The sequence below is a fragment of the Oxyura jamaicensis genome, chromosome 5 (assembly GCF_011077185.1).
Source record: "Oxyura jamaicensis isolate SHBP4307 breed ruddy duck chromosome 5, BPBGC_Ojam_1.0, whole genome shotgun sequence".
Taxonomy (NCBI): domain Eukaryota; kingdom Metazoa; phylum Chordata; class Aves; order Anseriformes; family Anatidae; genus Oxyura; species Oxyura jamaicensis.
In genome coordinates, this window is record NC_048897.1 from 14,340,047 (window position 1) to 14,412,135 (window position 72,089).

A 72,089-nucleotide genomic window follows, 5' to 3' on the forward strand; every position below is an offset into this window, starting at 1 on the left:
CGATGCACCCAATGCAAGGATTTGAAAGATGCTAATGATAATGTGGCTTCCATTTTATAGGTAAATTTCTTGTGAGAATGAGAAGACAAACCTCTCCAAATGGACCTCAGTCAGCATTATTCACCTCAGGTACAATTAAAGTACTCTTTTTTATGGGTGTTTTTCCACTGTATCTGGTCCCTCTTCATTGATACGCTTGAATTGCTCCTCAAGATTATTGGTGCTTTCCATTCAGGCTACTCAGCACACACATGCAAATGTAGATGTCGGAGGTTGGGTACTACCTGCTCTTGTCCTTAGTAAATACTTGGCAGTAAAGTCTTAGTTTAATTTTGAGGGTCTCAAGACTTTTTTGCTGTCTTCCTCATAAGCTCAGAAGGCAGACTAGTTCCTGTCAAAAGAAATCAACATACCATTTAGACTGAGTGATTCAAGCTATTGCAGGAGAAAGAACAAGTGACGATGCTCCCCAAAATTTAAATGACACACATTGCTTTGTAACATTATGGTGAAAACTGTAGCTTTGGTATGTTTTCTCAGTATAGCTGATAAGACTAATGATAGGTTTCCCAAATTCCAGAGTTTCTGTTGTGTACAGACAGCATACAGTGTGAAGCCTCTGCACAACCAAAAGTCCAGGTAGTGTCTCTGTAGGTAGGTGTGTGCCCGAAGTGCACATTTTTAAATGGAGAATACAGCCATAGTGAAAACTGTATTATGCTTTTACAATAAATTTTCTGTCAGACACTAAACTGACTTTTGGCAGCTGTTATCTCTCTCAGAAAATTTGTCCTGAGCAGTCATCAACAGAGGAAACAGTTAGCAGTCAGTACTGAGTGAATTGGGACAGAGTACCAGGGATGATGAAGTGGGAATAGTTGGCTGATTGTTTTCAGACAAACATACTTTGGCGTAAATACTAATGGCATCAAAAATGTTTCTTAAAAGCATATCTCCTGGCATATTACAGCAAAACATGAGCCTGTTTATCCCGCAAGCTGTAGAAGAAGACACTGTATTTGGAAATATCTAGAGATGTTTATATCTCACATGCATTACCTATACATAAAGATGCAATGCTTGCTTCCCATTCTAGCTCCAAATCCTTGGAGGAGATAACATTTGGAAAAGTGCACATTGTGAATGTGCAGGTTTCCAAATTAGGTTTCAATTCCTACCATTTTATTTCCAGAAAACAGGTAGAGGGGTTCTTGGCTTATCCTTAAAAAAAATACTTAGTTAAAAACAGAGCAGATGTTAGTGATTTGGGGATACATGACTAGCATTGAGTCCAGCTTTGAAAGGTTCAGAAGTTCATGGAGATTTTTATACCCACACATCTATCTGGACGAAACTAGCTAGAAGAAACTATAGTCTTCTGGAGATAAGCATGAAAACACTGTACTACTTAGTTCTTTCTGGAATAGCAACTATTAAAATATGTTGTTTCTGTTGCTGCTGGCAAATAAAGTCAAAGCAGAAATGCGTAAATCTGAGAACAGAAGATATATTGATCTGGTAACAATCTGAGGTTTCTTTTATCCTAACTAGTCCTATGGTTTAGAAAATGAAAGTGAGCTGATGTGGTCAGTAAGATAACTGAAATACAGAATCAAGAGGAAAATATCCTTTCTGGAAGTATGTATGCTACAAATAATCTCTCACGGTTAAAGTGAACAAAGAATCTTTTTTAACAGTAACTTCTTCAAAACTTTGAATTACTCATGCTTTCACTTAGGACTCTTCCAATCAAAATCATTTTTTTAAGGATATATGTTTGATGTATTTGTCTGTTGTGGTTACATTCTAATGTACTTTGGATCTGGTGACATGGCATATCTAATAGTGAGAAAATAGCATTAGATCACAGAGATCACACATGGAGTGTATTTGCTGCTAAAACATGAAGGTTCTGATATGTACTAACTCTCTTTCTTTGCATTAAAACTATGTAATTGTGTTTATGAATTCCAGCAAATGTAGAGCTAATTGTTCACATGCAGCCCATTTTGTTTGATTGAGAGTCAAAAAATATACAGATATTCCAAATGACAACAAAGGAAGATATAAGCAAAAAATCTTACAAATCCTTATGTATATGTACAGCCTTTTAACAGATAAATAATTCCCTGAAATAAGTAGGGATTCAATGGAGTATGGGGGATTAGACTTTGATTTTCATCTTTCTCTGGAATATTTTGTGAAGTCAGATTTTTATCAATTGAACTACGTGTATTGCATTAGCAACACAATAAATAATTGTTCCATGGCTCACTGTAAAGAAATGAACTTTTCCTGTAACATAAAGATAACACATATAGTTCTGGGACTGAACCACATTTACAGCATTCCATATGAAACTGCTGTGTTTGTAACTTTGGGAATTACTAGAATACTTGCCTGCAAATCAGTATAGTCATCTCTGGACTACTGAACTCAGGCTCACAGGCATAACTAAGGTGAAACCATCTCAGTAACAATAGATAAGCATAGCAATTCAAAATGTTCTGAATAAAAGTGCTGCTTCCTTTCAAAGAAGACACACCGAGCAACATCTTAAGGTATGTTCCACGATTTGTCTTTTTCTCTGCCACTTATTCTACTATATCTAACCGCTTATTGAGATCGGATCAGAGAACAATATACAAATATAGATTAGTAGTGCCTTAGATTGTAGAGAAAATGTTAGTTTCAAATTCCTCTGTGTCCATTTTTTTTTTTTTGCTCTCACCAAACACAGAAAATGAGTTCTGACACCCGCAATATATTTTATTATTTCAGTTTTTACAGTGTTGACTTTCTTAGTAGCATTTAAAAGAGAAAGGTATATTTACTAAATTGCTTTCCATATATATTTTATATGAAATCTGTGCTATAAAGCTGATATAGTACAGAATTATTTTAAAAGCACATAAACTCTGTTGTTAGTGTGAGCCTGATCTTTTTTGGACTGGTGTGGCAAAACAGTCATTATGCCACAGACTGGCAGTTCAATTTCAGTTCTGACCAAAACCAGAAATTAAATTGAGGCCTCCAGAAGCAGATGGCTAGGTGTCCGCTGATTGCATACCCTTACAATCCCACTGTTTTCATTGCTATCAGGCCATGCTGCTGCAGCCATCATATCTTGTTTCTCAACAAGATAGAGAAAATCTTTGACTTTCCCAAGCTGAATGATACTTTGCCATTTACATTAATAGGATTATGAATGCTTAGAGCTGAGGCCATGTAGGTAACTCCAGTTCATCATTTAGGCTTTATTTAGGTAATAATGTGTCAGGAGACTAGGTTTCAGCCCTCCATCAGCACCATGAGTTCAGGGGAATTGTCCCACATTTCAGCTGGACTACAAGGGCCAGCTGTCCACCTTCCAGATTAAGTCCCCGGCCCTTGTCGGGTATTACATCTGGTGCAATAAAGTTGCAAATAATCCATTGAGAATATTTTATTACTTGATTCATAGTGAAATAATATCTAGATTGAAATTCCATTGATTTAGATAACTGATTCATCACTAATACCAAATATGCTCATCACAAAAACTTCAGTGGACCATAAAATTGAAAAGGAATCACTATGAGTCAAACACAATGTTTAATGTAACAAGAAAAGAATTGTTTAAGTCATATTTCTTCTTAAATTTCTTTTGCAAGTAATTTGGCAAAAATGAGACTAATTTTAGGTTGCATGAATATGCACTTCAGACAAGCATTCTGGATTAAGAAATGTCATTAGCTCTATTTAGAACATAGGTTCTGTTAATACAGAAATCTTCAGTATTTCTGGACAGGATGTGAAATAAGAATGATGAAAGTAATTGAAAGTGCAGGAGAGTAAGTACAATGAGAACAAAGTAGAGAACAAAATGAGAACAAAGTACAAAGGAGAATAAGTACAATAAGAACAATGTAGTTTCATGAATTGGAATTTGTCCAGGTACATAGAACGAGAAAATGCCAAAATGCTGTTTAGCAAGATATTTCTATTAAAAATATATATATATATATATATATATATATAATTATGTACTTGTGCAGCAGCAAATCTTCAGTCTTTAGCATCCACTGTGACCTTGTATTCCCTACTGGGCTATGCAACTTCCTTTTTTTTCAAAGGAATTTTTTAAACTAGTCTGTTCCTGAAAGAGAACAATGTCTCTGGAAATCTTCAGCTTTTTCCCCCACCACTGTGACTTTCCTGTTTAGAAACAGCTCTCTGGTGTGCAGAAATTCCCCTGCATTAAAAATCCACTTAATTTTGTTTCCAGTTTTCAAGAAAAATACAAATATGTAATATATTTATATTTGCAGTGCAGTTATATGAAAACTTTATTATAATGTATAAATATATATCAGACTAAGTACATCAATAATTATACTGTAATGTTGTAACAATATTACAACCTAGTATATTATATAAATTCCATAAATATCCCTCTGGTGACAAAATCTCTTCCTTAACAGATTTTTTCCTAGTAGTCTCTACTAAGTTCTAAAAGTTCCAAAACTATTGCAGACTCTACAGTAATTGGTATCTCTGAGTATGTTTACAGTGCAGTATGTCCTACTACTTCTGTGTATAAATATACAATTTGTATGTAATATAATTCTTTTGTCTTACTCAGTGCTTAATACTATTTGAGAAAGGATCTCTGCATGCTGGTGGCATTGTGTATATTTCTGGATCAGAGAAGATAGGACACCCCATTGATCTGGAGGTTTAAAAAACAGTACTATCATATCAATCATTACTATTATAAAATGAAATATTTTTATGTTATACAAATATGTAGCTTCACATTCCAATGCTTCAGCAAGTGTGAAGAGAAAGATGTAAGCTACGTTATGCTCATTCTTGGGTGGTTGACAATGAGTTAATTATCAAAATCCGTTAACTTACTCTGATTGAGGAATTTGGTCGTTCAGGAAAAAAACAAGGCAAATTATTCATTTTCCCCATTTTCCAGGACTGTCCTTAATTTTCAATGTAAAATCTTAATTTTGATTTCATACAATTTTGCTAAGTTTGGTATGGGACTGTGTCTGTTTAATTCCAACTGGTAACACTTATGATGTATTTTAGTAGGCTATTTTTTTAAACACACTGTTTAAATTCAATATATTTGTATGGCCAGAAGATGTTTATAAAATCCACTGCCCATTTTATATCACAAACTTTGATTATAGATTTACAGTAATATTTTCCTTCAGCAGTTTGTCGATCAGAAAAAGGACAGAGAAAAAATGAGACAAATCCATGTGAAAACATCCTCAGAGTTTGTTAATGATAAAAGCATTTCAATGCTGCTGAAAGCGTAGCATTGCATACTTCAGGTTATGTTTATTCTAAACCATAAGATGCTACAGTTTTGAGTAGAGAACATAAAATCTGAGCACTGCTGTTTTAGGCAAAAGCTATCCCGTGTTTGTATACATAATCCTATATATATAAAAAGCATAGAAGAAAGTCTATGGTTCCTTTGAGAAACATTTTTTGAATTGTCTCAACTCATAGGCAAATCTAATAAAATACATTTGTATGAGCAAACAAATGAAGAGTATTCGTCCCATCTGTTGATTTTAGTTGTAAGCTAAACAAAGAGCAATAAAAAGACATGACCAGCAGAAAAAGAGTTAGCAGATTTTCTCTGTATGGATGGCCAGGTATTTGATCTTTCTGCCACATTTTCAAATTGCAAATATGCAGCCTAATAACATAATTTCAAAAATGCATATTCTTTTAATGCTGCCTATTAAAAATATAGGAATGATGACTATAAAGTAATAGGCAGATTTTTTTACATTGGTATCAACTGAGCACTGTCTGGGTTTTCTTAGCGTTGACATAGATTTTACACTCCCAATCTGGGTTGTATAGTGCTTAGCTGAAAGTTGACACAGTCCTGTTCTGCAACATCATAGTAGATAAAGAAGGTGATTTCTAGAACTTTGTATTTATTGCTTGGTTTGGTGATTAAATAAGAATTTTTGCAATATTAAAACTGGCTGCAGTTTTCAGTAGGTGAATGAACACGTAGAAGAAGGGGAAGAGCTTGCTGCAAGGACATCATTGTATAGCAGCAGAGAGAGGCATGGCACTGTGTTGCAGATGGGGAATGCACAGTCGTGAGGAGATCTACTGAGCTTTAGACAGGGTGTAATTACTGTAAAGCTGCTCTCTCTCTGCATCTAGAGCCTGAATAAGGATTCACTGAATTTAATAAGAGCCTTTCTATCAATGTTGACTCAAAGGATCTAGCTTGGCTGGACCTTTACATGTTATCAAGAAAGATTGAATAAAAGAGATCAAAAACACCACAAACCACCACCAACAAAAAGACGGCTATAATTAGTCACTCCCAGATAAATTTTAAAATCTGTTGTAAAATTCAGATATATCTGTTACAATAAGGATCTGGACAAAAAGTGCTGATTTTGGATTTGCTATGGAAGAATCAATCTTTTCCTCCAATTATCTTATATCTTAGGTCTTCACAAAAGAAAGAGAGGCTGCTGCATATTGCCAAAAAATTAGACCAGTTGATGCTGAATGGTCATAATAATGCAGCTATCTACTTCATAGTTCTTGGTAGTACCAGGAACAGAGAAGCATCAAGTAACAGCTACATCTTTATTCCTAAAATTCACCACCCTTCTGTTATTCTTTTGTTAATGGTTATTATTTAGCAGGTGTGATTCTACCTGATTGTAACTTACATGACACAAACAAATATCATTAGGAGTTGTGCAAACAGGTTTTCAATAGTATAAAAACCACCCAAACAAAAAGACAAAAGACACCTGTACTTCTACTAGGAACTCAAACAGAAGTGACTGCAGATATGTCTCAGCAGAAATGAGAAACAGTAATCTCTTTTCATGAGGTTGTTTCTTTTTTCTTCAAAACCTAAGTGGTTCTGGGAAGTTTCAATAAGCATACAAAACAGAGCTTTTAGTTCAAAGCTTAACATTTTATCTCTCTTAAATTATATGTGAGAGTTTGCTGAGGTTCTTTCATTGAATATATGAATGAGGAATTATTGTTTAAGGCCAACCTACCCACATTACAAACAGGTGTATAAACAGGCTTTGAACTAGAATTTTCTTCACCTGCACTTCTCAGTACATAAGGAATACATTTAGCATTCCACTTCTTTAACATTTCTTTATTAAGATGTTTTGGTTAGATAGCAGAAATTGTATTTGAATCAGGGTTCTAGAGCCCTTATTTGTGGGGCTGCTAATCCTGGGTGCTCTGAGGAAAGGTAATACTCAGAAAATTGTATTTTTACAGAAAGGGAAAAAATGATATTGCTCTATACAACACAATATACAAGAACAAATGAGTGAAGAGAGTTTTGAAATATTTGTTTCCCATATTTGTGTAATGATTGAGTCAGTGGCAAGGTGGTGCTGCTAAGTATGATGTCTTTAAAACCTGAGAAGCTTCAAAGGAACGATAGTGTTCTTCTACTCCCAGGGCACTGGGTCAAGGACATGAACACATTTGTTAAACAGAAGAAGCAAGATTCAATAGGTTCATATGTGTATAACTGGGACAATAATAGACCTGGCATCTAAGTATTGATATCAAAGTAATAGACCACGAATATATCTCATTTTAATTATCTTTGGTTAATTTAGGAAAAAAATAATACTTGATATAACAGCTAAAGAAACAAAATCCAAGAACCCTATAAACAACAGGTACATCGAAAAAGGTTTGGTAGGACATAACCCCTTTAAAAATACTAACCCCTTTAAAAATACTATCAAATACAAATTTTATCAATCTACACATACTTAATAAAATCTTTGAAAGTAGATAATGAAAAGAGACAGTATAAGCTTTGTGGTTGCTTTTCTAAGAAGCAAAGTCATTCTTTTAGTTTTATATGCTGCCTTTTACTTCAAAATGTTTGGTAAATTATACAAAAATTCCATCATATCTAGCACCGTTCAAAATGAGTCATCCCTGCTCAGGCAGGACATTTTCTTTTTTCGTACAAGAGCCTGAGGAAAATAGGAGAGTTGTTTTTCTTGAGTTTACAGGCAGCAACTTTTTTCTCATACAAAATGATGTCCACATTGAAAAAACTGAATTGCATTTATAATACCTTAATTCAATTTTACACACTGAATTTGCCATTACACGTGGTGTATCCACTTTTGAAATCCTGAGCCAGCCTGGTCAAGACTTAGACTTCTGCTTCCAATATATCTGAATAGTTTTAGAACTCCTAGATTTCCTCCCTCCCTCCCTCCCTCCCTCCCTCCCTCCCTCCCTCCCTCCCTCCCTTCCTTCCTTCCTTCCTTCCTTCCTTCCTTCCTTCCTTCCTTCCTTCCTCCCTCCCTCCCTCCCTCCCTCCCTCCCTCTCTCTCTCTCTCTCTCTCCTTTTCTTTCTCTCTTTCTCTTTCTTTCTTTCTTTCTTTGGGCAGGTGGGGAGAGGGGGGAAACAGAATTCATAAAAAGGGCAGTGAAAATATGAAGGTAAACTTTACACTCTCCTCTCACTAAAAACCAGATAGATGGATGTCTTTTTTTTTTTTTTTTTTTTCAGAAAATGTAATTTGCTTGTTTCCCAAGTTCCAGCTAGGGCATTGCCATAATTCAGCCCTGCTTTTCAGAATGCTTCCCTTTCTCCCCCCAAATCATCTTTTATTTTTTAAAAAAGACACATTATATGTTTCCTCTGTTCCAGTTCTGTTACATGTCAGCGGAGTGTTTGGTTTTTAATTGATTTATTGTAAGTGATTTTGTTTTTTATGGTGTTGGTGCTTTAACATAAAAGAGCTTCTTATTGAGGATGTTTTATATGTTCATACAACTGATTTTTCACATCTGAGTTTGTAACTTTATAAATTGTTACAGAACCTAACTTACACATGTCCTTAGAATCTTCCATATAAACACCTTTATTGGTCTGCTCTTGGTACCTAGTTAAGGGTGCTCTGAACAATTGGAAGAATTCTCATCAACTTCCATGGACAATCAATTCTGAATGGGTTGCTGCAGCTATAGAGACTCTTTGACCAATTTCACTGCTTTTAAGATATATTGCAACAGAAATTTAACTACAAAATATTGTACAATTTAGGACAGGAGGTATGCAGTGCAGACTGAAGAAGAAAAGCTACAATGTACTGCTTTATATTTTTCTTCCCTACTGCATTTTCAGGTAAAAGTTTGACTTTACATATATTGTGAAGAGAAATAATTAATCTAAAGAAAGACTAAATAAAAGTAAATAGTAAGTAGTAAATAGTAAATAGTAAATTAAAGGCAGCAGCAAATAATTACATGTACAAAATACAAGAAAGCAAAAAGAATTTAACCTACAGTTAAAAAAACAAATACCTTTTTAAACTAAATCTTGTACATCATATACACGTTCATTTTCTGTGTTACACCTCATGCTGTTATGCATGCTATTCTAGCACGTTACTATTTTCCAATCATTTTGATAATTCAAACAGCACTTATCTACCATATATCCCACAAAAAAATAGCACTCTAATCTTCAAATAACTCCAATAAACTATTAAAGCACTTATTTATGTAGATCAAGCTCCTATAAGTATGTGGCATATCTGCTTTGTAAGTCTGATGACATTGTTTTACAAATAATTCACATATATTCATATTGAAAGAAGCAGGACCAAGCATTTAAAATAAGTTATATTCAGATTATGTACGGACCAGTACTTCCAAAATCCACCTGTAGAGTATTGCTTAGCTATTTACTAATAGCTATTTGTATAATACCATTTTCTGAGAATAGCTAATTTTATCTACACTGCTATCTAAACATAAAACATAATAAAACCGAATAAGTGGAAACTTATATGCTATGACTTTCAAGGTGACAATATTAAAAGCTGAACAAACTTTTACTGATTATCACAACATCTGAAAGACGTAAGTGGTATGGGCACTTATACTATTTTTATGGGTAGAAAAAGTGCAACATAGGAAATTTGAGTAACTTGCCTAAGAACAACTATATAAAATAAATATCAAAATAGCAATTAGACTCAGAGATTTCTCCTTTTTGTTATATGTTGTCCACTAGATCTCATAAAGCTATTTTAAGTATAATGAATTGACTTATATTTGTAAGGGACCAAAGTAAATTCTGTTTTACTAGCCAATCTTTGATATTGAAATGATACTTAAACGCTTATATGGCTCTGATTGTTAAGGATTGGTATTCAGTTACATGAAAATTGCTGTGAGATAAATCACACTTCATGACTCTCTGAGATCTATTAGTTCCTTATTATGCTATGAAATTTGATTCTTGTCTGGAGTATTTCCCAATTTTTTAGTTCTAATGGTAAAAGATGAATTAACAAATCTAGTAATTTTCTTTAAAATCAGTTTAGATGACCACCATATATTTCTTCAATCCAACTGATTTCAATGGGATTTATGTCTTCTGAAAAACTGAACTCATGTACATGAGTTCTATGAATATGATTTACAGTCATATTAAAAATATCTCAGTATAGGAGGATAGATTAAAAGACAGAAAATAACTGTACTGTTTGAAGTGTCCAAACAATCTGAAGACAAAGAAAAAAAAAATCCGATCTTTAAAAAAAACTTCTGGTCTGATAAAAATAAATCCCTTTTAACCATGTCACACATCTTTCACAAAGGCAAGATTATGCAAGAGCAATCTAATTTTAAGAACCCTATGGAACAGAAAAGAGCATTAAATTTAAAAACAACCACCACCACAACAAAACACAAAAAAACAATCCATATTCTACAGTAGAGGTGCTGATGGTGGCATCTGCAGATGCCATTGAAACGCTGGAGGATGTTTCATCCTGGAGAACAGAGAATGAAAAACCATTCAAGTATTGTAACTAGCTGACTAAACTCTGTACTTTACAGTCTATAAAAAGTGTTAAATGTCATACAGACAAGGTCTTTCAATAAATAAGTTAATGAAATCATTTTTTCTCCGCTTTGTTTAACCAAAAGGCTATAAAGTTTCAGCTGAGCAGTGCAATACAGCTCAAAGAAGGAGAGGTGCTTTGAACTTGTCTGCCTCTGCACAAGGCAGAACAGGACACTTTCTTTAAGAGCGCCTTTTCTGGGTACCTCACTTTCACTTTGGAGAACATTGGAGGAAAGGAGAGTGCCTACTAAAGACAAAGGCAGGTTTACCTGTCACCGGTAACAGCTGTAGCAGGTGCATGACCTGTTAGCATGACTGTGTTTTCAGATTTGGTGAGAGACACGAGGGTGTGCCTCCAGTGAGTGAGCCACAGCCCTGTAGGCTCTTCCAGCTCAAGGAGCGCAATAAGTGATGCTGCAATGCCTCTCTGTGCTAGTGCTGCTTTGGTGTGCTCTCCAGTTCTCCCTGCAAGGCAGGATCCTCTCCTGAGTTCAGATTTCACTGAGGCTCCTCCAGGCAGACAGACCATGGGCAAGAATAGGCTTTGGCAAGAGGGGTGCCATCTCTAAAGATATATGTATTATAGTGGTTTGGTGTACGCTTTTTGTGTGTGTATATATATACACACACATATATTTATGTATATATATACATATATGTGTATATACATATATATGTATATATATACACACATATTTGTGTATATATATACACATATATTTATGTATATATATATACATATATATATATGTTTGATATAGGTTTGCTGCACCCTTCTAGATATTTCTGCTAGAGATGCAAGGCTTGATTCAAATCATAGCTGTGCCCTTGCTGTGTTTTATGAGAAGGCTGCTGTCTTCCTAGAGTAACTTTCAAAAATCTGGAGGTACTGGGGAAGCAGCTGGACTCTTCCTCCTTCTTGCTCTTAGGAGAGGACTTAGAGAGAGAAAGGGATAGTCTCTATTTACACTGAAGAGCCCTTTGACCTCTAATCAGAGTACATTACAATATTACAATATCCTTACTGTTAATTGTTAACGAGGCCCATCATATTGACCATGAAGCATGTAGACTTAAATGTAAAGTGTCCCACACCAATATTTTTATTTATTTATTTATTTATTTATTTATTTATTTATTTTGGGGGGGGGGGGAGGTGAGGGGGGGAGGTGAGGGTTTGGGTGGAGTGAGGCATCCAGACAAGCATTTTAAAATTCTCCCCCTCATCCACTACCAGTCTGGATGGTCTTTTAACAAACTAGCTGTCAGAAAAGCTTGACACATGCATAAACAGGGAATGTAACACAGGGTTTGGATGGATGTCATGAGGTAGTGTTTTCCTTCAAGTGCACACAGATACCTCCCTGACCCATTCTTGATTTCATGTCCCACTAAGCTTCCATGCAGTTTCAAGAATTATGGCCATATAACCACATTCTCCCAAGCAAAAACTCTTTTGTGATGGTACTTCAGGCCCATCTTAGGCACAACAGTTACAGCTATCGTAATTTGAACTTGTCCACTGGATTTTTAATTAGCAACTTGAAGGCTGTTTTCAAAACTTTGAATAATTTTGAATCTAAAGTATTGCTATAGAAACATAGCAAATAATATATATCTTGCAAGCAATTATCTTATTATTACATGATGTAGTTCTAATCAACAAGAAATAAGGCAGAAAATACCAGAAACTATAAATGGTCCACAAATAAAGTATGTGCTTCCAGTTAGTACTTTACTGCTTATCAAAACGGATGCACAATACTCAGTAAATTTCTGGCATCCTTCCTTCTGAGACATAATATCAGTGTTCACTACTCTAGCAATTTTCTAAGTTAAATGAACATTTTTAATCAGGGTCATGTATGAATTACAGTAGCATTTAGAAAGTAACATTAACATTACTGATTCTGTGCTATGAAGTGTTCACTTCATTTGGAGGTCTGTTGTGAATTGCCAGGCTATGGAAGGCATGATGATGTAGGCTAATATAAAAATAAATATTGGCATGCACCTGCATTGCTTAAAGGCTTCATCTCTTCTGAATGACAGAGCCAAGTTGACAAGTTACCTGATAGTATTTCCTACCACTTTGGATATCTCTGCATGACTCATATCTGCAACTAACAATAATCCTCATGCACCAAAAGACATTCACTCAGACTTTATGTGCTTCTGTATAAATATAAAAATAAGCATAAGCAATAATGTAGTTATAAAAGTGGTAGATTTCCTGACCTTTGAATTGTATTGAATAATTATTGTATAGAAAACATTTTATTGCTTTCCACAAATTTTATGTAGGAAAATATTTTCAGGAAGCCTTAAAATTTATTTGAAAATTCTGTATGGATGTTCATGGAGAAAAAATCCTCACCACTTATGTACTTTTCATTATGTAGCTAGATAACCAACCAAATAATATATTTTTCTCTGGATTTGCATTGATTCACCCTGCTGTGAATACAAATTATAGGATATGACATTAAGATAATAAGACAGAAAAAGAAAAAAAAAGGAGAAAATTTCTTTGTTTGCAAATCTGGAGCATTAATTGTGTTCCTGTGAGGCAATCTGGACGAAGCTTCTGCTAAGCAAATTAGATATAAAGTGAAGGTGAGGGCAAAAGGGTCGCCACAGCAAGGGAGCATCGAGTGACAGGCACTGGGACCTCCGATGCATGGCTTGTAGAGCAGATGTTCACAAGGATGCAGTGATTATTGAACTGGTAATAAAAAAGCATCAGCTTACAGGCAGCCACGATGGATGCTGGTAATTATAAAGCATCCCCTGGGAGGAAAATGACACAAGTCAGCCGCATCTCTGCAATCACAGGGGCATAATTAAAGCTCTAGTAACAGTTGTTAATAGGGTGCAAATAAAACAGGGGGAAATTTTGAACACAGTCTTTTTCTTTTTTAAAGAGACGGCAAAGGACAATGTAATTACAGAGACTGCATGCTTTTTAATTTCATGATGCAGTAAAACAAAGACCTTTAATGTATTTTAACATGCATATACATACCATATCAAATAAGGCAAAAATGATTTAATCTTTGACTGTGACATGATGGAGAGAACAGATTTTTTTAACAGAATGTTTATATTCTATTTTTCAAAAGGGGTAAAACAAATATATAAAGAAAATGTAATGTGTATAAATATTTGGCCGTTTCATTCTCACAGGAGAAGTACAATGTCAGTATATATGGTTAGCTAGTATGAGTGGTGTTATTGTAGACACAATAATATTAAGATACCAGCAAGGCAGGCTGTATAAGTTGAGGTCTTATTTTTTACTAGTCCCACTGGAAAAAGCAGACAATTTCGCCATTTTACACTCGTCATGTGTTTTTCAGATAATGTAAAGTATATTTTTTAAATCCAAAAATATGATTGTTATTACTGCACTTAATGATCTATGAATAGTTTGTGTATCTAGAATACTAAAGACATTATCATCAACTTCAGTAGAAATCCTTATGAAGTGTTAGATACATAAAAAATGTAAAATCTAGCCTTCGTATATGCCGAAGACTAATCAAATCACATTTTGGTGCAGAGCAAAAAAAGTGTCTTTATTTTAAATCTTTCTAAATTCAAATATCTTCACCTGACACTATAAATCAAAACAAATGCAAAACCATATCAAAGAATGCATCTGTATTTCTCAGAAAAATATATGTCTGAAGTTTTTGGAATCTCTCCAATCTTCTAATTTTCTTTTGAAACTTTTCACATGCACGTACGCATTTTCTAATTTTCACACACTTGCTGTCCTTGCTAGAATACCAGTTTTGCACAGCAGAATTCATCCCAAATACCAGATCCTACTCAAGAGAGTGGAATTCTAAAAATTTAGTACTAGGCTTGATTGCTTTCCTCAGTCTGAGCTGTGTCATCTTATGGACAATTATCCAACATAGCAGATTTTGGTAGTTTCAAACTCAATTGATTAGCAAACATTCAAGCAGTTTCCTATTATTTATATTTCCAACAAAAGAATACACTAACAAGGCCTACTGAGATATTTTTGGTTACTGTCCAATTTATTTGTTAAAGATGCACAGCAAATTTGCCTTTTCTGTACACAATATAAACAAACACTGAGAAAAAGTCTATCTATTCAGCACCTTATTCTTCACTGATAATACACTTACCTAAAGGTAACTCTCCATTTCCTAACTTTTTGTAAGGACCAAATCTGTGCTTTTTCTCTTTCAATATCAACTTTCTTTCTTCCTGATTCTTTAAAAACACACCTGTAAGTCATCTATAACTGCAACCCAAATCTCTGTCAAGCCCTTGCTTTGTAATCACTGGATCATTTATTTCATTGCTACCAAAAATTTGGCATACTGATCCAAGATTTAAGTTTGGTTTGCAGTCATTAAACAAGAGATAATTTCACTTTTTCTTTATTAAGAGTAAATGAAGAATTTTCATCAAGAACTGTGATTGATGGCTGCCATTAGTATTTGCAGCATATCAGTATTAAGATGGCATTAGGAATCATTGATATCTGCTGATGTTTTCTATTGAAATGACAGCCAATACTAATTACAGCAGACAATCAGTATGTGTAATGTAGAATACTCATGCAGTGTTTAATGAAGGAAACCTGGAGAGAGTTCAGTCAAATGTCAAATATTGTGCATGGAGGTAAAAATAATTTTATTTTTAAAAGAAATGACAAAATCAACAGCAATCATGTTTTGCTATTATTTTATCATTTAAATGATCAAAATGCTAAAAATTGTGAAATTCAACATATTCCAATAAACTACTGAGAAATCATTAGAAGAATAATATAATTGACACAATTTCCTACATGCAAAAAGCTTAACTTGTCACCTCAAGTTCTTGAGATTACATCCCTTTAAGATAAAAAGAATTCAGTTGGTTTCATTTTAACACAGATTTTATGAAAAAAATGGGTAAAGATTTATTTAATAATGTTATGACTCTGGGACACACTGATATGAAAATGGTGTTTCTGCTGTTAGTTGAACTATGTAAAAGTGTAACAAAATATTTCCCACTTAAGGCTTAATATCAGCTATCCCAGTAAATTCTTAAAGAATTTATTGCTTGGTGCAGATCCACTATTGAGTAGTATTTGAGTTAACATGGTTACTTCAGAATAACTTCAATAAAATGGGGAGTATGTGTTAGTGAACATGGAATTCCTTAGGCCAACATACTAAAACCAATAATTTTATGTCTCTTCATTTGAAGTGTTTTGTGTATTTTTAAAAATTTTATGGCAACTGGTTTAAGAAATGTTTGATTTTGACTATCAGCAAAGCACTAGTTCTATTACAGTCCCTATATCTTGCTTTTAGCAGTAGAGAGGGCCTGTACTTGAAGATGAGTCCAAACATTATACAGTGATAAACTTGTTTGTATTTTAAAACTTTTTCACTCCTAGTCTTGTCAAAATTTAGTCTGCTAAGGAAGTGTAAATCTAAGGCAAATTTGGCTTGTAGACATTCATTTACCAAAAAAAAAAAAAAAAAAAAAAAAAAAGTCATAATTTTCAGGACAGACTCCTAAAATGCTTACTCAATAACTTCAATCTATTTAAAGGGTAGAAATAATCATTCTGGCATGGTCTGCAGTGATCTTATTGTTTTGCCAAGTGCTTAGTCACAGCAGAAACCTACTTCACAGCTCCTACTTCATAGGAATTCTTGGTGTGACAGTTCTGATTTTAACAACATCAAATTATCTCCAATTTGTTTTGTTTGATTTCCCTCTTGTGAATGGCTCTGTGCTTCAGATAGCTCCATTTCTGTGTGCTAACCCACAGCAGGAGAGCAGATGTCACAGGGCGACTTTACTACCTGTACTTTCTCCTCTCTGATAGAACTAGTTCACATGCCCGTTTTAAATACCCTCCCCAAAATGTGTAATAGTCACCACCCACTGAGATCTAAGTCAGCTCTCACTCACTTGGAGCTTGGCCAAAACGGCACTGCTGTGATGCAGAGCGTGTCACACTGCTGCTCCTTCTGATGTGGAAATGGAACTTTAACAGTCAGCAAATCTCTTTAATTTGAGCCTCTCTGTTGTGGAACACTGGCTGGAATCTTCACTTAAAATACCAACAGCCAGCACAAACAGCAGAAAAACCCTTTCTGGTTCTCTGTCTAATTCTTGTTTAAACTTTGAAAGCTGCACAGAGACAAGGTTGCAGAGTAGTAGATGGAAGCAGTAATATCAGGAACAGTCAGTTTGCTCAGGAAGAAAATGCATTAGTTCATTTTCAATGAACAGACAGCATCTTCTTAAGTAGCCTCTCTGACTTCTTAAGCCTCCAACATGCTAACCTGTGTTTCTGAAATGTTTTTCATTGTAGCTTTGCGAATGACAAGAATATTTCTAATACTTATGCTAATATATTGCTAACATCTAATTTTTATGATTACTTAAATTCCTTAGATTTAACCAGATGTGGTATGTTCTCACTGCAAATTGTGTTGCAGCAAGATTGCACATTGCATTTATGCATGCTCATAAATGTGCATATTTATCTTAGATTAAATATTTGGACATGACCTTGTCATAGAAATCTAACAGACGTCATATTTTGCAGTGAACCTGATTATAAACAGAACAAGGTGAGGTGTGATAAAAAGTGGATGAAGAGGCCCAGGGATAGATTAGGTGAGAGTTAACAAATTGGCAGTCACAGTGTTATTGCTGCTAGTTTGCAGGTTTGGTGGGACAGAGAATATGTGAGGAATACTGATGCAGGCAAACAGAAAACTGATTCACCAGCTTCTTTCTTGCCATAATTCCCTCCAACACCAGCTTCTTTCTTGCCATAATTCCCTCCAAAGCTAACTCTTCTCCATTTCCACTGGAACCATGTCTCAAAAGAAAAGCAATAACATATTTTATATAATGTACAAGAAATGGATTACTTACAAGTGGTTTAAAACTGACAGCTTGCCAGGATAGACGTGGTGACTGCTCCACTTCTTTGGAGACCCCTTGCTTCACCAAGACCAGCAAGGCTATATGTAAGAGCACACCATTCAGAGCACAACAGTACACACATTGGTTGAACTGCTTCAAATATGCAGGAGTGTATATGCAGATGACCACAAATTGGAGATCTAACTGAAGAGCAAAAGCCTCTTTATTTTATTTTATATATATATTTTCTGCAAAGCAGGGTCTGAGCAGAAGTGGCATTTAGGAATGCTTAGCATACTTTCAGAAGTGAACATGTACTCCTGAGAGAGTATTTCCCATCTGTTCTAGAACAAAATTTAAAACATTTTGAAGTTACCTTGCAGTACTTGTATTGGTGCTACCTGGCAACCCTTACTGTAACCAAGTATTTAACCCAGATACCAGAGAAATAAGATTGCCTGGCTAGAGTATAAATAGGTCTGTGCTCCCTTGATACTGGAGGAATGATTAATAAAGCAGTTATTTGCCTGGGATGGACAACTCCTGCCACTCTTGTAATCAGAGACGTGATGCAGCACTCACCTAACACAAACAGAAAATGATTTTCATATTGTTGTGCCCTAAAGGAAAACAAAATGCTAAATATTCAGGACCCAGTACTTGAAACTGTGAAGGATGTAGTATTTTCTGAGGCAATAGGAAACCACCCAGAAAACCAACCAGCAGACTGCTAACAGAAAAATTAATTTCATTCTCAGCTTTACTCCTGGTTTTGGCCATGCTAGAGAATCACATGTAAGGCTTCAATTCACTTATACACAAAGCAGAGACAATGATTATAACACTTTTTTTTTTTTTTTAACTTCACTCATCAAATTGAACAATTAAAATAATCCTTTACATCCATTTACCTTTCTTATTACATCCCTGATGTCATAAAAATTCCCCAGATTCATTTTGTTCAAAACCAATGACAGTTTCATTTAATTTTGCATATTTTCCTTTAAATCCCAACTTTTTGAAAACTGTCCCACATACACAGTCAGTCACACAGACAGTTTTCAGTGCAAGCAATTATATAAACTAAGCTTGAATCCACAAACAGCATAAGTCCACCTGAATCTACATTTCTGGTGAATAAAATATTTGGCTGAAAAGCTTTAAACAACTCCAATAACCATCTTTACCTAGCTCACAGGGTTCTGGGAAGCTTGATTAAGATTTATGAAAACACCCTGAGAGTCTCTTATAGCAGTTGCTATATGAATGTAAGAATTTTTTAATAAGCACATGACAAAGTCTCCTATATTCCTGAAACTTTTCAGTGGCTTGCCTCAGACCATGAACTTTTCATGCTTTAACTTACTTATGACAAAAAGCAAACACTCAGTGCAAGGTTTATATATATATATATTTTTCCAAATTTCTGATCAAATTTAATGCAAAAAAGGGTCTTGTTAACCAAGAACAGAATTATGTACATATTAGTGTGGTGGCTCACCAAAATATCTCAGGAAAATTTATCTTTTTACAGAAACACTCAATACAAAGTTTGAAATTACATTGTTTATATATCTGTAGAAAAGCAATTTTTGTGGGTATAAGTATTTCCATCAGTACTTTCTCATACAGCTTTTTAAAAATGCTTTCATGTTGTTTTTACTCAGCTTTTACTGTCAAAAAAACAGCTTTCATCACCAGACTGGGGCCCTCCGTTCAGCATTTTTAGAGCAGTCAGGGGTGAGGGTATGGAACTCCCATGCCCACATTAATAAATTGCCATTTGCCTCTGCTGTACTATCCATTGCTCCCTGTGCAGCAACAGATCATTGACTGATAGTAAATCAGATCAAGTATGTTTTCCTAATTTTGGTTTTGGGCTAATCTATCTAATAGTAAAAACATCTGGTCTAGTTTTCCTTTTAGTCTGATCCATACAGCAGGAACCTCCTCACCAAGGGACCAGTGGAGTCACACAAGGTCAAGTTCTGTACCTGTGTGGAAATAATGGAAAATATATGTGAATAATATGGGATCACTTTGTATTTATATTATTTGATTTTATAGGTGTAACATTAGTAACATAAATTTGAGATTACAACAGATTTAAGCAATAGATTCTGAATAAGTGGAAAACATGGACTGCAATACAGTCAAGATAAAAATAAGCTGGGCATGTGATAGAAAAATTATTTTGTTATGAAATGGGCTAGCCACTGGAAAGAGTTTGGCAGAGACTGGGTGCATCCAGTGGTCATATAAAAACAACATAATCTTTTTTAAAAAAAAGATAATTTTGCTATGATAGGCCATATATGATAGGTATCAGAACGATTACCATGGAAAACTTTAAAAAAAAAAAAAAGATACAACATTTATCATGGAAAGTTATTCTGCTCTCTACTTTATCTGCTGAGATAATATAGAATCAGAATGGATTGGTTTGGAAGCAACCTTAAAGATTATCTAGCTCCAGCCACCCTGCCATAAGCAGGGACACCTTCTCCTAGACAAGGTTGCTCAAAGCTCTAGCCAACATGGCCTTGAACACTTCCAAGGATGGGGCATCCACAACTTCTCTGGGCAACCTGTCCCAGTGCTTCACCACCCTCATAGTGAAGATCTGAATATCTAATCTAAATGTATTCTCCTTCAGTTTAAAGCCATTACCTCTTGTCCTGTCACTGCCCTGTAAAATTTCCCTCCCCAGCTTTTCTGTAGGCCCCCTTTAGGTACTAGAATGCAGCTATAAGGTCTCCCCTAAGCCTTCTCTTCTCCAGGCTGAACAACCCCAACCCTCTCATCCCCTCTTCATAGGAGAGGTGCTCCAGCTTTTTGATCATACTTGTGGCCATCCTCTGGACTCTCTTTAATACTTCCATGCCCTTCTTATATTGAGGACACCAGAGTTGGAACTCAGTACTCCAGGTAGGGTCTCACAAGAGCAGAGCAGAGGGGAAGAATCACCTCTGTCAACTTGCTGGCCACACTTATTTTGATGCAGCCCAGAATAAGGTTGGCTTTTTGGGCTGTAAGAGCACATTGATGGCTCATGTTGCACTTCTTATCAACTAATATGCAAGTTCTTCTCCTCAGGGCTGCTCTCGATCCATTCCCCACCCAGTCTATGTTCGTGCTTAGGATCGACCCAGCCTAGGTGCAGGACCTTGTATTTGGCCTTGTTGAAATTCATGAGATTCTCAAAGGCCCACCTCTCAAGTCTGTCCACGACCCTCCAGATGTCATCCCTTTTCTCCAGCATATTGACTGCACCACACAGCTTGGTGTCATCAGCAAACTTGTTGAGGGTGTACACAATCCCACTGTCCATGGCACCAACAATGTTGTTAAATAGCACCTGTTCCCATGCCAACCCCTGAGGAGCTCCACTTGTCATTGGTCTACACCTGGACATTGAGTCATTGACTACAACTCTTTGAGTGTGACCACCTTACCCACTGAGTGGTCCATCCATCAGTTTCATGCCTCTTCAATTTAAAGACAAGGATGTTGTGTGGGACAGTGTTAAATGCTTTGCACAAGTCCAGGTAGATGATGTCAGTTGCTCTTCCCTTATCCACCAGTTCTGTAACCCCATTGTATAAGACCACCAAATGTAGAAAGACCATTCTAGTCCCATGACAAAAAGCAATAAATAATATTCCTCACAAAATATTTCCATTTCTGTTCTTGCTTGAATTTTACAGTACTTTAACATACTTTTGAGGCATATTTCAATATTTTGAAGAATTTTGATCAACTTGGTAGAAACTACATTTTAAAATTCTGTAGCTATTTCTCTGCTGTCAAAACTGCTAAATCACCACTTTGTTTACTTTCTTTTATAAATCTGAGAGAATCTCGGGGTCATCCTGAGGCAGCATGAGAGAATATAAAATACAATTCTTATAGCCTGGGGGTAGGAAAAATCCTTTCCCAAATCAACAGTATGTTAGGGGACTTCTGCTCCCTAAAGTAATGTTGCTGTTTATGCACTCCTGACTTGAAGTTCTTTTTTAATTCGGCCTTAGGAAGAGTGCATAAGCAGCAACATTACTTCAGTCAGCAGGAATTAATTATTGAAATCAATTATTGTTTCTTTCAGACTACTGCAGTCAATCCAAAATGAGATGGTGTAAAAAAAATAGTTGTCTTGTTTGCTGTGAAGGTAAAATCAAATAAATCGAAAAGAGCAGGTTCTGGCACAAGATTTTTGCTGCCTTCTACTTCCACAGATTTTTTTTTTTTTTTTTTTTTTCTTTTACTATGCTTTGTGCTGTGCTGGCAGGGAGAGATAGTCATATTGGCTGTAGGTAGAAAAAAGTCTTGCTTTGTCCAACTGCACTTTAAAATTGATTCTATTTTTATCACAGAAAACCTTATGAATCAAGGTTTGCTTCTGCCCAGTATGACTTCAGCACTCAAAGGCCTGGAATCTGGAATAAAACACCCCACACAACTCTAGTTGTGGTTGCATGCAAATGCAATGGGAATAAGGGAGACAGCTATACTACAGTGAAATGTCTCTCACATGATGCAGGATGCCCCAGGCCAGGTATTTGACATCTGATTTATACCAGCCCAGAATTTGTCCCTTTGTTGCTTGCTAAGGTCACTATTTTTCTTTCTTTGCTTTGATTAGAGGTATTTCTGTCTTATTTCTCTTTCCATGAAAATGCAGGGGGGGGGGGGAAAAGTGAAAGAAAATTCTTTTTCCAGCTGCATTTTCTAACATATTCATGGCCACTGGGAAGACTATAAAGCAGCCATGATTCTGAACTTTCCTCTCTAACGTCAGTTACACTACTATCGTTTTAGTTACCATCTTGCTTATTTTTTCGTTCCCTAGAGTAGAGAGCATGCCTGTCTAATATTATTTTAATATTATATTATGCTCGTTACAACAAACTATTTCTAAATACCTAACTTTTCTGGGAAAGGTGACACTACAACTACAGCCTGTTCCCAGAATGGGTATTTCCTGACACCTGAAAATTAACAGTCTGTGAGCAACACATGGTTTCTTCAAAGATATGTCATAGAGGGCAACAGCCAGAACTTCCTTCAGTGACCAAAATACTTCTATGAGCAATACTGGTTCAGGGTTTTTAGATCTCCCTAGAACTTGAACTTGTCACAAAGGACAAGGGGTAACAACACATACGCTGCCTCCTTATACAATTCAGGGGAAGCTCTGACCTCTTCTAACAGCTGTTCTTGCAACCTCAGGATGTTATGTGTTGATTTAAGTGCTTTATTAGACGTAGTGGTGGAATAAACCTATTATACTCACATACATGTTGACAACAATATGTATTTTACTAATTATTAACAAAAGCTGATATTGGGTTTCATATTATGGCCTAATGAGTTCAGAATTCTGAAATCTCAATTTAATGCTCTTTCTCTAGTGGTCTAATACATAAAATTTATATCTATTTCTGGAATTCTAGCTTTGTATGCATATAAATGGACTGATACACAGGCATTGGGGATCATGTCCTTTTATGGTTCAAGCTGGCATATCTCCACTGGAGCCAGCGGTTCTATCTAAAATAGCCAGAACAGAAGACTACAGTCCCCTGTATCTTACAGTGCAACTTTGACAGCTGTTATCACACATCTGCTTGTTTGATAGATTACTTAAAGCTAGCCTGAGCTAGCCACATCAATGCTCCCTGCTAAGCATGCAAACAGTGCCAACTTAAATAAACATATGTCACGTTCAGCAACTCTTGGCCTACAGCAGTTGATTTCCTACATGGAAACCAAAATTCTGTTTGCACCTTGCAAAACAGTCTGACTGCTGTTTGTTGATACCAGCTATACAACACAACATCTTAGAGTTGTGGCTCCTGAATCTGGGAAACCAGCTTCTACTTCATTTTTTGTGAGCTAGTGTCTGATTGAGAAAAATATTTCCTGCAAACTTGCAATATAGATAAAAATGTTTAATTGCAAAAGGAGAATTTATCTTCTTTAACTGATAGAAAAGCATATAGGTTTTCTGGCCACAAATTTTGTTAAATAACTTTGATTCCCAGATTGACAGTCTTTTGTTGCTTCCTGCAGTATGTGAAATATATTACTTGTAATAATATGAGAGTTGGAAAATATAAGATTGAATCCTACTGTGTGAAAAGCTTTCATGTTCATTTATTCTCAAACAGTCTTGTATACAACTTAAAACAAAGAGCTGCATACATGTCTTTTGCTTTATACATGTGATTTTCTGGTATATTCTCCTGGCACTGGTAAGGGGAAGATTTGGAGTCAGCCATATATACAAAGTACACAAGTTACTGAAAACTCGAAATTATTGTACATAGAATATTAGACAAAATATAGAATTTTTAACTGTCATTCACTACATGACATGCATATAGTCTTTTGAAAGTAGAAAAATATCATGAAACGGAAGCAATGACTCTGACTTCTCCTAAAGAAAGTTTATAAATGTCAGAAGATCTCCACTATATTTGAATTAACAACAGAGAAATCTGAACTACATGGATGAGAAAAAAAGGTAACCTAGAAAAACATTATTCACTTTTTATTCTTTTTCCTAGAAAATTTCTTCATGATCTTACTCTTTTTTCTTTTTTTTTTTTTTTTTTTTTTTTTTTTCCCCCACCCTGGTTTTTCCTACCTGTATTCTACTTGTTTTTCTTCCACCTGATTGACCAAAAGAGAGAAGGTAGACTAATATTCTTTAGAGGAGCCACTTTAGAAAGATTTCAATAAGTCTGGGTGAAAATCTAAATCATCATGATTTCCATTTCATTATGGTTTCATGAAACCTTAAATACAGTGCGTTATCAAATGTTCTCATACCCTATTTTGTTGTTCCTTACCCTTTTTTTTTTTTTAAAAAAAAAAAAAATGTTTATGGACTCTTAACAAAATCTCCTTTATTTTTTATAAACCATGAGAACTTGCCTTTATTCTTGCCTATGGCAGGGGTGTTGGAACCAGATGATCCTTAAGGTCCCTTCCTACCCAAATCATTCACTCTGTAAATAAAATGAAAGAAACAAAAATGATGCTTAGAAAGTTTCACCTGAGCATTCATTCCAATCTGGAATCCAACCCTAAATTTTACCTGAATGGAAAGGATTAAAATCCCTTTTTATCCTCTATCCCATCAATGCTATGATTCTAGTGTATTAATAGTCTTTGCCATTTGTGAAATCACTGATCTCTAAAATCAATTAGCATGCTCAGCTGCTTGCCATTAAAATCAATCATTACTACCCTTCTGACTGACGTCACATCCAACTGTAATTACTAAGTAAGCTGTCACATGATTTTCATTATGTGTTTTACCTTTCAGATGATACAATTATTCTCTATCACTGAATTCCTATCTTTTTTCTCTATCACAAGAATTTTCTTCATTATTCCTGATATTTCCCAATGGAATCAAGACATTTTTAGTGAGCAGAAGTGACTGTCAACTGTCCTGAGAAAAAAGAAGGAAGGCCCAGTGCAAGATAAATTGTCTGCAATCACTGATGTTTTAAAAGTCAATACCACAGAACAAAATATTATGTTATGAAGAAAGATTAGAGAAATACATCTGGATATTACTACACATTTTTTAAATGTTAACTGTAGAGACAGCTAATATCTTGGTGCTTCAGTTTTGAAAATATGCAGTTCAGTAATGCCTAGATATTACTTATTTATGTTGGGATTAAATTTGGAAAATCTCATAAATGCACTTTCACAAATGTCTAATTGCTGTGTATATGGGACAAATGAGACAAATTTTGCTGCATTTATTTCATGATAAATGCAGAGAAATTAAAATTATTTCAGAGGAATTGATTTTCAACTCTAATGCCCAGAGGAGCTCTTCATATGAGGAAGCAAAGAACAAAGATATTAAAATTAGCACATGTGGGACTTCATCCTCTCCCTTTGACACAGGGAAATGCAAATTATACGTGAGATAAAATAGACATATGAAAGCATACATTTCTTGAAGGCAGCAGAAAGAGATAGAGATATTACTCTTACTAGGGAACATGTAGTGGGTGTGATGATCAAGATGCCAAAGATATTCTGGCAAAACCTTGCAAAGAGAGAGCTCCCTGCTCAGTTTTCTTTACTTTTTGGGTTGAGTTGGCCTACTTTAGGATTTCTGACCAAGTGAGGCTTATGCAGGATTCCTGCCTTATTCCTGCTCTAGATACTCTTTTATCACCAGTATCCATTAAATGAGTTCTTCAGCTGGACTAAATGAGATATCGTTTTCCAAAATGATTCCACATCACTTTGAACATACTCGTACTAAAGCGGGATTTGCTGATGGTTTACTTTACTGATGTTATTAATTTGCTGATGTTTCTCAAGGACTTTATGTTCTGGGAGGAGAGTTCTATATGATTCTTGTAATTTTTAGTTTCAGTATTTAAATAAGATGTCAGAGATAATTAAAGATGTAGACTCCCCCAGTAGCAAAAATACGGTTAATCTATTATTTATTATCTCCAACTTAATGATATGGGAGGATCTCAAATAAATGAAGCAGAATGACACGTAATTGGATTTCATTTACTACTTCAGTACCACTTCAGGGTAGTATTTGGATCTCCTTTAACAACTCTTTGACTAGCTTTTCTACATCTACCTCTCCCCGAAAGCCAAAATACACGACTAGCTTTACAGACTGACTGTAAAATCTGTATACCTTGCTCACTGTATGCATCAGGCATATATACCTCTATGAATGTATATAATGTCACCTTTGTCATGAAATATCATTCAGAAAGATCTCTTCATAGCTCGCTTATAGCTCCAAACTAAAAGTAAATAACTTATCACACTGAACCATGATGAAAATCTTATGTCAACTGAATGTAAATATCTAGTTGGAATTGGACTACTGCAAATCTTATAGAAATTACAATGGGAATGTTTACTAAGGTCCCATGGGAATTTTTACAAACCTGTCTTTTTTGGTCTCATAAGAGGAAGTGAAATTTCTGATGGGCATAGAACCCTATTGTACTTTACTGGAGTATTGATACAACATAGACTCCATAAACAAAGGGTCATAAAAACATGAAAAAAAGTGTAGGTTGTCATGACTCTTAGGTCCTGAACTACCAAAAATTTGGATGAAAAGGAGGTAGAACCTTTTCTGTTACTTAACTGTAACATTTATATTCTTCTTGCTTGAGTTGTCATTTGAACTCTTCTAAAATTATTCTACCAATAATAGAAATTCGGCATGTACAGTCCAAAGTTTATATGTTACAAACATAGTTTTATAATGCTAAGTAGTAGATGATGGCATCTGGCTTTCATTGAAGTTCCTTGGAAATAGTTCCCTGAGGCCACAGAAATCATTTGGGAGATTTTAGCCTGTTTCTTCCACTGGATGTCCTCACAGAAGCTGCAGATATTTTTGAAAGCAGAAGTGTATTGCCAAGATATCCAACAAGGCTTTCCATTTTGCTTCAGATTGCTGTTGGAGTAGAATCTAATTTTGGCCAACTCTTTGTTTTGTCCTTTCCCTTTACTCTGATTTTCCCATGGGGATTTAATCTTATTCCAGCTAATTAAAATGAAATCAAACCTGAATCATCTTTATGAAATAGTACCTTGTTTTATTAATGTCTTCAAGTGGAGCTTCCTAGGTAATTCTATGGCCAATAGTAGTGCTTACATGCAAAGAGAGAGCTGTCTCTAGGGAAAGTTTAGGGATATAAGAGATATTCTATGGATGTGTTATTCTTCAGAGACTAAGGTACATGAAGAAATTCATTACTTGGGTTATGTGGTGGGTAATATTGATGACTCCATTTAAGTCAAACCACCTCATAGACTTTATAACAAATTCCATTGCAAATGTCATTTAAAAAATTATTTCCAATTGAGCCATTTTTTAAGCTAGGTTGCCAGTTGTCTAAAAGCTGGATTCAATACCGTAATACATTACACTATTTATTTCATCAACAGAGAGTATTCTGCATGAAAAATAGGTGTTTTTGCCCTTAGAGCAGCACATCTAGAATCATGAAAAGCCTCTCCACTTCTGAGTTTGCTTCTAAACTAAGTTAATATGGATTAAAAATACAGTATTTTAATTTGTGATTATTATTATAACCACTTAGCATCAAAGAATACATACATAAAATTGTACGGCTTTTTTTTTTTTTTTTTTTTTTTTTTTACATTTCCCATTTTCACACCTTTCATTTTGCTTTACCTTATTTAGTTTATTATCTACAATGCTTTGCTTTTCCAATCACAATAGGTATTTTGCTTTAATATGTTATTTAATTTTCTCTGGTCTTGATGAATGGTTTAAGCTTCTTACAGTTTCCATTTTGTTTTGTGGATTGTTGTTTTTTGATGTTTTATTATTATTAAACACTGTATTCTTCTTTGATTGCTTTGATTTACTCTCCATTTATAAATTTACTATCAATTAATTAATTTTGCTCTGAAAACTGCTTTAGAGGCATCACAACTCATATTAATGGTAGACTGCCCATTCTAATTAAAATTAATATATAGTTCTTAGTACAGTCATTCCTACCTCCACTAGAAATACTGGATTGGTAGGCATAATTTGATTGGTAAGATCCTGAAATAAGAAAGAACTTTGTGTTCTTCCATTTCCACAGCTAGTGGAACTCTTTTTTTTTTTTTTTTTTTTTTTTTTTCCAGCTTTACAGTCCAGGGTTACTAATAAATTTATAGCTCAGAGTACATTTCAAAGAAGAAAAAAAAAATGAACAGATTGAAAAAATAATTATGGAAAGGCTTGCTTCAGTGAAAGGAATCCTTGAATTCAGTGGTCATAGATCAGACCCTAACATCCATCAACTGTCATCCATATGATAACACAATCCCAAATTTTCTGAGGCTATTCAAGATACATGGATTATTTATTTATTTATTTATTTATTTATTTATTACCAGTGTAAGGAAGCCTTCTTTTGGGATGTGTTTTATTTTGTTTCTTGCATTCTATTCTAGCACACAGTCTCTGAAAAAATAGTGGTTTACTAACTTAAGAGGCCACTGAGACACTTTTTGGCTCGATGCATAAACTTAGTCATGGTATAATCTCTTTGTATCTTGAAGTTTCCTATTTGTACCCAATTTACAAGCTAAATAGTATATAACTAATGTTTGTTTGAATATTTTATTTGAGAATACTCACTGTGTTAGTAAATGACAATAACCAGATCTTCAGTCAGCACAGTTATCTAAAAAAAAATTTGTTAGGTCTTTAAGATATTTTGATAGACAATATGCAACAATACTAAAAATATAACTAATACAACTGTAGGGTAGTCAAAGGACTCAAAGATTAGGCAGAGTTAGTTACTAAATCCTTTCTAAAAATGAGTGTCTAGGCTGGTCTTAAAGCTACCCTGAACAGCTTTCTTCAGTGTGTTATTCATTACCTAGCACTAAAGCTTCTCAGTCACGTTACTTCACAGTTTTAAGACTATTAGTCCTTGTTTTGTCATTGTTCTAAAAAAGAGATGATTTTCTTACAAACTTCTTTTCTGATTGCAGTAATCAGAAGACACTGAAAAGATTGTAGAATTCCAACCAACTGTGCCATGTTTCTTTGAGTGTTTTCACTCATGACTAATTCTACTGACTTAAACATCCTCTAGATTTATGTCTGTGTAATTGAATGAAATCCCAGTTGAATTTTGTGATATTTTGTACATTCAGGTTTACCTACTTTCAATTGTATTGTGCTTTCTTGATTTCACATTGCTGGGCCCAGATTCTCAAAATTATTTTTGTACATCTTCTATTGATTCTAACTACAAATCTCAGCCAGTGGCCAGGAGCCAATGCTTACACAAAGAATATAAGCTCAGCCTTATACTGTGTGGTATCACCTCTCTGTTTCTGGCACTAAGCATTATCAAACCAGAGGCAGTATTCAGATCACTAAAATTTAGTAGGTATATTCAAAAAATATTCAAAATTGCCATGACTATACTAAGCACATTTTGCACAAATTTCCAAGTACTTGCTTTAAACATGCTGCTGTTAGTTTAATTGTTGCTCTGTATCTTTTCCATTGTAAAAAAAGTAAGGAATTGCCATTTTCCTCTTAATTTTTATGAACATCTATCATATTCTTCTGATACCTACTTTCCAAAGAAGATTCCTCATCTGTGTAGTTTCTCTCTACCTAAAAACATAACTCTCATCATGTTTGCTGCTCTTTTCTGCTCTTTTTTTTTTTTTTTTTAATTTATTATTATTATTATTGTAATGTATATTTCTTGATTTTGGAGACTTTAACTGCTCATGCTGTTCCAATGAGGTAGGTGTTTAACTACTCTGAGGTTTGGGGCTATAGCCTATACACACTTACTCAGTGTGTATAAAAAAAAAGCATCAGAGTCAGAGTTTAATGATTTGCAGCAGACTAAATTTATTAAGAGCTTGAAGACAAAGGAGGATCTCATTGAAATCAAGGGCTATCACTCTATGTCATGATAAATGCTATATTCAGTCAGTGCTTTTGTATGAATTAAGTCTAGCATGTTGACTTGCATGTTTAAAATCAAGTCCACAATAAGTGCTTTGTTGGACTGAGTCCCAGAAACCTGCCTCCTTGAAAGAGTCCACAGAGGTTCATCTGCAGAAGTTCACTGCTAGTGCAGACACTGCCTATACTTTGCACTGAAACTGCTTACTCTATCCTTGACCTAATGTGTTCTGTGTTCTAGTTTACTATTTGGAAACTTTCCAAAAATATGTTTTCACATATAATTCAGATATTATTTCCTTTAATGCCCTGCCACTAGCATCCCTTTTTATTAGAAATTCTAGCTAGTAAAAGCTGACATCTTACTTTTGCTCTTTCAAGTTCCAAACCATATTTTTCCTTTGTCATCTATTTAGTACTTTCAATAGGTATTAAAAAGTTTTTTATCTTTTGTTTTAATTTTTAACATTTAAATTGATCATCCTTCCCCAAAACAGCCTTTCCCCCACGTTTACTTATTTCTTTTCCTTTCTGCACTGTATATAATGCCCCTTTTGTTCTCATTGTCTCTTTGTGAACAGTACATTTTAAAATATGTGACACAAAGATTTTTTCAACCTAATCTTCAGGGTCAGAAATAGTGCAAAGAAGCCCCCTGCTCTTATGGGTTTTATAGCTCACCTGCATGACACAGTATAGGGTATCTCTCCCTACAGATCTTACTGATACATATTAGGAGAAAAACAGGGCTAACCTAAAGATCTTCTTTCCCATTACTTTGAAACTATACAAGGAATAATGCACCTGATAAATTTAAAGACTAATATAGTTTGCTCTTTCAATGAGATATAGTGAAGTAACAAATCAACTTTTTAGGGTTAGAAGCCTCTTGAGCTTTCTTTTTTAAATCAGACTATTGATTTTCTCCCTACATTCATTGTCTAAAACTTGATCACTGACACTTTTCACTTTCATACAATAGGACACACTGCAGCCTGAATAAAATATCTTGAAGAACACAGAACTTCAGATAAAAATAAAAATCTGCTAATATGTTTTTTCAGGGAAAATTCACTCCTTTAAAACTAGGGATGCTGCAAAATACAGTTGTCTGCATTGTAGTTTTCTGCCACATCCTCTAAATATATTCGTTAAGATGTTTAGTCACTTTGTGACTGCTGCGTAACTGCTACCAGACATACTCTGTTGAGGCCCAAGCTAGTAGTGATGAACAGAAGTATTAGGGAACGTTATATAAAAATCCTCATTTGTGCCATATTTCTCCCTAGGGAGTGCAAGAATTACGAAAGCCTTCTGTCCTCTGTAGAGCAACACAAAGTTTGCGTTAAAGGGAATTAAATGAAATATTTTAAAACCAAAGTATTTAATGACAAATACAATGTTTCTGAAGTTGAAATATATTGAGCAGCACACGTTTCTCTTTGCATTCTGTTTCTCGCTAGTTTGGCTGAGTTTTCTGTTTTGCCCTTGTTGGCTTAATTATATTTTTTCTGACCCAATATTTGGCTAAATTATCTTGGATACCATCATAGAAACAGCACTAATTCTTTTTTTTGATCTATAAAAATAGAGAAGGTAATAGTTCACAAGTGTTTTAAAACCAGTAATGTACAGCTGTGTTTTTGTTTGTTTGTTTGTTTGTTGACTGTCATTAATTTCCAAAAAAAATCAGGAAGAGCTTCTTTTAGCCTTTCTTTAAGATTAAAGATACACCTTAAAATAGTTAGAATCTGTTCCAACTTAATGAGAAAAGAAAAGAATAGTATACTTTTGTAAGATACTCTCAAGTTCTGTAACAGCTCTGGAAATTCCTAGTACTCCTAGAACAATATAGTATACTATGTCTTTTTTGCCAATTTCGTTGTGTTTCTTCATCTGCTTTACTTTGTGAAAAAGCAGTCATAAACAATGATATATTTAGAAGCAGAGGAGAGCACTAGGGAGAAGAAAGGGATCTATTCAGCCATGTGGAAGTCCAACACCAGCAGCTAATTTTCACTTGCAAAAATATGAACCTCCTCAGAAATAAATAAATAAATAAATAAATAAATAAATGTCCGAGGCAAACAGAAGGAGCTATTCTTGGACAATTTAAAAATATGTATGCAGTCAGAGGGAGTTCTAAGATATGAGTGGAAACGTGCTGTTCATCTGCTGCTGCAGTTAGGGTTAGACTGCTACAGTCACTTGGTCTGAAAGCCTAAGGCATTAGTTAAGCAACAAAATTACAGAAGTGGAACATTTGCTTTGGATGAATAACTGGCTGGGTTGAGCCAATGACCACTGATGCAGTAGAAAACAAACACACAGTCCCCTGAAACATCCCCTGGAAATTACTTAAACTATTGGTATTGCATTGTTCTAAGCTGAAAACAAAGGGAGAAATTATCCTCCTATTGTCAGTTCTTATTTATTTTGTAAAACCAGTTGATATGGATTAAGCTTTGCGATAGCTCTGAGGGTCAGAAACATTTTAGCAACATACGTGGTTAAGTGGCAGGTAGCTTTGTTTTTTGTGTTTGCTTTCAGGTAAACCCGATATCATCTAGGTAGATATCTACCCTTTCCTAACTACCAAAGAAGTACAGGAAGTTCATGTGAGAACTGGCAGTAAATCTTTGTGCCTTGTGATTTTTTGTTTGTTTTTGACTTAAAGTTGCAGATGATGTAATGCAGTTCTTTTAGGATCTTTCTTAGTTGCCTCTCTAGAGGTTAATGGAAAAGTTACCTCTGAACATGTTAGTCAGTATATAACACCAAACAGTACAGATTTAGAATGAAAATGACTTGAATAAATGTAATGAGTTAGGATAATTCAGATAATTACTTCTATGTTAAAACCACTGTAACCAAAAAGCTTAAACAGAGTAAAACTTTGGTAGAAAAAAAATATATATTTACAATTCTTTTGGTATATCAGTTGGACACCTTTATTATGAAGCAAGGGAGAATCAGTACATGGTAATGAGATTCTTAGAAGACAGAAAGTGCCAATTTACACAAGGAAAAGAAGGAGATGAAAGGGAGGTGTAGTCTATTGAAAAAAAAATTCACATGCATTAAAACAAAGAATACAGGGGGACTGTCAGCCCGCACTGATCAGCTTAGACAGATAGAAATTAATTATATTTTGTTTAAGAAGCTGTCTCTGCAGCCTTGGTCAATTTTAAAATGTGCATTAGAAGATTTTTCAAACTGGCTTTCCAATTACCTTGGATGGCAGGCAAAGTGCTTTGAAACAAAATTTGTTTTAAATTGGTAAATGCAACCAATTCTGACTGACAGTGTTTTCAAAATTCATAACATGGTATTACTGGTCAATGTAATTCTAATGGGAACACCAAAAGAAGCTTTACTTTCTTTCAAAGAGCAGGAAGACAAGGATATCAAGAAAAAACCGCAAAACATTATTATTTAAGGCAGGTAGAATGAAGAAGTAGAAAAGAGGAAAGGGCTAACAAAAGGAAAACAATTTTGCTTGCAACATTAAATATGAACCCTTCCAAACAATGATATGCTGTGCCTGGAAAATACACTTCTGACATTAGAAAATGTAGTGTCCTGAGGTTTTTTTTATTGGACATCATGGTATGTGTGACACCCAGGAAAGTGTAAATCATCTGCCAGAATTGCTAGGCAACAGACTCCTACCTTTGGGATGACTGTGCAGTGAATGATAGTATAATACTTTCCATCTCCTTTTCATTGGTTGACTGGGTTGTCTTTTTACATTGTAGGAAAGCTAAATGGGTGACTTTCTACAATGAAAGGTAGTGTTTCTGATTTAGTCATTTCTGTAATTTTGCAATGTTTGAATTAATATAATTCTCAGTAAGCATATTTTTTTTCTATTGAAATTTTCTATTTCTTTCTGTTTTATAAATGTTGTCAGAATACCAACACTGATTCCTTGACATTCATGGTGTTATCTTGGAATGGTGTTGAGAAACTCAGAAAAATTCAAGGAATCATCAACAGAAAGTTTTTCAACAAAGTTTTAAGAAAACTTACAAATAACAGAATAACAGACAGCCTATTTTTACATGACAGATTTTAATATATATATTTGTATTAAATACATATGGTGTGATTTGTTGCTAAGTTGTGTTGCTATCACTACCGCCTCTTCCTGAGCAAAAAGGGCAACAACATTTTGTAGGAGGAGGCTATCTATCATAATTATGACATTTTAGATTTATATTGCACAGTCTTAATCTACTGGAATAAACCACATTATAATTTCATTTTATCAGGTTATTTTTTCAGAAGCAAAAAATTGAAACATAGATCATATTACTGGACAGAGTGTGTGGATGTTGCACTCAATTCAAGTGTTGCCAATATGCTGTAACTTTTTCCACTTCAGTGTAAAATTTTCTGCTGACAGGAAGTATTTGCTATGGATCAGAATACGGAATTAAAATTTTCACTGCTGTTGTAGTTACCTGTTTAAGTTCTCAAATGCTTTCTTAGGCACAAAGATTCACCTCCCCAAAGAATCACCTCCCCAACTGGCATTTATCAAAAACAATTTTACTTCACTGTTCACAATTACTAAATAATTGAAGGCAAAAACACATTAAAAAAAAAAAGAAAGAAAAAAAAAAAGAAAAAGAAAAAAAGAAAAATAGGAAGTGCCTGAGAAAATAACTGCTTCAGAACCGACCTTTGCTATTGCTAAATAATACTTTTTGGTGATCCTTTGATAAATGTGATCAACAGCACCTTTAAAGAATGCTCACTCTTTGTCTTCCTGAACAAAAGCCATCCAGCATCTAGATTCTGTTCTTCTTAATTGGATTGTAAAGAAAATAGTGTCTATGTCTATGTTGATACTGCTAGTTTTCCTTTTAATCTTATAGATAGATAAATAATCAGTATTCATTCAAAGAGATGTTAACACGAGGAAAAAAAAAAAAAAAAGAAAAAACCTTCTCTAACTCCAGTATTCAGAAATTACAAGTCAGTTTCCAACCTTTTGAGAATCACAGGATTTTGTAAAAGCAATGTAATGGTTTTAGGTAAATGTGTAATATGCACATACACTTTTAAAATTATCAGAAGATTGAAGTTTTACGTACGGTATACAGTACTTATAAAACTAGAAATAAGTTTCTCCATTACCCCTGAGAGAATGACTTCACTAACTTTTTTTCTATTTTCTAGGGCAAGAAATAACTTTTGCCTACTCCTCGTCTCTTAAAAATGCATTTATTTTAATGAGCAATCCCTTGTTTTCTCTCATACACATTTTCACTTGTGTACTTTGTCTTATGTTTTGTTTGGCCTTGCCATCAGCTTCCTATACCTTTATTATGCTGCACTTTCTGACTATCCTTATATTGCCTTTCACACTGCAACTTTAATTAAGTCATCTCAATTCCCTAATCCTTTCATACCGTCTTTCATTCCTCCACTTTTTTTTTCCCCCTTACAGTTTACTCTTCACTTTCCAAGCTGTGAGTGACGATAATGGCTGATTGTTACCCACCTTCTATCCTGATGGAAGCAATACTAAGAAACTCGTAACATGTAACTCCAGAACTACAAGAAAATGCTGACTATTGGATAATTAATGTAGTAATACTGTTAGTATCATATTTAGAAAGACATTAATGAGCATTCTGTGAGCAAATTTGTAACGGAGTCTAATGTTGACAACAACCTCTTAAAGTGTCTTTTTGTTGTGCCAATCCTTATAGCAATGACTGTAGTTGTACTGCCAGCAGTAAATAATGTTGATGCAAATTATATACAGTCAAAAAAATGGAGTGACACACATCTAAGCTTTAAGTATCATCAAATCTAGATTTCTGTCTTGACCCAGTCTTGTTGAAGACAATCTATAGGTTATTCTACCACAAGATGAAAAAATCCCTTTCATTTTATTGTTTTTGTAACTTTTTATATGATGGTAACAAGTATCAAGTTGAAAACCGTGAGAATTGCTCAACCTCCATTTTTTTCCCCAGTGCTTGAAGAATTACCTTAAATTACTAACGTAAAAAAATAACAAGTTCTGTCTTCCCTGAGCAGCTAGCAAATATTTTAGTTGGAGGTGTCAAATTTCACAAAGGCAATATCATGTGTTTAGAAAACTAGATGTAGTTTATAATGTGTGTCATGACCATAATCATGGTTATCTTGTGATTTCAAAATCAGCAGATTAAGATGCCACCAAATATATTGAGGGAAATAAATAAATTAAGAGGGAGACCTTACATACTTAGACACAATTGTGGTTCAGTTGCTGTTTTTTGGTTTTCTGCTTTTTATTTTATTTTTTTTTTTTAATCTAGCAAATGAAATTTTAAAAATGTATCACAGAGAATTGAAGTATAATAAATATTGATTTTGGGGCAACCTCTTTAGAATTTTCTAAATGTACGTAAAAAATACATAGCTACAGAATTCTGTATTTTGTACAAAATAGAATGTAGCATTTCTAATGTGCCACTAGATAAATCTGAAGTTCCATTAACAGAGCAGTTCACAACACTAACAATAAGTTCAGAGTACAGTAAATAAGGCACTTTGTGACAAGAAAACCAGGCTTAGGTTTTCATCTTTCCATTTTTAGACAGTCACTTCTTATTTACCAGCAAATTAAGATGAATTTGATCTAGGGATTAATAAACAGGATCAAATTCTTATGACTTTACCAAAAGAACATCAGCATATTCCTCTAAACTAGCCTGTTTCATTATGCTTTGCAAGCACAGGATGTGTCATTATTCTGATAAAAACTGAAATTAGCATTTCCTTTTGTCCTGTTTTCAGTTCAGCTATTAAAACTTGCTATTAGTGAAAGACAGCATAGCCTAATTAGTAAAACACTGTATAAAGAGAAAGGAGACGTGTTTCCTGCTCTAGACTGACCACTAACCAGGATCTTGGTCATTTATTTCATTTGTCTTATCATCTTCAGCTATGCAAGATGGGGAAGTGCATATTTGTACTGCTTTATAGCACAAGTCTCAGAGTTCATTAGAAATTCTATCTACCATATTAGAAACAACTATATAGTCCTATAGCTCATATAATTAGATAACACACAACAACTTGCAGGCCTATTTAGGAAGAAAAAAATCAGATATCTGAGTCAGGTATCTCTACTACAGTTCTTTCATATACGTCTCCAAAGTTTGCTTGAAAGCTCTAAGAAAAAACAATAGCTTTTTTTCCTTGTAGTTCCTAAAAGAGAGAACCACAGCTTCATTTCTGCTCTCTCATACCTACCTTTTGGGCTTTCTAGGGCTTTTGATTTATTTATTTATTTATTTATCTATTTATTTATTTATTTTCCCTTAGGCAGGTAAAAGCTGCAATTAATCACTTCCCCAGTTCCTGCAGTTACAGTTGGTCCAGAATGAAATGTATTAGCTGGTACAGCTCAAATGCTGACTCCTCAGAGATTCAGAGTGGCTTCTATTGTCTCCATATCCTACTTTCTAAGCAAACTTTGTTGCTTTTTATTTCTTTTTTTTTTTTTTTCAATTATTTTTATATGGATGATAGACATATAAACCTAGTTTCGGCTCCATTGAGGTCTGTGATAGCATTTAGATCAAAGATGTGCTTGGTGGCCACCATTAAAACCATCTCCCACAACTATAACTATTTTTCTTCTCCATGTTACTAAGATACATAGGGCATTTTACTAAGATATGAAGTCCCAGCACACTGTTATGATCGGAAAGGCTCATGTAACCTAGGATGGTGTAAACAAGGAAATGGTGAACAGAAGTAGCAACACATTACCCTGTGTTTTGACACTTTTCCAGTGGCTACTGAAAACAGAACCCACTCCTGAAGCCCAGAATCTAATACTGGAAGAACCACAAAAGAGCTTAAGTGATTTTTGAAAGTACCTTACAACTTAAGATTCACTGAAGTCAATCTAATTACCTTTTCAAAGTAAACGGTTAATGTGTGACTTAATGACCATTCCCTATCTATAAAATAAAAATAAAATAAATAAAATCTACACAGGAAGTAGAAATTTCCTATGAGCTCATATGAAGATGGCAAACAAGTATAAAAATAGTTAACATCAAATCTCAACTTTAATTCCAGTTTACAATAAATCTTGTCTAACCAGAATAATTACCCATAGGAATTGTTTGTCAAGTGCACAAGCAGAGTCCTCATCACTGTAAATTTTTCAGCCATGGTAGGGTCTTTTCTTTATATTTTATCTTAATTTATGCAGTAATTAATTCAGGAAGATTCTAAGTCCCATATTATGCAGGAGGACAAATCAGATGATCTTAATATCTCTCTCTGCCTTTCAGAATACATTACCTAATTAACAGTTACTCTGAAGCTGTAAAGAGTCTAAACACTTGTTTCCCTTAACAGCGGTTATACTAATTTCCCTTTTGAGTGCACATTCGGCTTTTCAAGTTGTTTTCATAACAAGCATAGATCTCTAAAACACACAAGTGTTAATCTGTCCTTACTCTAGAAAAGTAATAGACTGAAATTGTGCAAGACAGACTGAGATGTGCAAGGGATTACTTGCTTCTTTTACAGTACACATAAAGAGAGCAGCTTTTTTTTTTTTTTTTTTTTTTTTTTTTTGAGACGGTAGCACCAGTGAAATGAGCTTTTCTCTTGCTTATTTGCATCAAAGTGTAGCCCTTCCCTAACTAAGCACTGGTAAATACTTATCCAAAACATGACCCTACCATTTCCACTATAGCTAGGTAGGACATGAACACAAATTCTGATGGTTTGGTCCTGGCTATCAGCCAGGCACACGCAGATCTGCTTCCTCACTGTCCCCACGCCCCTACTCTCAATGGGATAGGAGTAGGGAGAGAAAATAGGAGTAGCAGGAGTGAAAAAACTTGTGGATCAAAATAAAGACAGAGAAGTCACTGACCAAGTACTGTTATTACAGATGGACTTTACTGGGAGAATTTAACTTAATTCATGTACTGTGAAACAACAACAACACCTCCCCACACACAGAATTAGGGAAAACAGCTTTCAACCCCATTTCCCAGGCTCAAATTCACTGCACTCCAGACAAGTCTCTTCCCCCCTTGCTGTTCCCACAGGTTACAGGACTTGTCCTTTCAGTGAGGCAACAAGTGATGCAGGGTGTCAGGGTCAGGATGTACTGTTTCCCTCTGCTTTATTGCTCACTCTTGTCCTGTGCTCCAGTGTGGGTCCTGCATAAACTCCAGTCCATAGGCTGGTTGTGTGCCACTCTCCGACAAGGAGACTCTTCTACTCCTCTGACCTGGGTATTCCCTCTGTTGCCCGCTCTTTCTCCGTTCACATATCTCCATATTTCTTTCTCTGTTTCACTCCTTCTTTCTCTGTCACTCTCATTCCTTTAACTCTCTTATTCCTTTTCTCTCTTCATTTCCCTCTGTGTTCCTTCATTCTCTCCATATTGCCTCCCCCTTGGTGTTTTTGCCCTTCTTAACTATATGTTGTCACAGAGGCACCACAAATTCCTCTCATGGGCTCAGCTATGTCCTGTTCCTGCGCCTGGTGAAACTGGCTGTGACAAGCACAATGGAGACCCCTCCCACAGAGGCCACCCCTACAACAATAACCCGTAGCCCCTACCAAAACCTTGCCCTGTAAACCCAGAGCATGTTAACAAAAAAGGAGGAATTAAAAAGTAAGATAAAAAAGATTTGGAATTCTTAGGTTGCAAAGCCAAAAGGTCTCAGAAGAAAACCTAAGAAGAAGGGGAAGAAAACAACTTAAGACATTTGTTATAACAGAGAAAGAAAAAGGAAAAGCAAAAGGAAAATGAAAAAAAAAAAAAAAAAAAAAAAAAAAAAAAAAGCAACTGTGAAGGTCCACATAAAGTTTGAATAGAAAATATTATGTAACGCATTTCCAGTTCAGAAGTAATTAGTTGTATTCTAAAACTTTGGCAATCTTACAAGCAGCTATACTACTTACTCTATTTGATGCATTACTGATTTATTTCTTTATAATTAAAGTTCTGATAATGAAATTTCTATTTCAAGCACCCAGAAATGGAAACATTGAACAAAAACTCTCTACAAGTAACTCTGCAAGTTTACATTTTTACTTGGTTTAATTTCTTAAAAAGCAATAATTTGCCACTGTATTCAATATACAGGAAATGTGAATTACTAGTTGTAAGCATACTCCTGCATATCTAATTCCAATGACAAGAATTCCAGTCACACTATTAAAATCTTAAAAAACAAACAGAAACAAACATATATATAAATATATATTACAATTAACACATTAACACTTTTCAAATTATCTCAATTCCAGGAGTCAGCATAACTCAACAAAGCCATTTTTTTTTCCATAACATTAATTAAAGTACATTTAAGTCAACTCTATTTTATATAAAATTTATAGTAAGTAGAAATTTCCTTTACATTGAGCAGAAACATCTTGGCCTGATTTCTTCTTATTAATACAGGTGTATATGAAATTACCGGTATTTGTAAGCAACCACTGCGTTTTCTAATGGACATTTTGAGCCCATATTGATTTGAGTAAATTTGTTTCTGCTGAGGTCTATAATGATAAATGACTCATGTTCTGCATGATGTGGTTCAGTACTTTGAATTAAATGATCGTAATTATCTGTAGTTATTTTGTAAAGACAGCTGTTACTGCAACTGACAGAATGGCCCTGTAACACTTTTCCCTTTAAATTTCTTAAATTATCTTACATTCTTTGAAAATGGAGAAAAACGGCATTAAAAGTACAGAATTTTCCCATGTGATTATGCAGCTTCCCCTCCATCTTGCTATTCTAATATATTCCTTTATCTGATTGTATCCTATGAAATTATTCTATTAGACTTTGTAGTATGCACAAATGTTTACTAGTTGCATGGGATTTGTTATCAATTGTGACCTTTGTCAAGATGTTATGTCTCATAGTGAATGTTCACATTACTTTGAAAGAAGTCTATATAGAAAGACTGTATAAGATCAAACTCAAATTGACAAAAAAGTACTTTTTTTTAACAATGATTTTGCAGTAAACCTAGTTCAAGCATTAGTGTTGTGATGCTCCAGGATTTTACAGTTGCATCTGGTTCAGTTTCTTACCACCAATTAAAATATGAATAAGAGACAATGAAAGATAGACAATAAAGAATAATAAAGATGTTTCTGAACTTCTGACTATGCAACATTGTAAAGGGATGAATACTGTCAGATCTGTAAAATCAGATTCTTTTTTTGCTTGTGAGGTCATTGTGTTTTTAAGAAAAGAACAAACTATTTGTTCAGTGGCAATCAGTCAGAAGAGTAATGTTTTGCATTCATGTTTTCATAGTGAACATAGTGAGTACTCTAAGAGACTTAGGCAGATTCAAGAAGAAATATTTCCATTTCTATATTCTATTTCTGGCAATGAGCTGACAGTAATGACACTTAGCAACTTTTTCTTTTTTTTTTTTTTTTTTTTTTTTTTTAATCCAGACTTCACTTACAACATCCAAAATTGTTGCAACATCAGAAATTAAAGGATAACTACAAGTATTTATAGCCATCTCATGCAATTTCAAAATAATTTTCTAATAGCCTTGAGAAGACATTCAGATGGAAATTTGGTCTAGTCAAAAGGGTGTATATTAATTAATTTACAAAAAATAAAAAATAAAAAAAAATACTTGAAACAATAGTATAAAGGGAATATTTTTATGGTTTAAAACCTATATTAATTCTTTATGGTGTACAAAGTGGGATTCCCAGGTAATTATTTCCTCTATAAAGTCTTTTCCATTTTTACCTCCAGGACCAAAGGAATGTAGTATTTCCCAGCTGAGACAGAACAAAGAAAGCATTTGAGGCTCCTATAGAAATAATGACAAAACCTCCACTGACTTCGATGATCCTAGTTTTTATCCAGCTGTCTGAAATTATAAAAAATACTTTTTTAACGCGTGGATTTGAAAATGATTAAAAATGTTACTTGAAAATCATATAATATGTATATTTTTGCATGCAATGGCTTGTTCATTTACTCAATGTTATTTTGGATGTCTGATCCAAAGAACATCACAGCCGATGGGATATTTTTCAACAAGTTTCAAAGTCATTCCAGAAGACAAATTCTAGGAAACCATCACAAATAGAAAACATTGTGAAAATGGTTTCATATTTTTTATTTATAAATATAGAATATATATATACAGAAACACTATTTTTTTCCAACAGCCCTACACAGCTGTTGTTTTAATGTAGAGCATTGATTTTAAATAAGTATTAAATTAACCCAGCCCTCATGAGTGTTCAGTTTTGTATCCATGATACAAATTTTCTCAGAGAAGATCAGAAAGCATACAGAGTTGAGACTGTAGTATTTTTGAACTTTATTCTCAATGTTAAACAACAGTTTGATCATCAGAATGCAGCAACTGTTTGATGTAATTTTTCTTTTTGGAAAGGCAAGTTCTGGCTACATAATCCTTGAGTGTGATAACAGGATTTTCTTGCTGAAGGACAGGGAGTGAGAAAAGGTTGCAGTGTACAACTAAAGTCTGCATGTTATGATTTTTCTAAATAGATATAAATCATGCACTGAAGTGTCATAGAATGAGTAACGCACATGCTTTTCATATCCAGTCAAAGTTGAAGAGAATGAAATATGTTTGCTAGTATCAACTCGCCCCAGTAGACAGTAATCCACATCACAAGAAACACTTAATTGAGTCCATTTGGCAGTCTCTGCTCAGCAGGGGCCTTGTAATGAAATAACATGTAATAACATACCTCTCATCCCTAGAGAGAGTGTCCCTGCAGGTCAAGGTTGGGGTCATTGCAAGGGCAAGGTCAGGTAGCTTATGTTGTAGCTGCTATTGCCACATCAAATTACAATTTTTATTCTTTTTTTTTTTTTTTTTTTTTTAATGGAGAAAATTCATTTTATGGACTGTTTTCTAGCCTTTCATTCTCTCAAACACTTGTTTGTCCTGCCTTCCTGCAAGACCCCTGTAATATTAGAGTAGGACATTGCCACTGAAAATTAAATATGCTATGAAAATGGATTAATGTTGCATATTTTTTATTTATTAAACGAATCCTAATGGAATCTCTGATTTTTTTTTTATTTTTTATAAATTACCACACTATGTTTGTTTTTTTTTTCCTGCCAGCAAAGAGAATTGTTATAATGAAGTTACCAGAATGTCTAGAAGATACTAAATGCTGAACACCTTATGGAGTTGGACACTGTGTTTCAAAAGATACAAAGAAAACCCAGTGAAAGCAAATGAACTTTACATTTCCACTCCATAATACTATTGTATATTAATAAAATATTCTTAGAAAATCGGATGATTAGTAAGAAAATCAGAAGAGATATTCTTCATTTGTAGATTTTTTAAAGAAAGAGAAACTTAATCTGATTTGTTTTTTGAGGATGTATGGTCAGACGGATTTTATATTTTAAAAGTCAGAATTAAGTACTTAGAATAAGAAAAAGAAAATAGCATTAATAAACTGCTTAGCTTGATTTACACTACATCATTTTTCCAGAGAGAAAGTGAGTCCAACAGAATGCTTTAAGATCCATAATTCTGAATGTCACCAGGGAACATCATGAATACAGATTCATTTAATTTCCATATATTTTGAAAGTTTTTTGTTTGCTTGTTTCAAGACCGTTTTGTCAGAAAAACTTCAAATACTGGTCTATATTTCTAATATACCCCAGGTCCAATTTCACTAAATCTAATTAGGATTCACAGTTCCTGGTGAGCTCTCCTTTTAGTTTCTGGTTTCCTCAAGCATCTGATGTCACACTCACTGCTTTTTTATTGCAAAAAATCAACAATTTATCAGCAATCAACAGGTTGAAGAAAGAGTGTATCATTATCTCTTATCAACAATAATGAAAAAGAGTTTATGATAAAGAGCTTCATTCATGATCTCTTCCTGAGCTACTTAAAAAGGTTATATCTTAATCTTCTTGACTTGTGGGTTAGGGAAGCCTAACTGTTGGCTTAGCAGTTTTGTCATTAGGTAGTGAAAGAATTGAAGATTTGATCCCTGCTCCTGTATTTGTTTTTGTTTCTTTGTATTATCCAATAATGTTATAATGTAAAACCTGTAATCATTTCCAGGAACTTTGATTTAGAAACCTAGTTCTTCCAGCTTAATCTCTTCCAGCTTAATCAGTAGGTGTTACCAATATAAAAATATTAACACACAGTCATACCTTCAGGAAAAAAAATGTGCAGATTGCATTATGGAAATAGAGAAATACTTAAAATTCCCTACTATCCATTTTGAAATAGTTGAAATGGTTTCTCTTTTCACTTATATAACAGGAATAATCACCTAAGCTATGTGGACTAGATTTTCCCATACAGTCTTTACCTTCTCCATACAATACAGACAGAAAGGTAACTTAATTAAGACCATCTTCAGCTTTTCAGAAACTTCTTTCTTTGTCTCTTCATTACTTTTGCAGAGAGCATTGGCAGTTATGTCAGGTGGTCTGGATTGCCTACCTCTCTGAAAATGGACATCTAAATTACCAGTGAAGAAATGCCTAAAGTAGGCACTTACAGTCTGCAGACTCTACTTACTTTCCAGGCATAATATTCTGTTCTAACAGATTTCCCAGAATTAATTACTTCTTTTTAACACGTAACAGGGAACTGATTTTTTTTAACCTCTAAACCAACTCAGACAGTGCAGCCAGAAGCCTTGAATACTTTGTCAGATTGTCTTGTTTGTTTGCAAAGCATGATACGCAAGCATCTGTGCTCTGCTTCTCTGTCAGCAAAGATTTCAGAAAGACTGTATTTTATGGTATATACAAAGAGCAGTATATTTGTACGGTGGCTGACTGGGTGTGACAAGATTTTGGTAACAGTGATAGTTCACTCAAGGAGACCAGCAACAGCTTAAGCAAACTAGTTTTAAAAGGGAAAAAAAAAGGAAGGAAAAAAAAAAAAAAAAGTGACAGGTATTTTCAGGAAGTAACAAATCTTGGTGTGAACAAACAGATCCACATCAAAATCCACAAAAAAAATGATTTTGATTTGATCAAAATGAAAACCTTGCAAGGAACTTTCCCTTTTTTGGGGGGGGGACATTGTCATGTTGTAAATGGTTCAACTCATGTTGTGCATGGTTTAGAAGAGAAGACTTTTTGAAAAAGCAGAGCTCTGTAGAGAGCAAATGAATTTAAGTTATATTTTAGTGTCATTACTAAACAGAAATGAAAAAGAGTCCAAATGTGTACTGGACATTGGATAAGGCATATGGACTATATTGTTTTTCTGGTGCTATAACCATTCATGAAAAATGCAAGGGGAGACATTACTCTTCTAATCAATCAAAAGAAAATCAATCTCTCTTTTCAAACAAACAAACAAACAAACAAAAATCTTACTGACATTTTGAAAATAGTTCTTTGTTCATCATTTAGGTTGCAGAACTGTATCGATTCAAGTGGCCAACAAAGTTAGAGTTAATAGGATAGAATGACACAGTTCTTGTCAGTTCCCTCCATCTAAGTAAAAATGTGTAACTATAGCCCAATTCTACCTAAGGATATAACTCTGGTTACATCTCAATTTATAGAAATAATTAGATCAAATTAGATCATGGAAAGTTTAATTAACCAGGCATAGTTTTGAATTAAAGTCCATTTTCTGTGGAAATTGGAAAAGGCCTAAGTAATTCAGGCCTCATTATACTGTGATTTAGCATCAAGCATCATGGGGACTATAAGTCATAAAATACAAAAAAAAGCAAAGTGAACATCCACACTCCCAGATTTTAGGCTGTATTAGGATGTCCTGTAGCTTTTCTAGAAAAAAATAAACAGCTATTGGAAGCTCAAGGGAGTGTACCAAGCCAGCTTTCAATAGGGCAAAAGTTCACTCATCCCATTAACTAGACTCCATATTTCATGTCATGGTTCTCTATCATACCTGCACCATAAAACATGTTTAACATAATTCTTAATTTTTTAATATATTTTTGAAACATGCACAAAATTTACATGAAAAGGACAATTATGAAATATGTCAACCAGTGCAACACTGCCTAATTAAAATTAGTTCTATTAGCATTCATTATGATAAATTAATTTGTGTTAATGGGGGTGTGATCTCATAATTTGATCAGAATTTGGAACCAATTAATTTCCACCTAATATAAAGAGTTATTTATTATACAAAGGGATTCCTTTTCTTCTGAAGTTGTTCTTGAACATAACTACCACCCTGTGTGTTACAGAGTTTGTAAACAAAATAATCATCTGTAATATGCGGTATGATCCAGCAAGACCTAAGATGTGTATAAACACATCTCAATACTCAGTAAAGCTCTGGGCCTCCTCACTGTCCCTTTGAGTATTTTCACAGGGCAGTAATCCAACATGATCAAAATAGGTAAAATGAATGATTCTGTTTATCTTGTCCAAAATCCTTTTTGTCCAACCATAATATTTTAATATGATATATGCATGTTTCTAAAGTCTAGCTATGGTGCTTCCACTGAAAATTTTTCATTGATATAAATCGGTCTAGTAGCACTGATTTTAACGGAAACTTATATACTAGAGTTATTAAGGATCAGGTTCTATAATGTGTTTATGAAAATATGTTGAGATATGTATTGTGGGATAGACTTTACCACTCTGGCTTGTGTTCAGCTATGCTCTATGAATTAAATAGTTTCCCTGAAATCAATAGGACCTATTACAGATGAAGGCACAGCGCACTATGTGTACAGGTCTGGCTACTAGGAAAGTAATGCCGAGATTGCTTTCCTTTTAATGACCGGGAAACTCTTTAAAACATCCATCCATGCTTCTGGGGGAAGTGAGTAATGTCCACTAAAGTTACAAGATTTATGAGGGATGTCCAATTCAATTTCATTAAGAAAATACTTTAAAAATTGGTTCCCTGCCCTTAAGATGAAAACCATATGCAAGGAAAAGTGACTTTGTCAATTGATACTGCCACTGAGAAACAACAATGTTTACATAGAAAAAGTTATTTATTTTTTATTCATCATATTTTTAGAAATAATTAACAGAGTTTTCCATGCAAAAGATTGTTGTAAGGGAGTTTATTCAGTATTTCATAGTAGAAACAGCTTTCTTGACCATTCAGACATATAAGTGATTGTAGATAGGTGTGCTAGAAATGCTCCAACTCAAATCCCTTAGTAGCCTTAGATCATCTCTAGAAAGAGATGCCAGCTCCTTTCCCAGAAAATAAATAAATAAATAAATCTTAACTCTTAGCTAAGACCTTCGAGATCACATGCTAAAGACTCTGCAAAGCTATTTTGCATAACTGTTGGGTTGACCATAATAAGACATCATTCTTATAGCTTCTGATGAGTGAGGTGTGAAAAATCCTTTCAAAACATCTGATTGTTTTAGGGTGAATTTAAAGCTGTTTGGTCACAACTGTATCCTAAATTGAATAATCTGATCTGCAGTCAATTGCAGATGCACATGTACATGTGAGTTCAAACTGTGACTCTCTATTTATAAGGGTGTTGAAGTTTCAATGTACAATTCAGGGTGCACATTCTGACAACTGTAGTCTCATTTGAAAATCTCAGTCATAGGTTTATCTTAGAATGAAATTTATCTTGTGTGCAGCTGACCAGCACAAGAATTCTGGTGGAATGGCAGTAAAGCTCCCTTCTCCATCAACCTTAGACCAATCTGTACTGAAGAAGTTAAAATATGTGAAAGATATTAAACTACAGCATATCTTTCATTAGTAGAAAAAAATATGTTTGAGAAAAACTTAAGTAATTTCATTGTAAATATTTTGGGGGTAGTTTTATAGACTGTGACCTATCTTCATAAAAAAAATAAATAATTAATTTTTTTTTTTTTCTCATTTTTATAGTTAAAGTGAATATTCTGAACAAACTCAGAGATACTGAAGATGAATTTTCAAATTCAGAAAACTACTTCCATAGTGATTTTTCTATAATTTAATGTGGTAATACCATTGAGAGTAGATTAGACAGAGCTGCCATCCTGAGCTGTTTTAAAGAAATGGAAAATCATTAACAGCAATCTTTTGGATCTTTGTGCTCAGGTTTGTTACTGCTGGAAGGAGGGATGACCAGAAGAGGAACTGTAGAGATGTGAGTAGGCAGATACTGCTAGATTAATGACTGGCATTGTCAAAACTGAGCAATGGGGATAGCTGCAGTGGCTTCAGACTCACACGTGCTATGGGTGTTGCTATGGGTACCACCTCAGAGGTGTCACATTAAAAAAAATGGGACAGGGACAGACTGATGAACTACAAAGGAAAATAAAGGACATATATGCCATATCAATATGAAGACAGTCATGATACACAACAGCGTTTTACATTATGTTACAGTAGGATATGGAAAAAAGAGGTAACAAAAATAATTGTTGAGTTCTCAAAAAAAAAAAAAATATTGTGACCTAAGGTTTGATAAATTATTATTTATTGTTTAAAGTTCAGTCAGTGATAGAAAAGAGACACGTTTATCACAGCATTATCTGACAATAGAAAAGAATTATTTGTAGTATGTAATCATTATTCATAGATTTGTTATTATTTGGGGCTACAAGGAAGAACATAAATTTAGTAAGTGATTGTTAATCAACTCTATAATCAGGTCCAATTCAACATATCCAACTTTCTCCATTATGAGCTAGGTGCACTGCTTAAATCTTTGATAAATTGTAGTTTAGCTGAAGTAGCCTCCAGATGCAATAGAGGGCTGTTTTTAATAGCCTAGCTAGGACGTGACTGTAAACATTAACAGATTAAGTCTCCATTCCCTCACACTGATTTTATACAAGCACGTTACCATTGGGATAAAAGGAAAAACAACAACAACAAAAAAAACACCTCAGTCTCTATGAGAGCACTCACCTCTTGATTCTGTATTGTGGACCTCAGAGCTGTTCTGCTTCTATAGCAGACCTCTGCACTATCAGTTTGACATCAGTGCATTACAATGAACAAGAAAACTTTTGAAAGGAATGTGTATAAAGTAAAATATATAAATAGCCCAAATTATACAGTCTGGTATATATGTGGACTCCCTCACAGATCAAAGGACAAAGTCCTGTTCTGGGTCAAGTTTTCTCACTCTCCATGGCCCAGTAACAAGTTATTTCAAGCAGCAGATCAGCTTCATTATCTTTGGGAAGCCTCTAGCCTACACTAACTTATAAACTTGCAGTGAAGTTATAACTGTGAATGACAAATAGATGATACATAAGATCATTTGTTTAGATTCCACTTAAAATTCTATTCAGGATTAAATAAATTAATAATTACCAAAATTCGAATTAGTTAAATTTTATTTAATGAGGACCACAAATTTATATCTCACAAACAGGACAGTCTGTAGCATCCTGAGAGTCCTGTAAGTACTTAAAGATATGCATGTGGTGCCATCTAAAGATACCTGGGACAATAGCTTTCAGGTGTTGCTCCTGACCCTACCACCTGACCAGAATAGATAACTGTTAGTGTTAAAAGAAACTACCATTTCCTCTTTCTCAGATTGAAGACTAAAGTGCATATTATGCTATTATAAAAGGCATGGAAAAATCATGAAAAGGATTTTGGACCTGCAGAGGATGTTAGGTGGCATCTCCTTAGTTCTACTCTGAGGGTTCTAACTTTTCCAGTATGTTACAGGAGAACTCACCACACAAAGCCTGTTCCAGGATGAGATGGCTATCTAAAGTTAGGAATGGCAATATTTTCCTTTGAAAATGAAAATGGCATTTACTCCATGGTTATGCTTGGAATCTTCCTATGGCTTTGCTACATTTAGAATTATTTGCATCTCAACACCAACCCATTAGCCACAACACAGGTCAGGGAAAGATTCAATATTAAATTTGCATACAGTGTTCATATGTGAACAACTATGTGCTAATTTCTCTCAGGAGTCATCCACTCATACTCATTTAATGCAATCAGTAGGTATACTGCCTGTAGGTGGAATGATTTCACTGTTTCTTTTCATAAATGACCTCATCATTTACACAAGTATCTTTAGATTTCTCAAGTAAAAGCAGTCTCCAAGGCTTTGCATTGTTGTACAGTTTCCATAACTTCAAGAACGCATTATCTATGTGTTTTATGCCACTATCTTGGCCTGTGAAACATTTATGTAACTGTTTGACAATGATGACATAAGTATTTGAGTGTTTTGATTGGAGATGAAGTCTTATTTGTAAATATGAAATGTTTTAAAGATGAAATGTTATCTGATTTTTTAAAGGGTTTTACTGACATTCATTTGCTGCTACCAGCAGCCTTGCTGAATTTCCTTGTATTAGGTAAGGTGTTGTAAGGTAGTAGTCCTCCAGTGTTTTTATGACTTTATTCGGTTCTGTAGCCATTCCCCCTAATTAAAGATCACAGCTCTTTTCAGTCTTATTTACCTGCCCAGTCTACCTGTCCAGAAAAGCTTTTATCCAGAGAGAGAAGCCAGAGCTGGCTACTTGTTTTGTTGTTCAAGGGTTGTTCTTCTCATTTGCACTGTAGGAATGAAGCAGGCTGACACTGGAGCTTTCAGTCAGCATATGTCTAAGCTTTCTTGGAGAAACTCCAGTACAGACTTGTACTATTATCCATATCATCTGACTCAGTGCATCAAGTGTTTGGTTTTGGTTTTGTCACTGTGTTCGTCTAAGATTAGCCAGAGGATATGTTGATTGTATCTTAAAGAAAGCATTTACCTAGGCCAAAGGCTTTAGTTAATCTGCCTGGATCTTTCTGAGGGACAAATGGAAGAGCTTAGGAGCCAAAAAGTTTCTTTCCTTTGGCTAAAAATGTAAAAGAAAATTCCAAGATGTAATCACTTCTCATCAGATACTCAAATGTCTGCCTCAGAGTTTTGCAGAGTAGTATTGCTGTTGCAAACATTCATGTGTGGTTTGTTCCTATATTTGCAAATGGGAAAATGGGAAGAAGCCATCAGGATCTTTCCATCTTTGGGCTGCAGTTTAAAATTTATCCAAACATGCTTTCACATCAAAAAAAAAAAAAAAAAAAAAAAAAAAAAAAAAAAGGTTAGCTTATTTATTTAAGAAGTATTATCAGGGGAAAAAAAATACCTTTTGAAATAATTTTGCTCCTATACTAACACATATAATATGACCACATCTTTTGGCATGATCGGGAACTGCACAGTTAACTACATTATCTTGTTAGGACAGTTATATTCTCTCATATGACAATGACTTGCAATATGTAGTCACTGCCTTCTGGGGAAAGGAAAAAAACCAGCAATTACCGTGCAGTACTCGAATATGCCTGCCAACAGCAGAACAGTGATTTGTGAGACACATCAAGAGCTTCTGGCAAGATCAATCTAGTGAGATCCCTCTGATAGAGGAATAATGAGTTGACAAAGACCAATGTTCAGTTGGGCCCAAGCCCAATAAGATTACTGTACAGCATCATCAATATTGTCTGTGTTTGGAACTGACACAATCAGAATGGAATCAATTGTATTTTCCACAGCACTGTCACACATGATTTTTAACTTTGGCTCACAGCAGTGTAGAAAAGCTTGCAGATGTTGGCAGATTTTTGCTAACTTATGGGATGTCATTATTAAGTAGGAACTGCGTACTACAGTAATTTGTGGTTCTGCGTGTTCAGTCATATGGTCTCTGTGTTGAGAAAGGAGGAGAAGGAAAAGATGCAGTAGCCGGAGGGATTTGTCTATTATCACTCTCATTTTACTGTGATTGTTGAAAATACCATGTGATCCTAAAGGTGCAGATTGTTTTTCAGGGAACAATTAATTTGGGCTGTGTATCAAAGCAATTTTACTCAAGCATGGGCAAACATTGCTATTAAAAAAAAAAAAAAAAAAAAAAAAAAAAAGACAACACTGAAAACATTTTGATTCTCTGATAAAAGACAATATAAAGATGTCTGTGAATAACAGACATTAGCCAAAGGATTACGATCTATATTTAAAACAATTCTTTTTGGAAGCAATTTCTTGAGACTCACAGCTACCATAGTCAACACAGAAAGCTATCACCTGTATACCCTCTGTAGTCCACTTACATGTCTACACATTTTTATATGTAGCATAGCTTAGTATACTACACGGTAAATAATTAATAAAATATGAGTTTATAAATAATAGTCCAATTTAAATTAGTTTTATAAACAAATATTTTATTTGCTGTATAGTAGATTTTTCTTTCTTTCTTTCTTTCTTTCTTTTTTTTTTTTTTTTTTTTTTGAAAAAGGAAGAGGCAACTGAGAAATCAAGCTTCTTCTGTAAATGTGTAGGTCTCCTTGGATGCTAAAATCTTCCTTTGTTTCCTTTGTTCATATTCTCCCCAATATTTTTTTCTGTGATATATATATGTTAGTACTTGAGAACTGGCTTTTAATTTTTATGAACAGTAAATCTAAAAGTCCTGAAGACAGAAGTCACCTTTTGATTCATAAAATACAATAACACAGACAAAAGAAATAAAAATTTCCACATAACCCTGCATAGCAAAATTTATTAGGGTTCACATAAAGTTGTTTTGATACACTTTGGTATATTTGTCTGGTAAGAGCTACTACTTCAAATAAAAGAGAGGTGTAGTCTTCACATTGTATTTGATCTTAGCACTGTCAAGAGTTTGAGTTTGAAGAGCAGAATTATTATTATTATTATTTGTATTAGAAGATGCTAAAGGACAGCAAACCATTTCAGATACCACTCAAAGCCCCATACAACCTGGCCTTGAACATTTCCAGGGATGGGACATCCACAACTTCTCTGGGCAACATATTCCAGTGCCTCACCACCCCCATAGCAAAGAATCTCTTCCCAATTTCACTTTCAATTTAAATCCATTAATCCTTGTCCTACCGCTACACTATAAAGAGTCCCTCCCCAGCTTTTCTGTAGGCCACTGGAAGGCCACTATAAGGTCTCCCCTGAGCCTTGTCTTCTCCAGGCTGAACAACTCCAACTCCCTCAGCCTCTCTTCATAGGAGAGGTGCTCCAGCCCTTTGATCATCCTTGTGGCCTTTGGACTCCCTTTAATAATACCATGTCCTTCTTGTGTTGAGGACCCCAAAGCAGAACACAGTACTCCAGGTGAGGTCTCGCAAGAGCAGAGTAGATGTGACGAATCACCTCCCTTGACCTTCTGACTGCACTTCTTTTGATACAGCCCAGGATATGTCTGCCTTTCTGGGCTGCAAGCAAACATTGCTGGCTCTTGTTGAGCTTCTCATCAACCAACACCCTCAGGTCCTTCTCTTCAGGGTTGCTCTTAATCCATACTCCACTCAGCCTATTATGCTTGGGATTGCCCCAGCCCAGATGCAGGACCTTGCACTTGACCAGGCTCACCTCTCAAGCCTGTCCAAGTCCCTCCAGATGTCATCCCTTCCCTCCAGCATGTTGACTGCACCACACAGCTTGGCAAACTTGCTGAGGGTGCACTCAGTCCCAGTGTCCATATCACTGACAAAGGTGTTAAACAGTGCCAGTCCCAATACTGAGCCCCAAGGAATGGCACTTGTCACTGATCTCCACTTGGACATTGAGTCATTGACCACAACACTTTGAGTGTGACCATCTAGCCAATTCATTACCCACGGAGTGGTCTATCTTTTTAATTCATACCTCTTCAATTTAGTGACAAGGATGTTGTATGGGACAGTGTCAAATACCAGTCAGATAGATTAAGTCAGTTGCTTTTTTTTTTTTTTTTTTTCTGACTTTTATTCCCCTTTTATTTTACAGGGTTGAAAAGATTATTTACAGGCTCAGATGTTTCAAAGACAAACTGAATGTTCTATTTACTGAAAAGTATAATGTAACATGTAATCTAGTCAGAATTTTTTATATATAGGAGGTATCTATTCATAGTAAATTTTAAGTGTATATCTAATGCAACTTTTTAATTAAATTTGAGTAATCAGCTTATTAAATAAATGCAGCTAACTTTAAACATATTACATTAATACACAAAATTTATTATATAAATATTATTTTAAACTCTTTGCTTTTATTAGATAAACCTTGCAAAAGTTGCTAATGTATGGGAAGTAGTCAAACTCACTAGAAACCGATGTTCCCTCATGGCCAAGAGGGCCAATGGGATCTTGGCGTGCATTAAAATGAGCGTGGCCAGCAGGTCAAGGGAGGTGATCCTCCCCCTCTACTCTGCCCTGGTCAGGCCTCATCTGGAGTACTGTGTCCAGTTCTGGGCTCCCCGGTACAAAAAAGACAGGGATCTCCTGGAAAGGGGCCACAAAGGGGGGGCCACAAAGATGATACAAGGCCTGGAGCATCTTCCCTATGAAGAAAGGCTGAGAGACCTGGGTCTGTTCAGCTTGGAGAAAAGAAGACTGAGAGGGGATCTCATCAATATGTATAAATACCTGAGGTGTGGGAGACAGAGGGAGACAAAGGGCCAACCTCTTTTCAGTGGTTTGTGGGGACAGGACAAGGGGTAATGGCCGCAAGATAGAGCACAGGAAGTTGTGCACCAACATGTGAAAGAACTTCACAGTGAGGGTGACAGAGCGCTGGAACAGGCTGCCCAGGGAGGTTGTGGAGTCTCCTTCTCTGGAGATATTCAAGGCCCATCTGGATGCCTACTTGGGCAACCTGCTGTAAGGAATCTGGTTTGCAGGGCGGTTGGACCCGATGATCTTTCGAGGTCCCTTCCAACCCCTACAGTTCTGTGATTCTGTGTGATTCTGTTAATCTGCCTTTTTCCCATCATACCAAATTTTTCATATGGGTCAAATCTTTACATTTTTATTGGGTACTAAAAATTTAATCCTACAGAAACAATATATTTCAGTGAAAAAAAAGAGTCAGAACAGAATTTGCACAAATTTTTGTGTATTGAATGGTGCAACATAATAATCATAGCAGTAACATATTCTTTATAAAACATTCTTATTGACAACCCATTTTTCCCAACAGCTCTAAATTGTTTTGTCATTTACTGAAGCTTTATAATACACATGACACCACAATTATTTCACTGAACATGGATGAATATGACATGGATTTTGTGCAACATTCACTGATCTGAAGAAATTAAAAACTTTATAGTCTGGCCTTTATCATCCTCCATGATGCACTAGTAATAACAGGAAAAAGGCATAGATTCTTTGGTTTCTTAAACTGTGCCCGAGTGTCAAAACACTAGCCAGGAATAACTAGTAGGCAACCACAAACACACTTGTGTTTAGACAGCACTGTGGTTAAAGAAACTAAATCTTTAAGAATACAATGGTATTTAGTAACCAGGCATTGTTTTCAGCACTTAATTTTGTGTTGTGGAAATGGACCAAGTCCTTTGTTTTATATTAACATCTGTCAACACTCCTGTACTATTCAAAGGGATTAAATTTTTAGAGCTGCTGAAGACCACTAGCTTCATTTGTAGTTAGAAGAGTGCTGGATTTCTGAAAATTCTGACTTGTGCATGGCTTAAAGGCAGGAATTGCTGCATGTCCATTTTATATTTTACGGATTCCATTTGTCTCAGGGAAAAGCCTCTCTCCCTCATTATTCGTATCAGATGTATTCACATTCCCTGTGTTGATGTCTCTTATGATTTTATTGTGTGGCTTATACTGTTTCATACTATCTAAAACTACCAGCTCCTGGAGTCAGGAGAATATAGGACAAAACCAGCTTTCATCATCGTTAAAATCAGTTTCCAATTCTTATCCTTAAAAAGAAAAATAATAATATTATCAAGGTTAATCAAAATGTCTACAGAAATAGAAAGAACCAAAAGATACAAATTAAGTTACTTTTTTTTTTTTTTTCCAAACCAATCTCATAATAAGGACATAAACTTTGGTAATATAGGCTTAGTCTAGCCTTTCAGTTTGTACATTCAAAAGAAGTAATCTCACTGTGAAGTATACATATTCCTTTTTTTTAATTATTTTTTTTTCTTTTAAGCTAGGGCAAGATAACAGAGAACTTTCATTTATGAAAAATGTAGATAAAGTAATGTGAAAATCAGATTCACATTATTTGATGAGAAAAAATTGATACTTCAGTACTCAGTACTCTTAACTTCAAAAAGAACACATCTTGTAAACTCTTGTATTATTAGTTTATCCAGCTGTGTCCCTGGCTGCAAGCATATAGTATTAAGGGTGAAGCTGAAAACCAGCAATGTCAAGTTTCATAGTGAAAACAGGTTTATCTTTTACTAACAATCTTAGCAATGTGCAGTGACCTGCCCTTGGAGTAGTGGTTTAACAACCTTTGCCCAAGCACTCTGTGGCTCTTCTTATATCTTTAATAGTTTACTTGATGGACTATGAAGAACTGCCAGATGACAGTTCTATTTCATTTTTGTCACTGCATGGCTCTCTGTTTTTCTCTGTCTTTTTCTCAAGGGCACAATTCTGTAAGTCAATGTAGCAATGCTCAAGATGGGTATTGCTCTTTCAGCTATTGTATCTTCATGCAGCATATGCATTGGACTGAGATTCCAGACCTTCAGAAAAATATAATTAAGAGGAATTTTGTAGATTCTTATGTCCTTCTCTCTGAAGATGAACTTAAATTATGGAATATTATATTAGCAAATCAGTTGAAAACAGTCTGTGATTATTAATGAATTATCTAGCAAAGGATATCCCTTTATATACACTAGGAAAATGAGCTTACTTGTTAGAAACATCTATAAATTTACCAACAGCACATAAAGGGGAGAGAAAATAAAAATAAAGAAGTAGTGAAAGGACGAAAACAGACTGACTTGATCTTCCTGTCTAGTTTTTCAAAAAGCATCCACTATTTCATAGATTTTTCTATATAGCATTATATGTAAAAAAATCTTCACTTACAGTTACAGCAAAGTTTTGCATATGTAAATTGTGCATTAAATATAGTTGTGTCTGTTCATACACATGAATTTTATTTTATTTGTGCAAAGCAGTGGACTTAGCCCGTCTAAATTATTTCAGGTGCACATGTTGAGGGAACAGATACTGAGCATCTCTTTGTTTTGTTACTTTTAGTTTATGACTCATCACATACAATCCCAAGCCTTGACAAGTACCTTCATGTCAACAGATATTTTGTAATCACATAGATTTCAGTAAACTATATTTTGATAAGCACAAAAACAGAAATGCTCCTATTTAAGAAGTGCAGTGAGATACGTAACATATCTGTCTTGATCTTCTGTAAAACTGAACTTTTTTTTTTCTATGACTATTTCCTTGTGGTAATGGCTATGCTAGCCCCATGATATTACTTGGCCCCAACCCCTATTTTAAGTTCAGTAGTAGCAGACCTCTTCACTTGTGAAGACCTGTGATAGTTAACATAAATCTAGCTAGCTCCTGCTCCCTGTTCCACACTGGATCATCAGAGGAGGAAAGCTGAGTCCCTTGTAACATAAGTAGGACAGGAAGCACAGAATTTGGGACTAGCATATGACATGTGTCATATACAAAGTGCTCTTAGGAAGTATTTTTCCTATGGTCTTTTGGATCTCAGATGCAAAATATCAGTCAAATGCCTTGGGCCACATAAAGCATTAACAGTCATTGTTTTAGGCTGTTTGCAAACTCATATCTTTTATCTTATGATCATGAGGGCAATAAACTTAATATGGAAAGATAGAATTTGATGTAATCCTAGTCCTAATTTGATGCTAGGAACTGAGACTTGTATTAATAGTTTTGTGTTGGTGTCTTTCTTTTTTTTTTAGTAAACTAGATGCAAAAGTAATCTAGATATCTGTGGTTATACTAGAAATGCAGATTTGTACTTTTCCAGACAGGATAATCATTTTGCTCACTTGAATCTTTACTTCCTGCTCTGTTAACTGGTATTATATCAGAGATGTGACTTTTTTCCTTTATGTGAAAATCATCCTATCTTCCGATTTATAGCACTGTCATGGCATTCCAGTTATCCATTAATCTGCCTACTCATACTAAAAGTATCCTGGAAAGTTATATATATGCCTCATTATGCCCATTACTTATTTTCCCAAACTTTTCCTATTACAGTTTATTGTTCCTTGGTGAATATATTTTGGATCTTGTTGAATATATATGTATGTATGAATATATATGCATAGTCTTGAAAATTTGTTGAATAATTTATTTATGCTTTAATTTCAGATGTATATTTTTATGTAGTCTTTATACTTATATGCCTTTTACATATATATGTATGTGTCTATAGATGTGTGTGTGTATAAACACCTTATCACCTGGACCAGAAAAGTCAGTCTGAAACTGTTTCTAGGCCTATGAATTTAGAGGCAAATTCTGTAAATCCTCAGTCTTATGTTTTAACATGAATAATCTCCAATGTCAAATGGGAATTGCTGATAAATTAAAGACAAACTAGCACAATATTCTGTTGTGTCAGAATAAAAAATAAAAATGTTGATTTTCTATTTGAAACTTTCCTAAGGCTTCAGAATATCCCGCATTTAAGGTTTGGGAACAAGGAATTAGAAGTAGTTGAATATATTGTTCAAAAAAACAACTGCAGGCAGCAGGATGAAACAAGCAGTGCATCCTGCTTGTTTTATAAATCACCTTGATGTGAGCAGGGAGTCAAAAGTTGGGTAGGAGTCCTTTTGGCTATAAGGAATTTCACTTGCAGTGAATGTATCAAAGGACCTGAGAACTAGGAATTGCATCAAATCCCATGGACAGATGAAAGTTGGAAATAAGGGCTGAATACATTGCATTATAAGCACAGAGTAGGAAAAAGTCTTCTCCAAAAGTTGTTGTTGGGCAACAACATGCTGCCTGCATGTGACCCAGAGCATGCCCATCTTACTGCCACTACAACTTTTTTTTTTTTTTTTTTAACATGGCAGTTTGTCCTGCAGGTTCAGACTGTGGCTGCTTCAGAATGGGCATTGTTCTCTGGAACCACAGTCTCTTTTGCATCAGTCTATGGATGACACTGGACCTGAAAGGATACTATCAATTTTACTGGAAGTCACTCATTGGAAGTTTCCACAATACAAATAGTGTTAGGGGCTTATCTCCACTATAAATTTTAAATTTTGTCAATACTGCTTCTACTAAGTTTCAAAAGAATGAGTATACAGTGAACACAGCAGCTTTCCAGCATTGTTTGCTTATTTATTTATTTATTTATTTATTTATTTATTTATTATTAGATTAAAAGCAGAAAGAATTGTGGGATTCATTTGTGTTTTTTCTTGCTTTGGCATTAAAAGTTTCTGAAGGATCTTCCATATGCTTTTGTAATTACTATAAATCACATAAAATGATGTTCACTGAAGACTGATATGTAAATCTTTGTGCTCTTGAAACTGATTTTTTTTAAATATGTAGTATGAAATTAGTAGTACACATATGAATAAGTAACTCTTGCTTGATGCCCCCGGCTAGTTTGTAATTGTCATATGATTAATGCTGAGAAACTTAATTTAAATCTGGGTACCTGTATTTAGGATTGTAACTTGCAACGCAAGCTTATGTGGGATTTCTGTTATTTTTTGTCTTTGCTGAGCTCCTTTGTTTCACCAAATGAATTAAACATGTAACTTATTTTTTTTTAATTTTTATTTTTTCCCTCAGAACTCTGCAGAATAACATTAAGATCTAGTCCTGGGAAATTACTAGAGATAAATAACTTAAAAACTCTGGTGTACCAAACACAGTAAAATCAAGATTAAAAATGTTCAGTCTGTACTTTTTCTGCAAGAATGAGAGAAGCAACAGAAAATGTTAAGAATGAGAAGGTTTTGATTTTATAGCATTAGCATAAATGCTTTTTGTAGTTAATATATTTTCATCTTTGTGAAACAGATAATACATCTGAAGAACTTTATTTATTTTATTTATCTATATATTGTTTACTCCCCTAGTTTGTGTTGAAACATGGAACTCTGTTTCTGCTAGAATTTGGAGATACCATAAACTGTGTCATCAGTGTCATTATCATGTGCTTTCTTTTCATAGAGTTGTTTTTTATAGTTTTTGGTTTGAATAGGGAATCCCACTTGAAAATGTAAGGCTAGGTCACATTAAAAATCTCTCTAGCCTTCTTTCTTTGAGTTATTTGTTATAACTCCATTAAACTAAATTTCTTGTTAGCTTATAACAATAGTGCTGTGGGCCAATCCCAAAGCTCATGCTGGGCAAATGTTTTTCAGCACTACCAAATAGTTTATAATATAAGTGGGTAACACAGATGTATGTGGAAGAACAGAAAGAACTGTAAAATATATTTGGAAGCAAAAAAATTATTAGAAAAAAACAAAATAATCTCTTAAAAGCAGCTCTGTCCATTTTTATCACCTGCAAACCATGATTATCAAAATTCTTAGTGTCTTAAAATATGTATCTGTATGATCTCTATATGTATCTCATTGTTTGGCGTTCACATAGCATCTTAGCTGGTGATTCTGAACATCATTACAATAGAAATTGCATATGAAACATTGCACTTTATATGCAACAAAGTGAATAGCAATAAATCATAAAATAAGTACTTTATCAAGTAATTAAAATCACAAGAATTAGAGTTTGAGGTTTGTGTGAGTAACACTCCATAACCTCAGGTGTGTGCTTGAAGGTTGTGCAGAAGTCTTAGGTGAAACCTTTCATGGAGAATGAAAGCCTTATGACATCTTGCCTTATGTCACTCGTGAAAGCAGAATATAACTATTTAGTTGTTTTGTGCTTTCACTGACTTTAAATAAGTTTAAGTTTTTAAGGTATTCATCACTTTCTTACCAAGAGACTCAATTCTTTCAAAAAGTCACAAAAAAAAAAAAAAAAAAACAACCAAAACTAAACTATAAATAGTGTCAGAAATAATATAAACTAAGCAAATATCTATAAGCTATCTAGACAGCTATTCTGTACTTCCTGAAATATTAGGAGGATCAAGTTCTCAAATAATATAAGTGGACATGGATGTCATTTGGTTTAGAAAACTATGTGAGATTTCACCTATTTAGGAGCCTTCCTTATATTTTCAAACTTTCTAAGGAACTGAGAAGGGTTTGAGTATTGTGATTACCTCACATGAAAGTTTAAAAAAGAATTAAACATGATGGTGATGTTGGCTTTTCATAATCATCAATAAAAAATAGGTGATCAATTGCTTTACTGTCATTTTACTGCAATCAGCTCACAAAAATGGTATGCGACACCTGTCATGTTGATGTGCTTAGGCAGTTACATGAGAGGGAACAAGAAAGTATTAGCATAACATTTCTAACACATATTTGACTTTGGAAATTTACAGCTGAAGTATGTGGGTCATAGCTCACAGTCACTTTATTTCATAATGTTTTACATTTCCCCAAGATGTTTGGAAATTATATACATTCCTCAAATCAGTCGTTTTAATATATTTGACAGTCTCAAAGCTGCTGTGGATGGAGCAACATTTAACACGTGCAATGTGAAATTGCATATTCATAATACAAAATCTAAATTATTATAATTTCATTTTATTCATGTCTGTGAGAACATGGCAGGTGAAAGATGGATAAAGGAGGTTAAGTGATGTTCTTGTAGATTTGCTATGATGTGTAAGATAAAAGAGACCCATTAAATTATATATCTTATTTATGGAGAAGCAGAAGTAGCCCCTATGGATTGTCAAATACCACATGAAATATCACCAAGCATAGTAATGCAGTCTTGCTAATAGTTCCATTGTTTATCTGGGACCAAGCTGTAAAACAGAAACTCAAAAAATATTTAATGTGCCTGTATATTTTGAAGGCATATTCTGTTACGTTTTGCTTGCTTTGTGTTTTTTGTTGTTGTTGTTGTTGTTGTTTGGTTGTTTGGTTTTTGTTCTTTTTGTTCTTGTTGGTGGTGGTTGGGCTTTTTTTTTTTTTTTGATAAAAATAGGACCTTTTAATTACATTTATCTGTGACTCAAATAATTTTAAAGTTAACATATAAAAACACTTTATTGACAGCCTTTAAGTTTGGAGCTAATTAAATATCTTTTGGACTATGAATTGAGTTTAGTTTCAGATCAACACTCTTTAGTTTCAGATCAACAGTTTGACCACTCAGAATTTGCCCCACTTGCCTTTCCTGAAAGTAAATCTTAGTATAACAACATATATATGTTTGGGCAGTATGAGAAGGGCTGCATTGCTTATATCATCAGAAAGTACAAAAGCAGACTTTAATTTCCAAAATGATTTATCCAACATGTTTAATTAGAAAGAAAAACTGAGTCTTGTAGGGCTAATCTGAAAAATAACTTATTCACAACGTAAAGCATAAATCACAAGTGCTTAATGAAGAAAAATGTTATTTTTTTGGTATTTATTGACCAAACAGCTATTGGCTTTAGTTTATTGATTTTGGTTTATTTTAATTTTTATATAGAAAATGTATTTTAATATTAGAAATGACTGAAAAAAATTTTGCAATGTCTTAAGGGATCAAGAATCTAATCCGAAATAATCATGGGTTAAGAAGAAAATGCCATAAAAAATTAGAATTTATATAGGAAACCATGCAGTTATTTCATAATCATCTATATGCAGGAGCAAATACAGTCCCAACTTTTGCAACTGGACTACACAGAGAATATGTACAGCACTTGGTAATACTTGGTAGTAGGGGAGGTCTCCTATCAGCTAAAACCACACTGGCTCATGTAATATGGGTTTCTCACATAATATATATATAAAATGCTCCATCTTCTCTGACAGAGACAGAACCCTGGAATCGTGGTTGTACTGGTATAATAATTCTGACATTTTTATGCATTATTAGATGCAGTCAAAAATAGAAGGTGGTTTATTATTTGTCTCCTGATTTCCTAATTTCTTTTGGAATTCTGGTGAAATTAGATATTTAATTTTTATGGGCTTATAGATTAATGAGTGCATAGATTTTTATTCCTCTGTTTCCAAGTAATAAGAGGTCAAAATATTTTTACCAAATCAATCTAGCTACTTACTTCTCACTTAGAAATACAGATTAAGAATGTGTGAGCTCGAAGGATGGATGATTCTATACACTGAATATGTAAAAAATAAGTATAAACTTATATGAGTTTAACCTTAGTCTTTATCTTATCCCCGAATATTTTTGTATTAATTCACATGAACATTTGGCATGTTATGGTAATAATGATTTACTGATTTCAAAGTCCTTCACTTCTGTTGTTTCATAATTTTATTAATGTTAAACATTCAGAACTTCAAAAATACCAGATATGTTTGTAAGTCTAAGTATCTGAGCTGTTGTTGCAAGAGCAAATCAAAGGGATTGCTCTTATGTTAACACAATGTACAATGTGAGAAAACAGATCAAATCAAGGACATAGGCTCTGATTCTAGTCTTACAAATTAGTTTATCAGCTGAAATCAGCGTTAATGATATACTTCATTTTTATGTCCCTTCTGTAGATTACAGTGTTCTGTCTACAGTGAAAATTTCAAATACATGTTTGTTCAGCTTTTCCACTCCCACTTTTTTAAAAGCTGGCTATAAAATTTGGGTGGCCAAGCTTACACTTATTCAGTCATTGTTGACTGAATAATATATGTATATATTTAAAAAATCTCTTGATTGAAGAGGCTTTTCAAGAGCACCTTTCCCTTCTTCCCTGTCAAAAATTATTCCCTGCCAAACTTTACCTGGATGATAGTCACAAAAGGCTATAGTAGTATACATAGTTTGATCTCTAACTCATGAGGCTTTGCTCTCATAGTATGCTTTAGCCTTACCTTCAGTGTCAGTTCTGATGATGAGTTTGCCAGTGCATTTACATGATTCTATCTGTACAACTGCTACACTTTGACTCAGCTTTCAGGCTTTTCCCTGATTTCTGAATCAGGGAAATTCAGATGCTTATAATTTCCCTGTTCTTTTTCATGCCTAACACCTTTGTCTGTGGAATTCTCCTGTGTTTTTTATTTTTATTTATTTTTATTTATTTTTATTTTTTTGAAAAATGTTAGAAAGAAATAATTCCCATGGGTCTTTAATCCTACTTTCTTGCTGCTATAGAGAACAGAGGGTTTTTTATGTGCTTTTCAAGTGAATGGTTTACAGAAGGGTGAGTATAGATGGGTAGGTAACTCATTCATATTACTTACTGATCAGGCTGTTCCATAGTGGGGAAAAAAAAAGAAGAGAAAGGACAATTATGGTGATACACCCAAACATTATTGTATTTCTTATTCTGTTTAACCTCTATAAATTATTTATGTATCCTCTGGATACAGAAAAACAATGAAACAAACAAATAAACAAAAACCTTCAAATGCATACTTAATATAAAATCTTCATCTCTGTCTGGAGGAAAAAAAAAAAAAAAAAAAAAAAAAAAAAAAACACTCCCAAGAAGAAATGATAAATTCACTTTTTTTGCCTGCAAATTCTCCACATACAAACATATGTAAATCTTTTATTTCCCATCTGCAATTTTATATGTCACTATATAAAGCTGACATAATGAATAGAGGAGCGTATTCACAAATGATTCTTAAATTACTTGGGCACCTTCCTGAAACTACTTTATGCGGATCTACAGTAAAAATTGTGGTGTCATAAACCCTGTGAAAGAAATCCACTGATTGTTAAACTCGTTGCTTTAAAAAACTGCTTGCTTTTCTAACCTAACTGGAATCATGGTGAACCACTGGAACCTTAAAGGCACAAACACTCAGCAATAAATTTCAGCTGAATCTTTAGAAAAAAATTCTGCTCCTATAGTGGGGTATTCCCAATGAGGTACTCATTTATTTAAAAAATAAAAATAAAAAAAAATGGTGGAACTGGAAGGCTATTTTTCTCCCTTCTCTGTATTTAAAACCTTCCAATAATATTTCTGTTTTGCCACTGCTTGAAGTTTTATTGCATACATGGCGTCTGCTGGCAAGTTGGATTGAAACTGCGAGACACCAGAAGGGCAGCAGACCTTCTTTAGTGTCTGAAACCTAGCTCCAAATGCCTGAGCAAACATCCCATTGTACACACAGAGTCCCTGGTGAGAAACCCAGCACCAAGAGAGAGTCCTTCCCTCTGCAAGGTTTTGTGGGGAAATTTATGGGCCTGTCATTCTATCAGTTGAAAGGGTTTCCGTTTTTGGCCTAATGCTGTGAGTTTAATATCTGAAGTTTTGGAGGGGAAGTGATTTGTTTCCTTTTGCTTAGGCCTTTATGTTGCTGAATTATATTTCAGTAATCCCCAGTATCCATAGTTACAGTACTTTCCCACTGACACAGCAACACTTCCTGATAAAATTTCCCCATAACTCAGCCAGCAAGTTTGTCTTAACTCCAGCTTCTGTTTCTCCAGTTAAAGCTAATTGCACTTGTACAGAACTGGGCTTTCCACTTCCTTCTTTTCTTGGGGTACACCATTGCCAAGAAGATCTATATCTGCCAGGAAAAAAAAAAAAAATCCTGAAAGTTCATGTCAATTAACAAAACAAATATGTTGTAACTTAATGAGTAACCAGCAGGACAAACCTGGTCTTACTCAACAGAAAGGTGGTGTAGGAGTAAATAAAGGGCACCACTTAGCCACTGGCAGAATGGGAGGGCATATTGTTTTACCAGGGAATCCATTTCTGCTTTGTTTTACTGAGTAAGACCATGCACTTTCTCCCCTTCAGACCCTGCCCACAGTGCCTAATTAATTCACATCAATTTTGAAAGAATACATGATTAGCTGTCCTAAGGCTAAGCAGTAGCATATTGAGTCACACACTAGAAGGCCTGGTTTGGGCACTGGCTCAGGATGGCAGGAGCCATGCCAACATAAGAAGCTAAATTGGTTGCAGGGCAGGGGGTGGGGGGCTTGCCAACTAACTGCCTCGTCTCATGGCACCATCTGCCAATTTGTAGACTGATGTTGGCATCAGATCTGAAAGAGCCACTTATCCACTTGTACAGCTATAGGCCACAAGAGTGAAAGGAGAAACGTTTAAAAATAAGGAGGAAGTTGACAAAAAAAAAGCACATCTCGTCTAGCACAATGCCTGTCAGGTTGTGGTCTACAATACTTTATCATCAGATAAGAGTCTTTCTTCAGAAATAAATAAATTAATTTAAGATTATCATATCTTTATTTCTCTGATTGCAATGAACTTGTTGTTAAAGCTCCCAGATCTAACAGATGTAAAAAGTTACCTATTTTGTACATATAATGGCACATACAATACTAAAATCCCTTAAGTCTTCTACTGAGTAAGGTCGTTTCCAAACTCTAAAATGAATTCTTAGCGATACAATCTACTTTGTGTCTCTGGAAATAGTCAGATAAGTAGAAATGCATTTTTTAAAAAAATGCAAATTAATTTCAGAGCTACTTCAGATTTAACCTGGATAAGAACTGGACAGCTCATGAAAGATATTGTATTATTTGAAACCATTCCTTCTTTTATGGTATATCTCAGTTCAGCATTATGTCAACAGGGTCCTATTAGCCTGCACATGACCAGGAATCCTTCGTGTTTTCTAATCTAGATAGAAAATTGAACTGAAGATACTTAGATGTCTATTTATGTAAAATGATTCATATCACAGGTTTAACTGAACGCTACGGTAGTGACAGAACCATAAATAATGACTCTAAATGTAAGAGAATCTACTATTAAGGAGAAGATGTACTCACAAAGTTTAGATGGTCCATTTATTTCCAGGCATGGTTCTGATCTAGATTTCATCTACAAAGCTTTTAGTATTTTATTTTTTTTTTAGAAATCTTAGATACCATTTTTCCCTTTGTTGCCCAAGTGGAAAAAAAGTCAACAAAAGAGGGGAAAGCACTAGAGTGAAAAGAGAGATGGTAGGAGTCCAGAACAATGTAACATCAGAGAAAACTTATTTGCTTGCAAATGTTTAGTGCAGAAGGTCAATATAAGACCTGTTTGACTTTTTTGGAACACTGTGCAAGATGTACTCATTCATATAAATACAGTAGCTTGAGACTATATTTAAGACCCACCTCTCTAATACTTTTCCCTGAAAAATAAATAAATAACAAAAACAACAACAACAACAAAACAACTATGAAATCTAACCTGAAAGAGATAGAATATATTGCTTCCCCTTTCCTGAAAAAATACCATGGTTTTACAAAATTATATTTCTTAGCTTTGATTACTAAAATGTCCTGGTGACTGTTGCACTCTCAGTAGGTAAGCTCCACTTCTCCCTTCAAGTGTGCACTTGCAGAACTGCTTAAGTAGCAACTCCAGTCACATGAGGATCCCTCCAAGAAAAGGGAAGACTTCCTTTGTGTAGAGACACTGCGAGTGTTCTGCACCAGTCCATGATAGGAAGCTATACATCTCATATTTCTAGTTGACACCTTACTCATAAATTGGCCCCTAGAGCCTGTTGGTAACTGTCTTAAATTAAAGCAGCCTAGAGCAAAGTGCCTGAGGCTACTTCAGTTTCCGCCCTAGCTGATCTGATGCTAGGAAGGTCCTAAGAGTACAGAAAAACAATACCACCTTTGTACAATTGCCACCCTGCAGTGAGTACTGAAAAGAGCACTCAAAACTCAGCAAAGAATTTTGGAAAATAGATAAGACATAAGCATCCAGAGCGATATTTATAGTCCATTTTGTGGTGGTATTATTTATTTATTTATGTATTTATTTTATGATTGCTACATGATAATATAACTTCTAAAGCACGGAAACAGGTAAATACTTTGGACACTTGAGGTTCTACTGTCTGAACAGTTCACTTGTATTGTGTTTTGTGTATGTTCTATCATGAGTAGATGTCAAGTATATTATTTATTAATTAGTAACATTTTTTTTTCTATGCTTTATACTCTATTTTATCTGCACACATTTATTCTGCTGGTTAGAGCTTGTAGGCATCTGTAGGGTCCTAGGAGAACTGACATATTCTTCCCACATTCCGACATTAGACCTATTAAATTATTTTTAAAAGACGTTCAAAAATGGTGTAGATCAGGATGGGAAAAAGACTGCAGCCTCTTTAATATTAAATGATATGGATTAATATTTAATGAAGTAAAAGATGCATCTTGGTTTATGTTTCTACATACAAGAAAATGCGTGATGGTAATATGTACTGAATTACCTAGAAAAAAGTCAAAGTGGTGAAAAGTACAACAGTACAGTGTGGTGAAATATTGTAACTTGTATCTATCAAGTACAGGAGACCTTGTTGCTAAATCTAGTAGGAAAAAAAAATATTTATTTATTTATTTATTCAGATTTACACAAAAGGATGAAGAACACAAAGAAACATCTTTGAGTTTGGTTAGAAGTCACTGAGGTGACAGGACCAAAACAATAACGCAACGGAGACCATTTATTTTAGAGAACATGAAAAAGTTATGTAGGTGAAAATTCTTACAATTAAAAGATAGGAACATTCTATTATGTGATTATTTTGTTGAACAGTGTTCAGCAGGAAAATTTCATTGTCAAGATTTTTATCTCAACATTCAAAACACATGAAACTAAAATCAGAAGAATAAATGAAAAGTCAGGTGGTAAACAGAAATGTGAAAACAAACAGGTTAGGGAACAATGAAAGTGAATGTGAACCAAGAAGACCAGAAGAAACTTAGCGTAAGCAGTTGCAATGCACCCTTCACACAGCTCTTTTGCATCTACCAATTGCAGCACATATGGTCCTTTAGCAGAGGGTCTCAGAACAGCGGGTTAGTTTACATACCATATGTATGCAATTGGTAGGCACAACGGGGTTGCGTTAAGGTTATTGCATCTGCCCTAATTCGGAATTCCCTTGTATTTTTAGGTTTATGTCGGACAGTAATGTTATTTTAACAGCTTTTGTGTTAAATTTCGCATGTTTTTTTAAAAAACATTATAGCTTCCTTTATTTTCTTTTTATTAATTTTGACTTTGTAATGGGGTCTCTGGAGAATTAAAATTGAAACACATTGTAGAATGATTGCTGTTAGAAGTTCCATACTCCCACGAATGATTATCAGCTAAACCCCGTGCTGTCTGGCTGGTGTACCTATTTAATTGAACCATTAATATTTTGCATCTCCTGTATTTTCAGGATTTTCACACATTCCACAGATGTGTGTGATCTGTGGAATAATTATAGAAAAACTCTTGGAAATACTTTTTTTTTTTTTTTTTTTTTTTCCTCTCTGATTCTCTGTCAGAAGTGGTTTGCCTATGAGAGTTCAGTAATATGAAAACATACAATTTGGATTGGACACTGTGGTCACTGAGTACACCTATTTTGTGAATGGATACTTAGATACTTAAACCCTAACAGTCAAGTTGGATAAGATGTAAACCTCGCAAATAGGTTGGATATTTTACAATAATATCAACAATTCTACCAGTACTTCCACCAGGACTTTCAACTACTACCTAAATTATTAATGGCAAATGTTCTTATGCTATACTTAGGAAAAGATACTTGAGAGATATGGACAACAGTAAAAAGTATTTTTATGAAACTTTCATAACATTGTGAAGGAATTTGCACTATTATTAATATTTTGTAATTCATGTAAGGGAAATTCAATGAGCTGGAAAGAAGAGTTTAATGGTCCCCAAGGTATATACAAATTTTCTGCTAATACTATGTCTGTTGCTTCAGTTAATTTTGTTTTTATCTGCAGTATGTTATCCACCACCACACACAGGAGAGAGAGTGCACTAATCTGTAGCCTGTAAGGTGAAGTATACTTCAGACAATAACTTGTAGCAGTTACTGGAATGGTTTAAGCATTGGTTTACCTCTAACTTCCTTGTGCCAGGATTAATAGTGTCTGGCAATTGCATCAATACAGTTAAAGCAACAGGAGAAAGCAAAAACATTCACATAACATATTTCAAACATAGCTTAAACTCTTTTGTAAATGTCTTTTATGGTAGACAAACAGTGGAAAATTATTATCCTTACAAAGAAAAGCTGTGGTTACTTCACCTTCCTTCCAAAGATAATTTATTCCTGCAAAGTTTGGTGCAGACCAGTAGTTTAGTTTAGTTTTTAAAAGAGAAAAGTAAGAAACAATCAGGCAGTGAAATTCCATAACTTGTGATGACAGGCTAGAAAGCTACTGGAGTCCGGACAAGTGCAGGTGGAAAACACTCTTGAGGACATACCACAGCATATGTGAATGTAAAAAGCACTGGAACTTTGCTGCTAATTAGCTCATCTGTTCTTCTGATATTTCAGTCTATGCAAAGGTCCCTTTCCCACAAAGCATACTTACTCACACTCATACCTGGAGGAAAGCAGGTAGAAGTTTGATTAATTACATTATAGCTACACATACAGTGTATATAAGTATCACCAATAGACCTAGATATTTTATATTAATCCAGACATTACATAAATTTACATTAAAGGCAAAATGCAATTATCTAGGATGTGTATTGTAATTTTTTTGAAAATCTGACAACAAAAGCCACCTCATACATAGGCTGAGAAAGCATTCCTAAGTGTGGGGAAAAAATATCAGAAAGTCCATGAGGAGTATATTTTAAGGTTAAATGGAAGTATCTTTAGTGTGGAGAAGCTAAAAATTTCCCCAAATTTGAAAGCTTTATAGCTCAAAGACTTACACAGTAGTTCTGTAGAATGCTGGATACACCAATGTTTAAACATGCATCTGAAAGCCAACAACTTTTGCATATGATTTCATTCATCAGAAATAGCTCCTAAAATTGACTAGCAGGAAAGGACTAAGTCATTTTGATTTTGTCAGTTAAAAGCATTCAAAGTTGGAACTACTCTGAACAGATGATATTGCCTATGGTAAAATGAACAATGAAGACTAAGTGAATGTTTCATAACCTATTGGGCAGTAAAATTAAAATATGTTAATCTCATAAAATTGAGTTGGCTCTTTAAGTCCCTACCAAATACTGCATCTCTGAGATATACTCTCCCTACATACCAGTCACTTGGTGACTTGTGAAATTCTACCTCATTTATTACCCACCTTAATCTCCTGCAAAAGCCTAGATATCGTCAACTTACTAAAACAGGTTTGATCATTAGTATAGGGGCTTTAAGACTTATTGCTACAAGAAATTAGTCCTGAATAGTGGAATAATAGACAGAAAAATCAAATAACTGGTGCCATGGTTTTGAAACAAGTCCCAGATCCTCTTGGAACTGCCATAGTATGGATGGATCCTTGCCATGGATGTCCCTTAGCATTATGTACTTAAGTGCATCGTAGCCACAGAGGGTTACACAGGTGACAGCCATGTAATGCAAGGAGAGGAACCTGAATGCGTTCCTTTTAATTCAAAACTGATGTTCCTTACTCCAGAACTTTTTACCATCACAATTAGGAAGATCCTGTAATCACAGGCACTTCTGAAGATCATTTAGTTCAACCCCCTACCAAGCAGGGCCACCTAGAGCACATTGAGCAGGATGGCACCCAGACAGGTTTTTGAATATCTCCAGAGAAGAAGACACACAAACTTTACAACCTGTTCCAGTGCTCTGTTATCCTCATGGTCATGAAGTTTTTCCTCATTTTCAGATGGAACTTCCTGTGTTTTAGTCTGTGCCTCTTGCTTCTCCTCCTGTCACTGGCCACTGCCATAAAGAGTCTGGCCCCATCGTCGTAATAATCTCCGACTTCAAATGATATTCTGTTCTTATTGCTGCTTCTGGTGAAGCTAAGCAGTTGCCAGGCATAAGTCTTCAATATTATAAGTATTCAAAACTATTCATTATTTCCAAATTCATTGAAAAATTGTGATGTTCTCTTCAGATTACAATCTCTGTCTTTTTTTATATTTTTTATTAAGAAATCTTCCTTC

At 34.6% G+C, this 72,089-nt stretch overlaps 1 long non-coding RNA gene across 1 annotated transcript; it reads right to left on the reverse strand.

Annotated features, from left to right (window-relative positions):
- Positions 1-20,751: 20,751 nt before the first annotated feature.
- Positions 20,752-47,664, reverse strand: LOC118168614. The gene is made up of 4 exons (XR_004751680.1): positions 47,654-47,664; positions 44,110-44,117; positions 20,982-20,986; positions 20,752-20,904 (listed from the first exon to the last, which is right to left on the reverse strand). It is a non-coding gene; the product is annotated as an uncharacterized LOC118168614 (long non-coding RNA).
- Positions 47,665-72,089: the final 24,425 nt, after the last annotated feature.